Raw genomic sequence first — 60,948 nt, forward strand, 5'->3', positions numbered from 1 at the left:
TGTACTTAGGACACACAATCACTAAGGAAGGTCTTAAACCGAACAATGACAAAATTAAAGCCATCTTAGATTTCCCTATTCCCACAACTACAACAGAAATCAAAAGTTTCTTAGGTCTTATAGGTTACTATAGGAAGTTTATAAAAGACTTCGCCAAGATAACACAGCCACTTACCAGTTGTCTGAAAAAACGTAATAAAATTATAATTGATGACAAATACAAATCCGCTTTCGCGACATGTAAAGAACTTTTAACAAACGCACCATTGTTACAATATCCCGATTTCAAGAAACCGTTTGTTCTAACAACAGACGCCTCTAACTTCGCTATCGGAGCCGTATTATCACAAGGAACTGTAGGCAGCGATAAACCGGTCGCCTACGCAAGTCGTACACTGAACGAAGCCGAGACGCGATACAGTACCATCGAAAAAGAATTACTAGCCATAATTTGGGCAGCAAAGCATTTCAGACCGTATTTGTATGGTAGAAAGTTTACAATCTACACCGATCACAGACCACTAGCATGGTTAAATTCAATAAAGGAACCCAACAGTAAACTCACCAGATGGAAATTACGTTTAGCGGAATTTGATTATGACATCATATATAAAAATGGTAAACAAAACAGCAACGCTGACGCGTTATCCCGAATTAAATTAAACGCACTCACCAATGATGATAATATGTCAATGCAGGTAAATATAGACAATGATAAACCATCAAGTATAGTGACAATTTCATCAGATTCCAGTAATTCAATTAATTCCCAAAAACGCGTAGAAAAAGACGATTACGGAGCTATTAGATCACCATCAAATAGTAGCACAATATCAGCACCAGAAAGTAGTTCACATTCCGCAACAGCACACTCCGCTAAAGACATAGATACCATAGGTATACCCATATTGAATGAAGCAATAGACACAAAACCTAATCAAATTATAGTAGATTCTTGGGGATTAGACAAGTTAGAAGTAGTCAATGTTTCTAACTCAAAACAACGCATTTTAGAAATCAATTTACCATTAAATCGCCCTGATCTAATTAAAGACTTCTTAAAACGATATACCCGACCTAAAGTAAAACATTTTATCCACTTCACTGACCCTAATCATCGTAAACTATTTGTAGAAACAATAATAGCATTATTTAAAAAAGATACTGTACATTTCTTTGAATGCACAGAGCGTATCATTCATATAACAGACGAACAAGAACAACGCGCTATAGTACTAACTTATCACACCGGAACAACATGTCATCGTGGAATACGAGAAACAATAATGCGTCTTAAACGCACTTACTTTTGGAGTAAAATGGAAGAAACTGTTTCCAGCATCATAAATGCATGTGAAACTTGTAAACAAATGAAATATAATAGAAAACCTTTTAAGCCCGAACTACAGTTAACGCAAACTCAAACAAAACCATTTCAGGAAATTTTTATGGATCTGTTTAGTATAGAAGGCAAATACTATCTTACAATCGTAGACGCGTTTAGTAAGCTAGGACAGGCCATGGAAATACCTAATAGATCTACACCGGAAGTAGTTAGAGCATTGCTAAGGTATTTCTCATTTTATGGAGTTCCGACAAAAATCAATTGCGACCCAGGCTCAGAATTCAATAACGCCCTTTTAAAAGAAATGTTAACATTTAATAAAGTGGAATTACACATAGGTACTCCACATAACCCCAACTCAATGGGAATCGTTGAAAGATTCCACTCAACACTAATCGAGATTTACAGACTCGCTAAATTCGAACAAAAATTCACAGACGCAGCAGCCGTAATGACGTATGCAATATTGGCATACAATCAAACGATTCACTCAACGACAGGTTTAACGCCTTTTGAAGTAACTTTTGGACACACGGACTCTTCAAGCCCGTTTAACGTAGATTTTAATCAGCAATATACGCAACAGCTAGTAAAGGAACACGTAAGAAAAACGAAACATTTATACAAATATTTAACCGATAAAATTATTGAAACTAAAGAAAGCATTAGGAACAAACGCGGCGGTGAAACTGAATTCGACATCCAAATGGGTGATACAGTGTTTATAAAAGGCGTGAATGAAAGACGAAGTAAGGATAAACCCCGTTATCAAAAAGCACAAGTCTCAGGTGAAATAGTTAGAAACACAGTCCCTGTAATATCAAAAAATAGACCCACTAAAGTTCCCATTAAAGACATAAGGCGTCCTCCGCAGGTGCCTCATCCTGATGATGATCCTGACAATCCGCGCCCGGGCCCTTCAACTCGACAAAATTGAAAAGAATCCGGGATTGCTACCAGTGAAGGAAGGTCAAGCATTGATTAGTGAAGAAAACTGGACGGTGATAAAAACCTTAAATCTGACCAACATCCAAAGGGATTTAGATCATAACGTAGACAAATATAGGGAATTTAAAGCTCACATAAGTAACACGGTTAAAATAGGAAATGCATTTGAATATAACAACATTAAAATGCAAACTGATAATATAATGCTCATTACTGTAGAAAAGTTTAAGCAAGTAGTACCTGTAAGTCGTAAAAAGCGCGGTCTAATAAATCCATTGGGATCTTTCATTAAAGCTATCACAGGTAATCTCGATAACGATGACGCTGAGAGATACGATACCATGATTAAAGAATTAAAAACTAATCAAGACGCTATTGCAAATAAAGTAACGATCTTATCCGAAATGGCGGGTATTATAGCCAATAATACCAATGCAACTCGACACAATTTCGCCCAAATCAATAAAGAGCTATTAATAATTACAAGACAGATAAATCAAAGTAACGTAGAAAAATTAGAAAACAAGATCATTCAAGTATTTCATTTATTTATTCATAACTTTCAAACGATCTTTACACATTTGGACGATATTGAAACCGCTATAGCTTTTAGTAGACTTAAGGTGTTACATCAATCAATAATCGATAATAAGGAATTGTTAAATGTATTAAAACAGATCGAAATAACTAATAAGTTAGTATTCCCAGCTAAATTAGCGAATTTAGTTAAAATTGAACAGACCATAGAGTTAAAAGCATATTTTAAAGAAAGACAGATAACGTTTATTATGAGCATTCCCTTGGTTACACCCGACATATATAATTACTATAGAGTAATTCCTTTACCCATCCTTAATAAAAATAATATCACCACCATCCTTGCACCTAAATCCCCTTTTATCCTGGTACAAGAGGCGAAAACTTGGTCGCTCCCCTCACCATGCCAGGAGATCGACGAAAACCTTCATCTATGCAGAAATGTGGATACTACTACACAAGAACAGGACTTATGCACTTCAAGCTTAATGAAATCGGAAACTAACACTTCCATGTGCAAACCCATAGCCGTGGAAATCAATAACTTGTACATCAGATCTTTTTATGAAAACTGGTGGATTGTGTATTCCAGAAATCCGGTAACCCTGAAGGAAACCTGCAAGGGGGAAATCACGAGAAAACAACTTCGTGGCACTTACCTGGTTGGAATGGACGGAGTATGCGATCTCCAAATACAAAAGGTAACTCTCAGACGACGCCACTCTGGAGCGAGAGGCTTCAAATACCATAAAACAGCAAAGATAAACTTACCTGAAGTAGCACAAGGCCCTGTTAACGCAGATGAAGTAAAACCTGTAAACCTGGACGACATCAACTTGGACAACTTGCAGCTTTTGGCGTACGCGCTGAAATCTCCCGAAAAACAAGTGTTAAGTGATGCAGTGATAAACATAAAAAGTGTTAGTGTTGGCACGGTAATTTTATATGTTATAATTGTGTTAGTTATAAGTATAGTTATATTTTATAAGATAAAGAAAATGTACCCAAATTTATGTAATCGAAACCCTCCGATTCCAATTAAGCAATCGGATGATTTCGAACTTAAGGAGGGAGGAGTTATGTCCTCCAACATGCCATCACGCATTATCCAAGTACCTAAATAAGCATTAAGATAACGAAATAAGCATATTAAGCATTTATCATTGATATCATATTACAATAACAACCTAAACTGCTGATGCTGAGTCGGGATAATTGAAATCAACATCCTGCAGTTCCCGGTAGACGCCTCACGCCACCGGACCGATAATCAGCCCTATATAAGGAGCCCGTGATGATGGCATTCATTCATTAGATTTTAGGCTTCCCACTTCGAAGCACCTTAGGCTAGTTAGGTTAGAACCGTTCAATCGCTGAACACTTAGTTGTAATTTTGTACTTTATAACTTCATTAAAAATCATTGAAAGTTTAAAGTTGTAGTTTTTTTATAAAGTCTGCTCGCCGCACAAACTTGACTATGTTGATAGTTTATATTTTATTTTTATTTAATTCTAAAATTGTACTTTTACCGCTTCTTGGCTTTGTATTTATGTGTAACTACTGAAAGATAGGTAATAATGATGAGCCTTACTTAAGATAAAAGTGTTTGGAACTCTACCATGAGTTTTGGTTTTTAATATTTATTTCTTATGGGGAAACAGTGAAAACAACAGAATTAAGGAAAAAAGTTTTAATTTAAAACATTTTCTAAAGGTTTCGAAATAATTACTTACTTACCTAATACAAAATATATTAATTACAAGATGAAATCTGATGAAAATGAATTAATCATTAAAATACATTATTTTTATACACACATAAATGATCTCTAATCACATTTACCAAATCATGCGGTAATTATTATATAATAACCGGCGATTATTCATAATTTTCACATTTATCACTTTGACCGTAACATATAGATACATACACACGACAGTACATCGAACTAAACCGCATCTTATTCAGTTGCATTACGGAAGATTTTGCAACAAACATTTAGAGTAGGCGCACACTGTTGATTTTTCGTCTATATCGAGTATGGGCATGTATGGGAGTGCGCACACTACGCCCATTCGATTTGGCCGATTCTTCATACAAATTAAAATCGGGCACAACTATCGGCCAACTAAAAATCAACGGTGTGCGCCTACTCTTAGACTTATGTGCTATCTTTTGACTATACACTATTACAATGGCCGTGTAAACTTGAGAGCGCCACCTCTCCTTTGCTCAGACTTGCGATTGGCGCTGGCGGCCACAGGGCACAGGGCGGAGTTAATGACGCCCCTGCCCACTACAGGGATCTGAAAAAGAAATAATTGTTGTTAGAAACATTATAATTGGGTATTTTCCACCACTCCCTAATAATTCTAAAGCATAACGTTTTTAACAAGGCACTTGATTATAGTCTTAAAAACTTAATAATTTTGAATTAATTAAGATTTTTGGTTGCATTGTAAATGAAAAAAGTAGTATAATTGAGTTGACAAAATAGTGTCACTGGCTAGTATTGCCATACAAAATCTATGGGAGTCTCGTTTTGACAGTTTTAAAAAGTATGTCAATGAGGGTTTTCGCGTATGAAAAATCCGCCAGATGGCAATACGTAGACGCAAGGTCCAAATGCTGCATGATTGATTATTTTTGACATGACATTGACAGATATGTCAAAATCCACCAATCACGCAGCAGTCAGACCCCACATCCACGTCCCGCCATCTAGCGGATCTTTCATAGGCGAAAACCCTCATTGATTAGTGGTGGGCAAATACCCTAATAAAGTAGGGATGTTCCGTGAGGGAAGAGTTTGAATTAATGCCTCAGTTAACTTATCAAAAACACTCGACACGTATTTTTCACTTTATCAAACTAATGAAAAAACTTTTATTATTTTTTATACTTGCCTTACAACTAAAGCGCCATTTCTTGTAGCCGGGTTGCCGGCCAGCCCCCCCTAGACAAGTTACAAAACGTGACAGTTAATTTCGAAATCGCTTCACGGAGCGAAGTACAAAACGCCGCAGCGAAGCGATTTCGGAATTGCAACTGTCACGTTATGTCACTTGTCTAGGGGAGCAGGTCATTGCAGCGGTCGTCATTTTGGATATCCCGCCAGCTTGCCTTCATCGGCGCACTTTGATGTGATGCTGGCACTAAAAACAAGATTATTTTATTAGTTTTAAACCTTTGACTAACTATTTCATCACTATTTACGTGGCAGGTGTATGTACATACCGGACTAGACCTGCTGACACGCCGCACCGCTGCACGACGGTTTGTATAATGTCATTAACTAAATTCGGGTCCAGTTTTCCACGTGGGGCTCTATTGGGAAAAGCTGGAGACGGCTTCCCAGTTAAATTGTGGGTAGCCAACGTCCTGAAAAGTCAAATATTAATTTAGTACCCGTTTATTATAGTTACAAATGAATTTAATGGAGAAAATAAAATAAAACTTCACTTACTCTCTGCCGAAGACCGCAACTAACAAGTGACGGGTGGCAATTTTGAATTTGCCCCAGTTAATCATTTTGAGAACGTACGCTGGGACTCGAGCGTAGCCGTCTCCAATGGGAATCTGTAAAGACCGCAAAAGTCAGTAATTTATAACAAGTTATTAATCGTTTTTTATGTAAGTGAAGCTTTTACAAAGCGCCTTTATTATGTCCCAGTATTACTTAACCTCACGGTCAATGTTTCGGGACAATAAGTAGACCAGTGCAAGAAGCAGCACTAGAACGAACGAGAAAAGAGACTCATGCCCGTTTTCACCATCAATCCCTAATTTTTATGTGACCCCTATGGTAACACATAACGGGCATTTTGTTTTCATAGGGGTCGCTTAATAATTTGGGATTAATGGTGAAAACGGCAGTCACTTTTGTCAGGCCTTTACAAGGGTTTACTATTGTATTATATTATTTAATAATATTGATGCAAACTAGGCTTTAAACATGTTTAACTATTTATAAGACCTTTTTCATTCATGAAGTGGAACGTTACAGATGTGTTTGATTATTATAAAATTATAAAATTGGCATTTGTATGACATTTGTGGTAGTTTATTTAAAAGTATTCCCGTAAATGAATTATCAAAGGTAAGCAGACTGAATTTTGGCAAGGCAAGTAACAATGTTGCTAAGGTACTCGTACGTCATCAACAGTAATACTTACCATTTCACCATCAGGCTCTGATTCGTCGTCAGACGACGTGTCTGACGAACTGAACTCCTCTGCCTTTGGTATTATATTTTCCTATAAGAGAAAAAAATAATTAGATTACACGACATTCTTATTTATTGTTTATTTTGTATGTTCGTGACACCCGAAGCAGCCATTAAGTTCGCAACACGTCTTTGTTACAATTCGAAGAAGGTTGTGTTGTCAACTCTATGGCCACTTTGGGTGTAACGAACTATTTGACGCTGGACTGTATCAAACGTGAACCATGATTTTGTCTTACTATCAACATCGTGTTCATTTCAGCCCCAGTGCGCGCTGTGTGTAAATTCTTGTGATGATTTTATAACGTCAAAATTAATCTTATTGCTTATCGCTAAGCTTATCTATACTTTAATAAATCTGTAGAGAGGTCAATTCTGTACATGAAATATATTTTCAAAATAACTATCAGGGGGTGATAAGTGATTAGTGATCGATACTGATGCTAAAAATGCAATCAGTAAAATATTTAATATCTGTCTGTCTGTCTCTGTCTGTCTGTATGTTCCTTATAGAAACAAAAACTACTTGACGGATTTTAACGAAACTTGGTACAATTATTCTTCATACTCCTGGGCAGGTTATGGTATACTTAGGAATTCCCACGGGAACGGGAATTAGCGAGAAAATCCTTTTGTATGAAAAATCTAAACCGCTTAAGTTAGACACTTGAAATTTGGCATGCAGGTAACTTAGTAAACTAAAAGCTTAGTTACAACAGGATATTGCAAAATTCCCACGGGAACGGGAGTTAACGGGAAAAAACCTTTGTATGAAAAAATCTAAACCGCGTAAGATAGATGAAGGGGGTAAAACGATATTATAATGGTGCGATAAAGCGCTCATCGCGACGCCGTTCTTAGGCCTACATGACGTCCACTGCTGAACATAGCCCCCTCCCTCAATGATTTTTAGATTGATCGGTTATAAGCAGCCCGTATCAAGTGCTTTCTTAGCGGCGTCCATTTCACAACCTTATCTATCAGCCGTCAATAATCTGCAGGCTATGTGCCCTGTCCAGTAATACACTAAACTTCAGCTTTTTATAATAAGCTTACAGCTTCATTTACATTATCTATTTACATTTTTCTGTAATTACTTCTAACACGAGAATTATTTAATCGTGGGTTAACTAAATAAATTGACAATTCATTTCTATTTTAGCCCGAAGCATTAATTGGCAGAAATGTCGTATTATATGATACTAAGTCCGGCTTACATTATTAATTTGTAAAGGGGTGAAATAAGAGATGAAAATTTGTATGCAACTTAGTGATTTCTAATTTGATGAAAAGATTGAAAATTAGACGAAAACTAAAAGCTAAGTTAGGGTAATTTTCAATTTTCAAAAAAACTAAACAGTCAAAATCATGAAGTTCAGACAAGCGAAGGGCAATAACATAAAAGATAAATAAATACGTACCTTGTTACTCCGGGTTGGAGAAATCTCTGCAAGAGCAGACCTGCGACTCCTTGCGCGCGTGTTAATCCTACTGGGCCCAGGCATGTTAGACCCACTGGGTCCAGGCATGTTAGTCCCACTGGGCCCAGGCATGTTATTCCCACTGGGCCCAGGCATGTTAGTCCCACTGGGCCCAAGTCTGTTAGTCCGACTGGGCCCAGGCATGTTAATCCCACTGGGCCCAGGCATAGGCTCGTTCTGGGTGTAGCCAAGAGCAGCTTTGTGAATTACCCAAGAGAGGGTATACGTTGGAACCCTGTCGGCGCCGGCAGTCGTTGCCCTCCAATCATGTATTGCCTTTCTGACCATATCTGACAGTTTCGCAGTCATGTCCTCCGCGTTGCTTGTAGAATCGTTTGTTCCAGCTGCCGAGGATGAAGCTTGAGTTTCTTGTGGTGAATAGGAGCGGCTCAGTTCCTCTTGCGCGTAATTCTCTGGGACCTCTTCAGCTTCGGTGGGGCTATTGTTCTCTGAGTCCGATGGCCCGCTGATGAAGGCTCTGGTCTGGTCATCCTGACCTTGCGGTACCGATGCGGACTCCCGCCAGCTTTGGCTCAGCATCATCAATCCTTCTACTGCTGCGAGTTCGAGCTCGCTCCACTTATTTGTTCTTGGGACTTGTTGTTCAGACATGGTTTCGATCGCTTCAGGACACAGAATATTAAATTAAAAAAGAATTTATTAATTTTACGTTAGAACACTTATAAAGCTTGAAAGCTTCCAAAGCAACACTGAGCTTATTCTTCACGAGAACTTAACGCCACTGAATTTATAAACTTTACGTTTACTTATAAAGTTTGTTCGCCTCGAAAGCAAAACTGTACTACGAGTTATTTCTTAACGAAAACTGAACACTTAAAAATTCACAATTTGCAATCAAGTGCACGAGAACTGCTCAAGATGGGATGCCGAAGTGAACTGATGTGCAAAAGCAAAATTCCCTTATTTATAACATTGTTTTGTCTAGATGCTTAAGGAAAACGCCACGTTCCCTTTGTTTCAAAGGATTAGACAGGTAACAGACCCTTCGCGTTATCGCTGCTACTCGCAAATGTTGTAACGAAGGAAACTCGTTCTCACACTTAATCACATAAAAATACCATTTAAAGCACAGCCTAGATTACATGACATGGTGATTAACGAATAGGTAATTAACATAATTAGGATCTTATCATAATGTTGTTGAAATGTTTACATGATTATTTTTGAAGTTGTTGTTTTTAAAAGAAAAGTGTTAATAAAACACTTAGGTAATTAAGTATTGATTAAGTTTAATGAGCCTGTTTGTTAAATTTAAGTTACTTTAAATAATAGTACGGCTGAACCGTTCATATAAGAACGAATGGGAAAATGCTACAGTTTTTTTTTTAATACTATTAGATAAGTTATTTTATAAAAGTTTGACTTACAGCATTCTTACAAACCTATCACCGAAACCATACTTTGTAATCTCTACCTTTCTGAAACTTAGCTCTGCAGTGTTAATTATTATGGCCTGTTTGGACTCCTACGATGGCTGATATACACATTTATCTAGCTAGTATTTATAGTGTGTATAATATTTTATTCTATATTGTATCAAGTATTTCAGTCACGACGTCAAGCTGAACATAGGTCGCCCTCAATGATTTCTAGATTGGTCAGTTGAAAACGGCCTGCATCCAGCGCCTTACAACCTTTAAGACTGTCCATTTTATGGATATAAGTAACTATGTTTATCATAATATTGTTAAATAACATTTTTAATAAATTAGTTTTCACTAATTTTCTGATTTGATTTACTTAATTCTGGTTGATTGAGAGAAAATGCCTCCAAGAATTAACTAAGGCATTAAGTTAATGAGAAATTAAACTCGTAATTGAATTAAACTTTAGTTTTTCATGTTGCTCGACGATTCCGTCAATTGTTGTATCATGATTTTATTCTAATTAGCTTGAAAGTGATTTAACTTATTCTAGCTCTCATAAAGTGTACCAAGTAAATGTAAAATGAAGACTAGAATTACTGCTTTTGTGATAGAATAGATACTTTTTGAAGTCCTCGCTCTTTCTTTTTCTGCACCTCAACAAAAGCCTCCCCGGAGCATTGTGATATCTAAATAAAAAAAAATTAAACTACTTACTTACTTATATATACCCTTACTAGCGGCCGCCCGCGACTTCGTACGCGTGGATCCCGTTTTACCCCCTTTTCCCAAATTTTCTTTGCTATAAACCTCACGGAGCCCGAGACCTTTCCAACGAATGCAAAACCGTGCAAATCGGTTCGTGCGTTCTGGAGTTATAGCGTCAGGGAGGAAAACCCGACTTATTTTTATATAGTAGATTTATAAGATTTATTTTGCTAGGTAATATTAATGGGCTCAATTTTATATCTACCTACTTGACTTGAAACTGTCTTCATCTTCGATTACAATTTGCAACAGATTCAAGAATTTTTAAAAAGGTTAATTTACTAATTTAAAACTGCATTCACAGCTAAAAATCGAAATGATCCTCATTCACAATATTACGGTGACATATTTTTTTAGTCGGAAAATGCTTTGCGCATATCCATTAGACGGATATAGGACGGATAGAAGGGCGGGGCTTACCTACTATAATGTATAAAACCTGTTACGGTGACCTCCAGCGCCGCCCAGTGAAACGGAGGCGCGAGCTATAGGTACCTATACTATCCTCATTAAGACATTCGTCCACGGCTTTTTAGTACACCTACCGTTTACGTCATATACTCAAATATACAGGATTGAATTTTGTGTGCCACTTAAATACTACAAAAATGAAAAATTACACTCAAAGAAAACATTATTTCAACTTTGAAATGAAAGAGAACTGCATTCAAAGATTTCCTATTACCAAATCCCACCCAGTATAAAAGCTAATTCTCTAATTGGTTGGAAGATAATAATTATAGCTAATTGAACACTATTATTTTGAATTCCGTTATTATGTGTGGGTGTAATAAAATAAGTATCCACTAATTAAGGCATAGTGGTTAAATGGTATTTTTCAATAAGCGATAGATTAGTTAATTACGAGGTGTAATAGTTGCTTGCTAATGAATTTGAATATTATTGGGCCTCTTGTTTGTTGCGGTAACGAATCATGGAGAAAGAACGGACCTGGTCTAATACTTTTTCGGACAACTACGCTAAATTGATTTATTTCTATTCTACTAGCCAAGCGGCTGATTGACTGTACCGGTGATGGGAGAGCTGGCGCATTTTTTGGCCAACGAACCAGTTTGGCCATTCAGCGCGGAAATGCAGCCAGCATTCTGGGCACCATGTCGCGTTGTATAGATAGCGATTTGGGAGACATTTTTTAATTGTAAATATTTAAATTCAACATTTTTATTGCATAAGTAGGTAATTAGTGTTTACAAGTTTAGTGTTTATAAATATTTAGTCTATGTTGATAGTTTATATTTTATTTTTATTTAATTCTAAAATTGTACTTTTACCGCTTCTTGGCTTTGTATTTATGTGTAACTACTGAAAGATAGGTAATAATGATGAGCCTTACTTGAGATAAAAGTGTTTGGAACTCTACATGAGTTTTGGTTTTTAATATTTATTTCTTATGGGGAAACAGTGAAAACAACAGAATTAAGGAAAAGTTTTAATTTAATACATTTTCCAAAGGTTTCGAAATAATTACTTACTTACCTATACAAAATATATAAATTACAAAATAAAATTATTAAATTAATCATTAAAATACATTATAACTATCTATAAAACTATTAAAAGTAATTTAAAATTACAAGTATCACTCAAACATACATACTTTACGTACTGGTCGTGTAGCATAGTACTTACTTCGACATACATTGTATACATACACACGACAGTACATCGAACTAAACCGCATCTTATTCAGTTGCATTACGGAAGATTTTGCAACAAACATTTAGAGTAGGCGCACACCGTTGATTTTTCGTCGGCCGATAGTTTAGTCGGGCAGTTGATCAGTATGGGCATGTATGGGAGTGCGCACACTACGCCCATTCGATTTGGCCGATTCTTCATACAAATTAATGATAGATCGCCCGTTGCTTTGTCCTGCTGGAAGCTCTTCTGGAAGGACTGGTCTTTTGTTCTAAACGTCCTGCCAGAAGATTATCGCAAGTCCTGCCCGCAGTACGCAATTTGTACGTGTTTGCTTGCTGGTCCTTCCAGCAGTACGGTGACCTTCAAATTTGAACTCATCCTCACCAGAAGTAGTTAACACTTGGTTAGTGTTTATTAAATAAAAAGTCATGTCGTAGAATCATTTTGTTTAACCAGTATTTTACTTTTCTTAATATATTATAAACTTGTTTATCTTCTTTCAACTTAACTAATAGGAACTATAATAAGGAACTTTAAATTAATTACTTTGGTACGTCACTTTGTATTAGAAATTACACCTATCACTTACAAATACACTACAAATTAAAAACAAAAACAAGAAATAAATTATAATTGTTTGATTAGGCTGGAATACTTCACATTCATTATAATATTATCGCCAAAATGTTGCCGACTCCACGCCCGGCGCGTCAAAATGTGTCGCGCGAGCGCGAACTCGCTGCCCCCGTGTATACTCGTGCGCCATCGGGCTCCGACTAACGGTTAGTCGCGTTTTTCGATCTTGGGCACTATTGGGTGAAAGAGAGAGAAACACTCTATTTTTTCGTGTAAATTTGAAATTTGTACAATGTATACTTACGAAACTGTGATCTTTTAATTTTGCGTCCTACCGGAAGTACTTTAAGTCCTGCTGGCAGGACTTCGGGCGATCTATCATTAAAATCGGGCACAACTATCGGCCAACTAAAAATCAACGGTGTGCGCCTACTCTTAGACTTATGTGCTATCTTTTGACTATACACTATTACAATGGCCGTGTAAACTTGAGAGCGCCACCTCTCCTTTGCTCAGACTTGCGATTGGCGCTGGCGGCCACAGGGCACAGGGCGGAGTTAATGACGCCCCTGCCCACTACAGGGATCTGAAAAAGAAATAATTGTTGTTAGAAACATTATAATTGGGTATTTTCCACCACTCCCTAATAATTCTAAAGCATAACGTTTTTAACAAGGCACTTGATTATAGTCTTAAAAACTTAATAATTTTGAATTACCAGTTAATTAAGATTTTTGGTTGCATTGTAAATGAAAAAAGTAGTATAATTGAGTTGACAAAATAGTGTCACTGGCTAGTATTGCCATACAAAATCTATGGGAGTCTCGTTTTGACAGTTTTAAAAAGTATGTCAATGAGGGTTTTCGCGTATGAAAAATCCGCCAGATGGCAATACGTAGACGCAAGGTCCAAATGCTGCATGATTGATTATTATTGACATGACATTGACAGATATGTCAAAATCCACCAATCACGCAGCAGTCAGACCCCACATCCACGTCCCGCCATCTAGCGGATCTTTCATAGGCGAAAACCCTCATTGATTAGTGGTGGGCAAATACCCTAATAAAGTAGGGATGTTCCGTGAGGGAAGAGTTTGAATTAATGCCTCAGTTAACTTATCAAAAATACTCGACACGTATTTTTCACTTTATCAAACTAATGAAAAAACTTTTATTATTTTTTATACTTGCCTTACAACTAAAGCGCCATTTCTTGTAGCCGGGTTGCCGGCCAGCCCCCCCTAGACAAGTTACAAAACGTGACAGTTAATTTCGAAATCGCTTCACGGAGCGAAGTACAAAACGCCGCAGCGAAGCGTTTTCGGAATTGCAACTGTCACGTTATGTCACTTGTCTAGGGGAGCAGGTCATTGCAGCGGTCGTCATTTTGGATATCCCGCCAGCTTGCCTTCATCGGCGCACTTTGATGTGATGCTGGCACTAAAAACAAGATTATTTTATTAGTTTTAAACCTTTGACTAACTATTTCATCACTATTTACGTGGCAGGTGTATGTACATACTAGGGATGTTGCGGATCCACTTTTTTCCACATCCGCGGATGCGGATGCGGATGCGGATTTTAAGAGGCTCACATCCGCGGATGCGGAAGCGGATGCGGATCTGTACAAAAAACTTAAGTGTTGGCTTAGTAGAGAAAGAAACACAGCCTTATTTATCATTTTTTATTTAATAATAAAGTAGAGAATGAATTACTTTTAGTAATTATTATATAACTTAATAATTAAATTTGAAAAACTGTCTTAAACTACACTTTTAGCTAAATTTTAGTTCATATGACAAATCTAAGATTTTGGATTCAAAATTCAGTTTTACGCAACTCGTAGGAACGGCCCTTATTAAAGAAATTACAAGTTTTTAAATAGTTATTTTAATATAATTACCCAAAACTACTATAATATCATAAGGATAAATCAGCGATGACAGACAATAATAAACGCCCGACGTAACAAAAAAAATATTGCATAAAATATAACTTACCGGCATCATTTTTTATTTTCTGTAGCTTTTCGTTATTTGCTTTTTCAAACAAAGCAAACTCCTTAGCGTGCATTGATTTCAAATGATTTATTAATGACGATGTTGTTCGGCCCTTTCGCGAATATGTGTTGTTACATATTTTACATTGCGATTTCTCCCGTTCGTTGTCCACAGGTTTGAAATACGTCCAAATTTCACTTTGCGTAGGTGTTGGCATAGTTCACTTATCCAAATAGTAAATAAAACTTTACTTAAGGTTCGTAATACGAATGAAGGTATTACGTATTACGTTAAACAATACAGTTAGTTCAGTTCTTAACAAAAACCACAATAAAATCAAACGTACGATTCAGTTCTTGTCACTTGTCACAACTACTCACTAGTAATTACAACAAAACAATAGCAAGACGCGCCACCGTCACCGATTCACTGAGGTCCAAAAACAAAAATCATTGCTTTCCTATTGGTCAATCAACACATTCGGTTGACGCGCGCCACTCGCCGGGACTGCCCCTTTCTTTCTTGTCGCGACCTGCTACAAATCCGCATCCGCATCAGATCCTCGTCGATTTATGCGGATGCGGATGCGAATGTCAAAATCAATGCGAATGTTCCGCATATGCGGATGCGGATGCGAATATTCGCAACATCCCTAATACATACCGGACTAGACCTGCTGACACGCCGCACCGCTGCACGACGGTTTGTATAATGTCATTAACTAAATCTGCCGCACAATTTATAAACGCAGTAAGTACCACTTACTGCATTTATGATTGTTTTGAATATTCTGAATCCTGACATCGCGATCTATAAGAATCAAAGACCCGTTTTTTTCTATCTATCTTAGAACGGAAGATACATATTATCATAAACGCAGTAAAGAGCATATTTTAGGTTTCTTCACATACTATGTTAGCAGTAAGAGCACATAATAACTTAATATTACGTGAATACTCGCGCTTACTTAATTTGCTACACAGTAATAGTGCAGTATGTGCCAATTACATCATTCTTATTATGTTTCTACAATTGTTAAGTTCACCTTGCACATAGTATATGTGCAGTAATTCCACTTAAACACACACTGATATTATGTTTCCATAGGAAAAACAGATAACTCGTACTTAATATTAATGCAGTAATTACAATTATACTGCGTAAATACTAAGGATTGTCAGAGTGCTGCCTAGGTGTTAACATGTTATGAACGCAGTGACTGACTCTTACGTTATTGGAAGAAGTTGAAAACCTGTCACAAATCTAGCCGAAGACCCAAGAGCTAGATTGACCCGACACTATCCTACCGAAGATATCCCGGACGTGTCTGTACGAGATTAGAATGGCTCTCAAACAGCTGAAAAATAACAAGGCACCGGGTGATGATGGAATCACGGCTGAGCTTCTGAAAGCAGGCGGAACGCCGGTACTAAAAGGCTCTTTAGAAGCTATTCGATTCTGTCATCCTTGAGGGAAAAACGCCTACAGCATGGCACAGAAGTGTGGTGATACTCTTCTTCAAAAAAGGCAACAAAACCTTGTTGAAGAATTTATTTTTTACCCATATCACTTCTGATTCTATTTTTGAGAGTCATCACGAATGGTTTCACGCGACATCTAGCCTCCCGAACAAACCGGTTTCTGATAAGGCTTTAGTACGATAGACCACATACTTATCTATGACAGAAAACTGAGGAGAATAATCAGCAACTTTGTCTGGCATTTGTGGTCTATAAGAAAGACTTCTCTCTTCAAGCTACAGTCTCTCCAACGGTGCCAAATTTACTATAGATATAATCGTTGAAGGGCTTGTACGATAACGCCACAATGTCAGTCCGTCTCCGGGATCAGGACTCCAGTTGCAGCGAGGGGTCAGACAGGGAGATGTCATATTTCTAAAACTGTTCACTACCACCCTGGAAGATGTTTTCAAGCTTCTGGACTGGAGCGGATTGGGAATAAATATCATCGGCGAGTACATCACCCATCTTTGATTCGCGGACGATATCGTAATCATGGCTGAGACCGTAGAGGATCTAAGCTCGATTGCCTCAATAGAGCCTCTCAACAAATGGGCCTTTAATGGACAAGACAAAAATCATGTCAAATGCTGTGTTGTACCCACTCCTCTGAAGATTGGAGACACTATAAGTTGTCTGATGGCCGCTGGGACAGGAAAGTTCTTGAGTGGCGACCACGAGCTGGAAGACGCAGCGTGGGCAAGCCTCCCACTAGGTGGACCGATGATCTGGTCAGGTCGCGGCAGGTGCCTGTATGCGAGCGGCACAGGACCGGTCTTTGTGGAAATCCTTGGGGGAGGCCGTTGTCCAGCAGTGGACGAAACGAACGACCGAGTCTTTATTTTATTAGATTGGTGCTATATCTTAATTTTTGATTGAATAACAAGCGATCTCAGCAATTATTTTGTAATACTTGTTTCATTTACCCCTTGGTCATTTGGGAAAGTTCAACATGAAAGCGTTATTGGCTTATGATAAGCGCAGTATAATTGTATTGTTACTGCGCATTTAAAGTTTTGATAAATTATTTTGATTCACACTCCCACTCATAAATGCAGTAAGTTGTAAAGATACGGCGCATATATTACGTTGTAAGAACTAAAATTTAAATCAATCATTTAACACATGTACCGTAAGTAACGAAAACTACTGATAAACGCAGTAAGGAACAATCATACTGCATTCATGGGTAGTAAGTATCGAACGAAAACTTAGTTAATCCATAACATAAACAGTTTTTTAATTATTTTAAATACAAAATATTAATTAAAATACAAAAACCTCATATCAAAATAAACTTTGAGTTTAGCTCTATAAGCCCATATATTTTTTTTTACAAATATTTGCGTAACTAATTGTAGACACCACAAAATAAAATTTCAACTTTGATCGCGTTTTTCTCGAAACTGTTCACGTGTTACTTACTGCGTTTATAAATTGTGCGGCAGAAATTCGGGTCCAGTTTTCCACGTGGGGCTCTATTGGGAAAAGCTGGAGACGGCTTCCCAGTTAAATTGTGGGTAGCCAACGTCCTGAAAAGTCAAATATTAATTTAGTACCCGTTTATTATATTTACAAATGAATTTAAGGAGAAAATAAAATAAAACTTCACTTACTCTCTGCCGAAGACCGCAACTAACAAGTGACGGGTGGCAATTTTGAATTTGCCCCAGTTAATCATTTTGAGAACGTACGCTGGGACTCGAGCGTAGCCGTCTCCAATGGGAATCTGTAAAGACCGCAAAAGTCAGTAATTTATAACAAGTTATTAATCTTTTTTTATGTAAGTGAAGCTATTACAAAGCGCCTTTATTATGTCCCAGTATTACTTAACCTCACGGTCAATGTTTCGGGACAATAAGTAGACCAGTGCAAGAAGCAGCACTAGAACGAACGAGAAAAGAGACTCATGCCCGTTTTCACCATCAATCCCTAATTTTTATGTGACCCCTATGGTAACACATAACGGGCATTTTGTTTTCATAGGGGTCGCTTAATAATTTGGGATTAATGGTGAAAACGGCAGTCACTTTTGTCAGGCCTTTACAAGGGTTTACTATTGTATTATATTATTTAATAATATTGATGCAAACTAGGCTTTAAACATGTTTAACTATTTATAAGACCTTTTTCATTCATGAAGTGGAACGTTACAGATGTGTTTTGATTATAATTTATAAAATTATAAAATTGGCATTTCTATGACGTTTGTGGTAGTTTATTTAAAAGTATTCCCGTAAATGAATTTATCAAAGGTAAGCAGACTGAATTTTGGCAAGGCAAGTAACAATGTTGCTAAGGTACTCGTACGTCATCAACAGCAATACTTACCATTTCACCATCAGGCTCTGATTCGTCGTCAGACGACGTGTCTGACGAACTGAACTCCTCTGCCTTTGGTATTATATTTTCCTATAAGAGAAAAAAATAATTGGATTACACGACATTCTTTAGAAGCAGCCCGTATCAAGTGCTTTCTTAACGGCGTCCATTTCAAAACCTTGTTGCATTATCTATTTACATTTTTCTGTAATTACTTCTAACACCAGCATTCTTTAATCGTGGGTTAACTAAATTGACAATTTATTAATTTGTATTTAGCCCGAGAGTTAATTGGCAGAAAATGCCGTATTATATGATACTAAGTCCATCTTACATAGGAGAAGAAAATTTGTATGCAACTTAGTGATTTCTGATTTGAAAAGATTGAAAATTAAGCGAAGGCTAAGTTAGGGTAATTTTCAATATTCTGCCAGAATTGGAAAAAACTAAACAGTCAAAATCATGAAGTTCAGGCAAGCGAAGGGCAATAACATAAAAGATAAATAAATAGGTACCTTGTTACTCCCGGTTGGAGAAATCTCTGCAAGAGCAGACCTGCGACTCCTTGCGCGCGTGTTAATCCTACTGGGCCCAGGCATGTTAGTCCCACTGGGTCCGGGCATGTTAGTCCCACTAGGCCCAGGCATGTTATTCCCACTGGGCCCAGGCATGTTATTCCCACTGGGCCCAGGCATGTTAGTCCCACTGGGCCCAGGCATGTTAATCCCACTGGGCCCAGGCATAGGCTCGTTCTGGGTGTAGCCAAGAGCAGCTTTGTGAATCACCCAAGAGAGGGTATACGTTGGAACCCTGTCGGCGCCGGCAGTCGTTGCCCTCCAATCATGTATTGCCTTTCTGACCATATCTGACAGTTTCGCAGTCATGTCCTCCGCGTTGCTTGTAGAATCGTTTGTTCCAGCTGCCGAGGCTGAAGCTTGAGTTTCTTGTGGTGAATAGGAGCGGCTCAGTTCCTCTTGCGCGTAATTCTCTGGGACCTCTTCAGCTTCGGTGGGGCTATTGTTCTCTGAGTCCGATGGCCCGCTGACGAAGGCTGTGGGCTGGTCATCAGCTTGAGAGGCTTCTGGCTCGGGTTCTGGCTGCGGCTCCTGGTCTTGCGGCACTGACGCAGATACCCGCCAGCTTCGGCTCAGCATCATCAACCCCTCTGCTGCTGCGATTTCGAGCTCACTCCACTCATTTGTTGTTGGGACGTGTTGTTCCGACATGGTTTCGATCGTTTCAGGACACAGAATATTAAATTAAAAAAGAATTTATTAATTTTACGTTGGAACACTTATAAAGCTTCAAAGCTTCCAAAGCAACACTGAGCTTATTCTTCACGAGAACTTAACGCCACTAAATTTATAAACTTTACGTTTACTTATAAAATTTGTTCGCCTCGAAAGCAAAACTGTACTACGAGTTATTTCTTAACGAAAACTGAACACTGAAAAATTCACAATTGGCAATCAAGTGCACGAGAACTGCTCAAGATGGGATGCCGAAGTGAACTGATGTGCAAAAGCAAAATTCCCTTATTTATAACATTGTTTTGACTAGATGCTTAAGGAAAACACCACGTTCCCTTTGTTTCAAAGGATTAGACAGGTAGGTAACAGACCCTTCGCGTTATCGCTGCTACTCGCAAATGTTGTAACGAAGGAAACTCGTTCTCACACTTAATCACATAAAAATACCATTTGATGCACAGCCTAGATTACATGACATGGTGATACACGAATAGGTAATTAACATAATTAGGATCTTATCATAATCTTGTTGAAATGTTTACATCATTATTTTTGAAGTTGTTTTTATTAAAAGAAAAGAACTATTACTTTTGACTGTTAATAAACACTTAGGTAATTAAGTATTATTGATTAAGTTTAATGAGCCTGTTTGTTAAGTTTATGTTACTTTAAATAATAGTACGGCTGAACCGTTCATATAAGAACGAATGAGAAAATGCTATAGTTTTTTTTATTACTATTAAATAAGTTATTTTATAAAAGTTTTACTTACAGCATTCTTACAAACCTTTCTGAAACTTAGCTCTGCAGTGTTAATTATTATGGCCTATTTGGACTCCTACGATGGCTGATATACACATTTATCTAGCTAGTATTTATAGTGTGTGTAATATTTTATTCTATATTGTATCAAAAAGGAGGAGGGTAGCCCTCGTCAAAAATAGACGTGTATTAGAGTCTCCGTGATTTATTATTGCAAAATGTAGTAAAAAGTCTGAGTTACGCTTTAAATTATACACCATTAGAAGCAGGAATAATCGTGCCTGCGAACTGTGAAATCGGCTCCAAGCTGTAGTGTGAATTGTGTGTAAAAATTGCAATCAAAACTTCCAACTCGTCGATTCAACGGACAGTGACTCATCTTGTAGTGACAGTGCAAAGCGAACTTGTTTACAAAAACTATACGGATAGCCTTCACTACTCGATAAGGTACAGACAATTCGTCACTCAAGTTACACGGCGCGTGGCTGATTGGATTTTTTGCCCGCACTGTACGCAACGATTGCCGGTTCGAGCCTTGATGAACTTTATTTTTGTTTTTGCTTTTTTTTTTTAATTATGTTTTTTAATTTTTTGTGATAATTAATAAGTACCTAAGGGAAACCAAACTAGTACCTACGTGAAGAAAGAAAAAAAAAAAATTTTTTTTTTCTTTGACAAGGAGGAAACGCCTGCAGCAGGATCCCACACAGTCACACGTCGAACCATTGCTCACGTTGTGGGTACAGAGAGATAAGATCAATACTTCTATCAATCTTTTTGTATTTTCACTGATTCATCATGAGTACTGCACAGAAAATATGTGGTGGGTGCAAGAACACGTTGCCCAGGAGAAACGTTATACAGTGCATGAGCTGCAGGTTGACGTACGACTTAGAGTGTGCTAATATCAGTCAGAAACTATTTGACCTAATGGAACGCAAGGATAGATGGAAGTGTCCTCTATGTATGAGTAAACAACCAAAGACTGGAAACACAAACACACCAATTCGAAACACAGAAAAGGAACAACAGGCATCTTCTTCCGCGATACCCTCCGGGAACACAAGGGGTCACATAACTCACATAGACAGTGATGCTAATAATGTGACTTTCCGTTCAAAAACAGCGCGCCTGCCTGCGGACCCTACAGAAGATCATCTGTATACAGATAATACTGAAACCCCAGTCGGTGACAACGCAATGCTTGAAGAACTGAAACGTTACATGAGCGAACTAATTTGTAGCCAGACAAAAAGCCTGCGCGAAGCTATCACTTCTCTAACAGACACCATCAAAGCACAAAACTCACGTATTGAACAGCTTGAAGGAAAGGTACTGGAGTTGGAGGGCAGGCCAGATGTAGGCATTCTGGAGGAAAAGATAGTTCACTTGCAAACCGAAATATCAATCCGCGACCAAGCTTTGCTATCAAATGATGTCGAGATAGCCGGCTGCCCAGAAACGGGTAACGAGAATTGTCTCGGTTTAGTATTGGCTATCGCGAAGAAAATAGGCGTAAGCCTCGATGAGAGAGACGTTGTAAGCGTAGAACGAGCTGGACCAATAAGATTAATGACTGACAGTTCACGACCTCGACCTTTGGCTGTTCGGCTGGTACACCGTGCAACGCGGGATTCCCTGCTGCATGCGGCCCGTGTGCGCCGTGATCTCAACACCGAAGGTCTGCAGCTGCCAAGTCCTGTGACACCTATTTATATTAATGAGCGACTAACTAAACACAATAGGGCACTATTTCAACGGACTCGTTCATTGGCGCGAGATGCAAATTTTAAATTTACTTGGACAAGAGATGGAAAGATATTTACTAGACAAGACCAAGGTAAAGCACGACATCTATTGCGCTCGGAATCGGATTTGTTAAAGGTTTTTGGTAAAGTTCATGTTTGATCTAGAAATATGCTATTTTTCAATGTATACATTTGGAACGCTTTTTTATCTGTACTTTATAAAGAAATTTGATTACGGTACTCCTGCAGAAACACATATTACTGTATGTACGTTGACTTTCAAGCAAACTATACAACACATAACCAAACTTACACAAAACACACACATATACACACTACACAATTTTTACAATAAACTTCATTTTAATTCGAATGAAAATGTCTAACACTAAGCAACACAGTTTGCGACTTGGGTTGTGGAATGTTAGATCTCTAAATACAGGACAAGATAATTTTATGGTGGCTATTTTGAACCATCAACCTGATGTTCTAGCTCTCAACGAGACTTGGCTGAAGGAGGGAGATGAGTGTCTGGCACCATCACTACCGGGTTACAAATTTATGCACAGAGCGCGTCAGGGTAGGTCTGGTGGCGGTGTCGGTTTCTATGTTAAAAAAAATATTCATAGCAAAATGCGACAGCACCCACCCTCACTGCTTGAACAGATGTGGCTCGAAATCAGGTTGCCTGGAGCTTCTCTTGCAATTGGGACAGCCTACAGGCCAGAAAGTGTTCGAGTAGCTGATGCTCTCGACTCCCTTAGTGAATCCACCACAGCTATGGCACGATGTGACTACACATGTGTCTTGGGAGATCTGAATATTGACCTTAGCAATAGCTCCTCGCAAGCTAATGACCTCTCCGCTTTTTGCCGTCAGCATAATCTTACCCAACTAGTTAAAGAGCCCACAAGAGTAACAGAGTCTACGGAAACCATCTTAGATTTAGTTATGACCGATACTCCAGAACGATGTAAAGCTACTCAAGTAGTACACAGTACTGGGACTAGTGATCATGCAATGGTTTTAATAGATTTTAATATCAAAAAACCGAAACCTTTGAAGTTGGTAAGCAAAAGGAGATTGATCAGCAGTATAAACTGGGATCGATTCGAAGCGGATCTGCGAGTAGTCCCATGGGAGTCTATTCAAGATCTTGGCAATGTGGACGAAATGGTAAGTGCTTTCAATCACTATATACTAGCCTTATTTGATTTGCATGCGCCTAAAAAGAATATAATACTTAAAGAGAATCCAAAGCCGTGGATTACGGACACGGTCAAATTTATTATGAAGTTGAGGGATGCGGCTCTAGAAAAGGCTCTGAAAAATAAAACAGAATCGTCTAAGAACTACTATCGCGACCTTAGAAACTTCGCAACGGCAACCATTAAACGAGAAAAGAAAGCATACTTTAATCAGTTCATAAATAAAAATTCTAAAAAGCCGGAAATTCTATTTAGACACTTAAAAAAACACTGTCTTACAGGTAACGAGTGTTCTAAATTACTGCCTAGCCATTTAAATAATCCCGAAAAAATTAATGCCCACTTCTTGAACCTTCCTTCTTGTGGTAGTGCAGATACAGATCAGGAGAACTTGGAGGGCCGCCGATATCAAGGTCCTTTGTTTGAGCTGAAACCAACAACTGAGGCAGAAGTGCTAAAAATAATACACAAAATTAAAACAAAAGCCACTGGTTATGATGATCTAAATATAGAAATGATCAAGTCGACATTACCGTGTACACTACCTATTATTACAGCAATAATTAATAGATCAATTGAAACAAGCACATTCCCATCTGATTGGAAAAGAGCCTTAGTAAGACCCATACCCAAAAAAAACTCTATTGAGGATCTGAAAGACTTGAGGCCAATTTCGATATTACCGGTTCTATCCAAGGTCGTGGAAGAGGTAGTTTTGAAGCAAGTGGTGAGCTTTATAGAAGGAAATAATATAATACCAAAATTCCAGTCCGGGTTCCGCAAGGGACATGGCACGGAAACAGCACTTCTGCATGTGACTGATGACATAACAGAAGCTTCCGATCTCGGACTGAGTACGATTATGGTTTTGCTCGACTACTCTCGAGCCTTCGACTGCTTGCACCCAGAACTCCTACTAAGGAAATTAGAGCTATATGGTTTTTCTAGAAATGCTTGCCAGTGGTTTAAAACTTTTCTGGTCGAGAGAGAACAGATTGTAATCACTGAATCAGATAACGGTGAGGAAAGACTATCATCACCTGGGAAGCTACAGCGTGGAGTCCCTCAGGGATCACGATTAAGCCCTTTTCTCTTTTCTTTGTTCACCTCAGATCTACCTGATAATATAAGAACCTGTAAATACCATCTTTACGCGGATGACACGCAGTTATATTACTCTTTCAAAGGCAGTGATGCCGCAGTTGCTATAGCTCGAATTAATGAAGATCTTCTCAACATTTACAACTGGTCACAAAAGAACTCACTAGTACTCAACGCAAGCAAATCGCAAGTGCTGGTCCTAGGTACTAAAAGACAGATGCAAACAGTACTTGACTGCAAAGATAAGGTTAAAATAAACGGTGTACCTCTGGAACGGGTTGATGCTGCAAGAAACCTGGGATTAATACTGGATGGCGAGCAAAAGTTTACAGAACATATAAATATAAAAATAAGGAATGCCTTTTACAAACTAAAGATACTATATAAAATTAGACCTTTTATTAAAGAAGAATTACGGATACTTCTCACAGACCTGTTGGTACTCTCCCCCTTTAACTACTGTAGTAATGTTTATGGTCCAAGACTGTGTAGTAGCCAGGAAAGAGCAATACAGCGAGTTCAAAACGCTTGTGTCAGATTCAGCCTTAACGTTCCAAGAAGGCAGTATATTACTCCATATATGAACCGACATAACATCCTCAACATGAAGGGCAGGAGAGAACTCCATTATGCATGTACCGTCCACAGAATAATATGGAATAAAAAACCAGAATACCTGTATGAGAAAATAAATTGGCGTACGAATGAAGCCTTCAGGCTGCTCCGTTCTACGGCGCAAAATCTACTCAGGGTTCCTAAACACAGGACTTCCCGATACAGGGGAAGTTTCAGGTTTTCCGCAACAAAAATATGGAACGACCTTCCTCCACCCCTGAGAAAAAAAACTAGCGGTCAATATTTTAAAAATATGTACAAAAAGGCTTTATCCCAGAAACAAAATGTCGCGGAAGACTTGAAGCACGCCTACTGGAAACATTTGTCTTTGAGGCAGTTTTTTTTTTTCCACTCATCCCAACCTAAATTCCTTTTATACGCAAATACACTAACAAACATACACCAACACACACAACACTCACGTCTCACATGTACACACACAATCAACTGACACTAACGAGTACCGTACATACATTTTGTCTTTGTATTTATAGGGTTTTTGTTTTTGTATTTTAATTACCCCTGTTTAATCTTACCCTCCTCCCCTTTTTACTGGTTGTTTCCCACCTTCCAACTAAGGGAAAAGGAGGAGGCTGAAAATCAGCGCGGGGTAGGGTATGCTTGACCTCGCATATGCTGAGCCTCATCCTTTTGCCTCTTATGTTTTTTAATGTAATTTTTTTTGTTTATATTTCTATGTTTGTAAAGCATGTAAAAACGAGGCAATAAAGTATTATCTTATCTTATCTTATCTTATCAAGTATTTCAGTCAGGACGTCAAGCTGAACATAGGTCTCCCCAATGATTTCTAGATTGGTCGGTTGAAAACGGCCTGCATCCAGCGCCTTACAACCTTTAAGACTGTCCATCTTATGGATATAAGTAACTATGTTTATCATAATATTGTTAAATAACATTTTTAATAAATTAGTTTTCACTAATTTTCTGATTTGATTTACTTAATTCTGGTTGATTGAGAGAAAATGCCTCCAAGAATTAACTAAGGCATTAAGTTAATGAGAAATTAAACTTATAATTGAATTAAACTTTAGTTTTTCATGTTGCTCGACGATTCCGTCAATTGTTGTATCATGATTTTATTCCAATTAGCTTGAAAGTGATTTAACTTATTCTAGCTCTCATAAAGTGTACCAAGTAAATGTTAAATGAAGACTAGAATTTTATTACTGCTTTTGTGATAAAAAAGATACTTTTTGAAGTCCTCGCTCTTTATTTTTCTGCACCTCAACAAAAGCCTCTCCGGAGGATTGTGATATCTAAATAAAAAAAATTAAACTACTTACTTTTATATACCTACCCTTATTTATAAGATTTATTTTGCAAGGTAATATCAATGGGCTCAATTTTATATCTACCTACTTGACTTGAAACTGTCTTCATCTTCGATTACAATTTGCAACAGATTCAAGAATTTAAAATAAAATTAATTTACTAATTTAAATCTGTATTCACAGCTAAAAATCGAAATGATCCTCATTCACAATATTACGGTGACATATTTTTTTAGTCGGAAAATGCTTTGCGCATATCCATTAGACGGATTTAGGACGGATAGAAGGGCGGGGCTTACCTACTATAATGTATAAAACCTGTTACGGTGACCTCCAGCGCCGCCCAGTGAAACGGAGGCGCGAGCTATAGGTACATAAACTATCCTCATTAAGACATTCGTCCACGGCTTTTTAGTGTACCTACCGTTTACGTCATATACTCAAATATACAGGATTGAATTTTGTGTGCCACCTGAATACTACAAATGAAAAATTATACTCAAAGAAAACCTTATTTCAACTTTGAAATGAAAGAGAACTGCATTCAAAGATTTCCTATTACCAAATCCCACTCTGTATAAAAGCTAATTCCCTAATTGGTTGAAAGATAATAATTATAGCTAATTGAACACTATTATTTTGAATTCTGTTATTATGTGTGGGTGTAATAAAATAAGATCCACTAATTAAGGCATAGTGGTTACTAGGGCACTATTTAAGTTGTGAGCCTCGACAACATAACGTGTTGTTAGACGACATTTGATACTTTTAATGAAAAGTTTGACATTTCTGACTAAAACTTTATTCAAAAATTTTTATCATTTGAGCACGTTTTGTATTATTAACATTGAATTGAAAATTATCTTGACTACAAAAACATGGAATTGACTTGCGGAAATTTTCGCGCGAAGATTTATTATGACTTTCGACGTGGTTAATCAATACAAAACAGAAGCAGTCAGCTAAATTTCACTTTTGGTGATAAAGATCTGTCCTTTACCATTGTAAAACGCTAGTTTAAGAAGTATAATATTGTATGTCATTGGCTAACCAGTGAACTTTGCGAAAGTCGTCCAAAATGACTAATAGTGGCGATAAAAATTTATGTTGTCAGAAAAATGGAAGAGAAACCTCGTCATGTGATATGTCGTAGGATTGAGATAATCCTAGGCATTAATTCCACTAGCAGTAATAAAATATTGTATGACCATATTATGGTTAATACGTTTTTTTCTCGCTGGATGTCACAAAATTTTTCAAACGCTCAATAGGACGCTTGTGTCGTTTTGTCCTTGGAAATGTTTGATAAATACGTTTAAAAAGCTTTAAAAGCCGTTTTTAAAATTGTGACAGTTGACGAATTAAGGATCTATGCATAACGATCCTGAAAATAAACAGCTATCGACTATGGAGGTGTTTTAAGATGAACCAATTCCAACAAAAGTCCCATGTGCTCGGAACACTTTGAAACTTACGGTCGCTTATTTTTCCGAAATATCCGATTATATGACAGAAACGTCACAGCCACTTTTTTTCCAAAAGTCTTCAGTTTAATAAGGGAAACTGACCAGCATAGTCGAATCGCCATTCGTGACGAAAATGTGAGTTTTTACACGTCTCGTCAAACAACTGACTATTTGAACACTCAAAATATGAAATAAACAGGTCCAACGCTACAAAATTCTTGCTTGGAATCTAAACACTTCTTTTGGTACCCTTATATTAAAATTAAATGCGTGAACAGCGATTTATGTAGCCAGAAGCAACTGTCGGTGCAGTCAAAATCCATGCTTTGGAGGTGCCTCAGGCTGAGTGGAAAAAATGCTATGAAAAGTGTTTTGGACACATTAAAAAGTACATAAATCATGAAAGACAATACCAATAAACGCAATCAATACCATTTTAATAATAAACTACTTTGTTTTCATAGTTAGGCTCACAACTTAAATAGTGTCCCACGTAAATGGTATTTTTCAATAAGCGATAGATTAGTTATCTGTCGAGGCAACGGTTGGCACGGCTCAAGGTTCAGTATTAGGACCTCTCCACTTCTTGACCTATGTTAATGACATGAGCAATTGCCTCAGTAACTGTACTTGCTATCAGTTTGCCGACGATACGTGCCTTATCATTGCGGATAAAGACCCGCAAAAAGCTTGTGCGCTACTACAATCTGACCTAAATGCACTATTACGATGGTGTCACGATGCAGGTCTAGTAATTAACTGCGAAAAAACTAAACTCATGGTCATAAAATCTCCTTACATGAAAGGATTACCGCCCCATCCCATAGTAGCTCATAACCACAACTGCCTGCATACATTAGTGTGCAGCTGTCCTCCGCTGGAGGTAGTAAATAGCATAAGATACCTAGGGTTAATAATTGATGATACTTTCAACTGGTCCAATCATGTTCAACACATTTGTAATAAATTAAGACAATTTTTGGCCAATATAATCATTTTAAAAAAGCGCATACCATTCAAAACTAAATTAATGTTGTATCACGCAATGGCTGATTCATATATTCAATATGGACTATGTAGCTATGGTCGTACGTACAAATCATACCTCGAAAAAATATATAAGCTTCAAGTAAAAATCTTAAAAAATATAGTTTCTGTTAAAATTAAAAACCAATTTCTAGATGACGATATTAGCTTATTTCAACATTGCAAAATCTTACCCATTCATTCACAATTTAAAAACGTTTTTCTTAAACAATATTTCTTCGAAGAAATGCTACGAGAACAACGCGTTCACCCTGTATTCACTCGGGCGGTCGCTGCGGGCCGGCTGTGCACACGCCGAGCAAACAATACCTACGGCAAGCGCACAGCGACGTATTTGTTACCGCGATTATTTAACGAGTTACCCTCGGAACTTAAAAATAATATAACGCCAATTAATATTAAACATAAAATTAAAACGCACTTGCTTCTGAATATGAAATAAATGAGATGTCAACATATCTGGTATTGTTTTAGATTCGGGATGATTAATTAAAGTCATAAAATATTGTAAATTAATTGTAATTACTATTGTAACCATAAGAGTATCGATGTAGAACTGCAACAGCATCAATACAAACCTTAGTGGTTTCCTGAATGCTGTCAAAACAAATTTTGTCTGTAATTCTTTTTATTTGGTAAATAAATGAAAAAAAAAAAGAAGTTAATTACGAGGTGCAATAGTTACTTGCTAATGATTTTGAATATTATTGAGCCTTTTGTTTGTTGCGGTTTCGAATCATGGAGAAAGAACGGACCTGGTCTAATACTTTTTCGGACAATCACGCTAAAATTGATTTATTTCTATTCTATTAGCCAAGCGGCTGATTGACTGTACCGGTGATGGGAGAGCTGGCGCATTTTTTGGCCAACGAACCAGTTTGGCCATTCAGCGCGGAAATGCAGCCGGCATTCTGGGCACCATGTCGCGTTGTATAGATAGCGATTTGGCAGACATTTTTTAATTGTAAATATTTAAATTCAAAATTTTTATTGCATAAGTAGGTAATTAGTGTTTACAAGTTTAGTGTTTATAAATATTTAGTCTATGTTGATAGTTTATATTTTATTTTTATTTAATTCTAAAATTGTACTTTTACCGCTTCTTGGCTTTGTATTTATGTGTAACTACTGAAAGATAGGTAATAATGATGAGCCTTACTTAAGATAAAAGTGTTTGGAACTCTACCATGAGTTTTGGTTTTTAATATTTATTTTTTATGGGGAAACAGTGAAAACAACAGAATTAAGGAAAAAAGTTTTAATTTAAAACATTTTCCAAAGGTTTCGAAATAATTACTTACCTACTTACCTAATACAAAATATATAAATTACAAGATGAAATTACTAAATTAATCATTAAAATACATTATAACTAGGTATCTATAAAACTATTAAAAGTAATTTAAAATTACAAGTATCACTCAAATATACATATTTTACGTACTGATCGTGTAGCATTGTACTTATTTCGATATACATTGTATACATACACACGACAGTACATCGAACTAAACCGCATCTTTTTCAGTTGCATTACGGAATATTTTGCAACAAACATTTAGAGTAGGCGCACACCGTTGATTTTTCGTCGGCCGATAGTTTAGTCGGGCAGTTGATCAGTATGGGCATGTATGGGAGTGCGCACACTACGCCCATTCGATTTGGCCGATTCTTCATACAAATTAAAATCGGGCACAACTATCGGCCAACTAAAAAACAACGGTGTGCGTCTACTCTTAGACTTATGTGCTATCTTTTGACTATACACTATTACAATGGCCGTGTAAACTTGAGAACGCCACCTCTCCTTTGCTCAGACTTGCGATTGGCGCTGGCGGCCACAGGGCACAGGGCGGAGGTAATGACGCCCCTGCCCACTACAGGGATCTGAAAAAGAAATAATTGTTGTTAGAAACATTATAATTGGGTATTTTCCACCACTCCCTAATAAATCTAAAGCATAACTTTTTTAAAAAGGCACTTGATGCTAGTCTTAAAAACTTAATAATTTTGAATTACCAGTTAATTAAGATTTTTGGTTGCATTGTAAATGAAAAAAGTAGTATAATTAAGTTGACAAAATAGTATCACTGGCTAGTATTGCCATACAAAATCTATGGGAGTCTCGTTTTGACAGTTTTAAAAAGTATGTCAATGAGGGTTTTCGTGTATGAAAAATCCGCCAGATGGCAATACGTAGACGCAAGGTCCAAATTCTGCATGATTGATTATTTTTGACATGACATTGACAGATATGTCAAAATCCACCAATCACGCAGCAGTCAGACCCCACATCCACGTCCCACCATCTAGCGGATCTTTTATACGCGAAAACCCTCATTGATTGGTGGTGGGCAAATATCCTAATAAAGTAGGGAGGTTCCGTGAGGGAAGAGTTTGAATTAATGCCTCAGTTAACTTATCAAAAATACTCGACACGTATTTTTCACTTTATCAAACTAATGAAAAAACTTTTATTATTTTTTATACTTGCCTTACAACTAAAGCGCCATTTCTTGTAGCCGGGTTGCCGGCCAGCCCCCCCTAAGCAAGTTACAAAAACGTGACAGTTAATTTCGAAATCGCTTCACGGAGCGAAGTACAAAACGCCGCAGCGAAGCGTTTTCGGAATTGCAACTGTCACGTTATGTCACTTGTCTAGGGGAGCAGGTCATTGCAGCGGTCGTCATTTTGGATATCCCGCCAGCTTGCCTTCATCGGCGCACTTTGATGTGATGCTGGCACTAAAAACAAGATTATTTTATTAGTTTTAAACCTTTGACTAACTATTTCATCACTATTTACGTGGCAGGTGTATGTACATACCGGACTAGACCTGCTGACACGCCGCACCGCTGCACGACGGTTTGTATAATGTCATTAACTAAATTCGGGTCCAGTTTTCCACGTGGGGCTCTATTGGGAAAAGCTGGAGACGGCTTCCCAGTTAAATTGTGTGTAGCCAACGTCCTGAAAAGTCAAATATTAATTTAGTACCCGTTTATTATAGTTACAAATGAATTAAATGGAGAAAATAAAATAAAACTTCACTTACTCTCTGCCGAAGACCGCAACTAACAAGTGACGGGTGGCAATTTTGAATTTGCCCCAGTTAATCATTTTGAGAACGTACGCTGGGACTCGAGCGTAGCCGTCTCCAATGGGAATCTGTAAAGACCGCAAAAGTCAGTAATTTATAAAAAGTTATTAATCTTTTTTTCATGTAAGTGAAGCTTTTACAAAGCGCCTTTATTATGTCCCAGTATTACTTAACCTCACGGTCAATGTTTCGGGACAATAAGTAGACCAGTGCAAGAAGCAGCACTAGAACGAACGAGAAAAGAGACTCATGCCCGTTTTCACCATCAATCCCTAATTTTTACGTGACCCCTATGGTAACACATAACGGGCATTTTGTTTTCATAGGGGTCGCTTAATAATTTGGGATTAATGGTGAAAACGGCAGTCACTTTTGTCAGGCCTTTACAAGGGTTTACTATTGTATTATATTATTTAATAATATTGATGCAAACTAGGCTTTAAACATGTTTAACTATTTATAAGACCTTTTTCATTCATGAAGTGGAACGTTACAGATGTGTTTTGATTATTTATAAAATTATAAAATTGGCATTTCTATGACGTTTGTGGTAGTTTATTTAAAAGTATTCCCGTAAATGAATTATCAAAGGTAAGCAGACTGAATTTTGGCAAGGCAAGTAACAATGTTGCTAAGGTACTCGTACGTCATCAACAGTAATACTTACCATTTCACCATCAGGCTCTGATTCGTCGTCAGACGACGTGTCTGACGAACTGAACTCCTCTGCCTTTGGTTTTATATTTTCCTATAAGAGAAAAAAATAATTAGATTACACGACATTCTTTAGAAGCAGCCCGTATCAAGTGCTTTCTTAACGGCGTCCATTTCAAAACCTTTTTGCATTATCTATTTACATTTTTCTGTAATTACTTCTAACACGAGCATTTTTTAATCGTGGGTTAACTAAATTGACAAATTATTAATTTGTATTTAGCCCGAGAGTTAATTGGCAGAAAATGCCGTATTATATGATACTAAGGCTAAGTTAGGGTAATTTTTAATATTCTGCCAGAATTGAAGAAAAATAAACAGTCAAAATCATGAAATTCAGGCAAGCGAAGGGCAATATCATAATAAAAGATAAATAAATAGGTACCTTGTTGCTTCCTATTAAAGAAATCTCTGCAAGAGCAGACCTGCGACTCCTTGCGCGCGTGTTAATCCTACTGGGTCCAGGCATGTTAGTCTCACTGGACCCAGGCATGTTAGTCCCACTGGGCCCAGGCATGTTATTCCCACTGGGCCCAGGCATGTTAGTCCCTCTGGGCCCAGGTCTGTTAGTCACACTGGGCTCAGGCATGTTAATCCCACTGGGCCCAGGCATAGGCTCGTTCTGGGTGTAGCCAAGAGCAGCTTCGTGAATCACCCAAGAGAGGGTATACGTTGGAACCCTGTCGGCGCCGGCAGTCGTTGCCCTCCAATCATGTATTGCCTTTCTGACCATATCTGACAGTTTCGCAGTCATGTCCTCCGCGTTGCTTGTAGAATCGTTTGTTCCAGCTGCCGAGGCTGAAGCTTGAGTTTCTTGTGGTGAATAGGAGCGGCTCAGTTCCTCTTGCGCGTAATTCTCTGGGACCTCTTCAGCTTCGGTGGGGCTATTGTTCTCTGAGTCCGATGGCCCGCTGACGTAGGCTGTGGGCTGGTCATCAGCTTGAGAGGCTTCTGGCTCGGGTTCTGGCTGCGGCTCCTGGTCTTGCGGCACTGACGCAGATACCCGCCAGCTTCGGCTCAGCTTCATCAACCCCTCTGCTGCTGCGATTTCGAGCTCGCTCCACTCATTTGTTGTTGGGACGCGTTGTTCCGACATGGTTTCGAACGCAGGACACAGAATATTAAATTAAAAAAGAATTTATCAATTTTATGTTGGAACACTGACTTATAAAGCTTGAAAGCTTCGAAAGCTACACTGAGCTTATTCTTCACGAGAACTTAACGCCACTAAATTTATAAACTTTACGTTTACTTATAAAATTTGTTCGCCTCGAAAGCAAAACTGTACTACGAGTTATCTCTTAACGAAAACTGAACACTGAAAATTCACAATTTGCAATCAAGTGCACGAGAACTTCTCAAGATGGGATGCCGAAGTGAACTGATGTGCAAAAGCAAAATTCCCTTATTTATAACATTGTTTTGACTAGATGCTTAAAGAAAACACCACGTTCCCTTTGTTTCAAAGGATTAGACAGGTAACAGACCCTTCGCGTTATCGCTGCCACTCGCAAATGTTGTAACGAAGGAAACTCGTTCTCACACTTAATCACATAAAAATACCATTTGATGCACAGCCTAGATTACATGACATGGTGATTAACGAATAGGTAATTAACATAATTAGGATCTTTTCATATTGATTATTTTTTCGGATTTTAACTGTCACGTTATGTCACTTGTCTAGGGGAGCAGGTCATTTTGCACCGGTCGTCGTTTTGGATATCCCGCCAGCTTGCCTTCATCGGCGCACTTTGATGTGATGCTGGCACTAAAAACAAGATTATTTTATTAGTTTTAAACTTATGACTAATTATTTAATCACTATTTACGTGGCAGGTGTATGTACATACCGGACTAGACCTGCTGACACGCCGCACCGCTGCACGACTGTTTGTATAATGTCATTAACTAAATTCGGGTCCAGTTTTCCACGTGGGGCTCTATTGGGAAAAGCTGGAGACGGCTTCCCAGTTAAATTGTGTGTAGCCAACGTCCTGAAAAGTCTAATATTAATTTAGTACCCGTTTATTATAGTTACAAATGAATTAAATGGAGAAAATAAAATAAAACTTCACTTACTCACTGCCGAAGACCGCAACTAACAAGTGACGGGTGGCAATTTTGAATTTACCCCAGTTAATCATTTTGAGAACGTACGCTGGGACTCGAGCGTAGCCGTCTCCAATGGGAATCTGTAAAGACCGCAAAAGTCAGTTATTTATAACAAATTATTAATCTTTTTTTATGTAAGTGAAGCTTTTACAAAGCGCCTTTATTATGTTCCAGTGTTACTTAACCTCACGGTCATTGTTTTGGGTCGATAAGTAGACCAGTGCAAGAAGTAGCACTAGAACGAACGAGAAAAGAGACTCAAGCCCGTTTTCACCATCAATCCCTAATTTTTATGTGACCCCTATGGTAACACATAACGGGCATTTTGTTTTCATAGGGGTCGCTTAATAATTTGGGATTAATGGTGAAAACGGCAGTCACTTTTGTCAGGCCTTTACAAGGGTTTACTATTGTATTATATTATTTTATAATATTGATGCAAACTAGGCTTTAAACATGTTTAACTATTTATAAGACCTTTTTCATTCATGAAGTGGAACGTTACAGATGTGTTTTGATTATTTATAAAATTATAAAATTGGCATTTCTATGACGTTTGTGGTAGTTTATTTAAAAGTATTCCCGTAAATGAATTATCAAAGGTAAGCAGACTGAATTTTGGCAAGGCAAGTAACAATGTTGCTAAGGTACTCGTACGTCATCAACAGTAAAACTTACCATTTCACCATCAGGCTCTGATTCGTCGTCAGACGATGTGTCTGACGAACTGAACTCATCTGCCTTTGGTATTATATTATTTTCCTATAAGAGAAAAAAATAATTAGATTACACGACATTCTTTAGAAGCAGCCCGTATCAAGTGCTTTCTTAACGGCGTCCATTTCAAAACCTTGTTGCATTATCTATTTACATTTTTCTGTAATTACTTCTAACACGAGCATTTTTTAATCGTGGGTTAACTAAATTGACAATTTATTAATTTGTATTTAGCCCGAGAGTTAGTTGGCAAAAAATGCCGTATTATATGATACTAAGGCTAAGTTTGGGTAATTTTTAATATTCTGCCAGAATTGTTAAAAAAATAAACAGTCAAAATCATGAAGTTCAGGCAAGCGAAGGGCAATATCATAATAAAAGATAAATAAATAGGTAGTAGTTAACTTATCAAAAATACTCGACACGTATTTTTCACTTTATCAAAGTAATGAAAAAACTTGTATTATTTTTTATACTTGCCTTACAACTAAAGCGCCATTTCTTGTAGCCGGGTTGCCGGCCAGCCCCCCCTAGACAAGTTACAAAACGTGACAGTTAATTTCGAAATCGCTTCACGGAGCGAAGTACAAAACGCCGCAGCGAAGCGTTTTCGGAATTGCAACTGTCACGTTATGTCACTTATCTAGGGGAGCAGGTCATTGCAGCGGTCGTCATTTTGGATATCCCGCCAGCTTGCCTTCATCGGCGCACTTTGATGTGATGCTGGCACTAAAAACAAGATTATTTTATTAGTTTTAAACCTTTGACTAACTATTTCATCACTATTTACGTGGCAGGTGTATGTACATACCGGACTAGACCTGCTGACACGCCGCACCGCTGCACGACGGTTTGTATAATGTCATTAACTAAATTCGGGTCCAGTTTTCCACGTGGGGCTCTATTGGGAAAAGCTGGAGACGGCTTCCCAGTTAAATTGTGTGTAGCCAACGTCCTGAAAAGTCAAATATTAATTTAGTACCCGTTTATTATATTTACAAATGAATTTAATTGAGAAAATAAAATAAAACTTCACTTACTCTCTGCCGAAGACCGCAACTAACAAGTGACGGGTGGCAATTTTGAATTTGCCCCAGTTAATCATTTTGAGAACGTACGCTGGGACTCGAGCGTAGCCGTCTCCAATGGGAATCTGTAAAGACCGCAAAAGTCAGTAATTTATAACAAGTTATTAATCTTTTTTTATGTAAGTGAAGCTTTTACAAAGCGCCTTTATTATGTCCCAGTATTACTTAACCTCACGGTCAATGTTTCGCGACAATAAGTAGACCAGTGCAAGAAGCAGCACTAGAACGAACGAGAAAAGAGACTCATGCCCGTTTTCACCATCAATCCCTAATTTTTATGTGACCCCTATGGTAACACATAACGGGCATTTTGTTTTCATAGGGGTCGCTTAATAATTTGGGATTAAGGCATTCACTTTTGTCAGGCCTTTACAAGGGTTTACTATTGTATTATATTATTTAATAATATTGATGCAAACTAGGCTTTAAACATATTTAACTATTTATAAGACCTTTTTCATTCATGAAGTGGAAGTTACAGATGTGTTTTGATTATTTATTAAATTATAAAATTGGCATTTCTATGACGTTTGTGGTAGTTTATTTAAAAGTATTCCCGTAAATGAATTATCAAAGGTAAGCAGACTGAATTTTGGCAAGGCAAGTAACAATGTTGCTAAGGTACTCGTACGTCATCAACAGTAATACTTACCATTTCACCATCAGGCTCTGATTCGTCGTCAGACGACGTGTCTGACGGACTGAACTCTTCTGCCTTTGGTATTATATTTTCCTATAAGAGAAAAAATTAATTAGATTACACGACATTCTTTAGAAGCAGCTCGTATCAAGTGCTTTCTTAACGGCGTCCATTTCAAAACCTTGTTGCATTATCTATTTAAATTTTTCTGTTATTACTTCTAACACCAGCATTCTTTAATCGTGGGTTAACTAAATTGACAATTTATTAATTTGTATTTAGCCCGAGAGTTAATTGGCAGAAAATGCCGTATTATATGATACTAAGTCCGGCTTACATAGGAGATGAAAATTTGTACGCAACTTAGTGATTTCTGATTTGAAAAGATTGAAAATTAAGTGAAGGCTAAGTTAGGGTAATTTTCAATATTCTGCCAGAATTGGAAAAAACTAAACAGTCAAAATCATGAAGTTCAGGCAAGCGAAGGGCAATAACATAAAAGATAAATAAATAGGTACCTTGTTACTCCCGGTTGGAGAAATCTCTGGAAGAGCAGACCTGCGACTCCTTGCGCGCGTGTTAATCCTACTGGGCCCAGGCATGTTAGTCCCACTGGGTCCGGGCATGTTAGTCCCACTGGGCCCAGGCATGTTATTCCCACTGGGCCCAGGCATGTTAGTCCCACTGGGCCCAGGCATGTTAATCCCACTGGGCCCAGGCATAGGCTCGTTCTGGGTATAGCCAAGAGCAGCCTCGTGAATCACCCAAGAGAGGGTATACGTTGGAACCCTGTCGGCGCCGGCAGTCGTTGCCCTCCACTCATGTATTGCCTTTCTGACCATATCTGACAGTTTCGCAGTCATGTCCTCCGCGTTGCTTGTAGAATCGTTTGTTCCAGCTGCCGAGGCTGAAGCTTGAGTTTCTTGTGGTGAATAGGAGCGGCTCAGTTCCTCTTGCGCGTAATTCTCTGGGACCTCTTCAGCTTCAGTGGGGCTATTGTTCTCTGAGTCCGATGGCCCGCTGACGAAGGCCGTGGGCTGGTCATCAGCTAGAGAGGCACAAGGTTGTGACTCCGGTTCTGGCTGCGATTCCTGGTCTTGCGGTACCGATGCGGACACCCGCCATCTTTGGCTCAGCATCATCAATCCCTCTACAGCTGCGAGTTCGAGCTCGCTCCACTCATTTGTTGTTGGGACTTGTTGTTCAGACATGGTTTCGATCGTTTCAGGACACAGAATATTAAATTAAAAAAGAATTTATTAATTTTACGTTGGAACACTTATAAAGCTTGAAAGCTTCCAAAGCAACACTGGGCTTATTATTCACGAGAACTTAACGCCACTGAATTTATAAACTTTACGTTTCCTTATAAAGTTTGTTCGCCTCGAAAGCAAAACTGTACTACGAGTTATTTCTTAACTAAAACTGAACACTGAAAATTCACAATTTGCAATCAAGTGCACGAGAACTGCTCAAGATGGGATGCCGAAGTGAACTGATGTGCAAAAGCAAAATTTCCCTTATTTATAACATTGTTCTGACTAGATGCTTAAGGAAAACACCACGTTCCCTTTGTTTCAAAGGATTAGACAGGTAACAGACCCTTCGCGTTATCGCTGCTACTCGCAAATGTTGTAACGAAGGAAACTCGTTCTCACACTTAATCACATAAAAATACCATTTAATGCACAGCCTAGATTACATGACATGGTGATTAACGAATAGGTAATTAACATAATTAGAATCTTATCATAATGTTGTTGAAATGTTTACATGATCATTTTTGAAGTTGTTGTTATTAAAAGCAAAGGACCTTTGACTGTTAATAAACACTTAGTTAATTAAGTATTGATTAAGTTTAATGAGCCTGTTTGTTAAGTTTAAGTTACTTAAAATAATAGTACGGCTAAACCGTTGATATAAGAACGAATGGGAAAATGCTATAGTTTTTTTACTATTATGTATATATAAGTTATTTTGTAAAAGTTTGACTTACAGCATTCTTACAAACCTATCACCGAAACCATACTTTGTAATCTCTACCTTTCTGAAACTCAGCTCTGCAGTGTTATTTATTATGGCCTGTTTGGAGTCCTCTACACAGTGGCTGATATACACATTTATCTAGCTAGTATTTATATTGTGTATAATATTTTATTCTATATTGTATCAAGTATTTCAGTCACGACGTCAAGCTGAACATAGGTCTCCCCCAATGATTTCTAGATTGGTCGGTTAAAAACGGCCTGCATCCAACGCCTTACAACCTTTAAGGCCGTCCACCTTAAGGATGTAGGTAGCTATGTTTAAAATAAGATTTTTAATAAATTAGTTTTCACTAATTTTCTGATTTGATTTACTTAATTCTGGTTGATTGAGAGAAAATGCCTCCAAGAATTAACTAAAACATTAAGTTAATGAGAAATTAAACTTATAATTGAATTAAACTTTAGTTTTTCATGTTGCTCGACGATTCCGTCAATTGTTGTATCATGATTTTATTCTAATTAGCTTGAAAGTGATTTAACTTATTCTAGCTCTCATAAAGTGTACCAAGTAAATGTAAAATGAAGACTAGAATTACTGCTTTTGTGATAGAATAGATACTTTTGAAGTCCTCGCTCTTTCTTTTTCTGCACCTCAACAAAAGCCTCCCCGGAGGATTGTGATATGTAAATAAAAAAAATTTAAACTACTTACTTATATATGTCACCGGAAAATAACAAGACTCGTAAGTTGATCAATTTTCTAGGTAGTTGATCAACTCTCGGAAAATAATAAACGGCAGTTGAAATGTACTATTTAACTCATTGAATTTTAGCTAATTGGTCAACTTACGGTACCTAGCCGTAATTTAATAATTAACTATATTGCTACAAGTAAAATCATCCACAAATGGACCAATCGTTGCCCAGTGTACTATTTGACGGTACACTATTATCCGTCACTTAATACACTTTTCTCTGATTGGTCGACAGCATTAATTATAAGCATTTAGCAAGTGTTTATTCATAGAGCTACAAACACTTAGATATGTTGTTTTAATATTTATATTTTAGAGATAGGGATATTCAAGTTCGTCTATGCTATATTAGTTAAGTAAATGAAAAATGTTTAAAAAAATAATTGGAGCTCAGAGTTTTATTATTGTAAGTTATATTAATAATAAGTATTATAATCAGTTTAATCAGTCAGTACAATCAGTGGGCTAAGTACAGAAAATAATAAGTTTATTTATTTTCTGTACTTAGCCCACTGTAGTACTTTTGTAACTCTGCATCAAAGTGTTCTCGATCGACAAAACTAGTATTGCTCACTGATTGTTCGTTTATTTCTACCACTACAGACTCCATTTCACTCATCTATACTTATAATAAATCTGTAGAGAGGTCAATTCTGTACATGAAATATATTTTCAAAATAACTATCAGGGGGTGATTAGTGATCGATACTGATGCCAAAAATGCAATCAGTAAAATTTTTGTCTGTCTGTCTGTCTGTCTGTCTGTCTGTCTGTATGTTCCTTATAGAAACAAAAACTACTCGACGGATTTTAACGAAACTTGGTACAATTATTCTTCATACTCCTGGGCAGGTTATAGGATACTTAGGAATTCCCACGGGAACGGGCATTAGCGGGAAAATCCTTTTGTATGAAAAATCTAAACCGCTTAAGTTAGACGCTTGAAATTTGGCAAGCAGGTCCCTTAGTAAACTTAAAGCTTAGTTATAACAGGATATTGCAAAATTACTACGGGAACGGGAATTAGCGAGAAAAAACATTTGTATGAAAAAATCTAAGCCACGTAACATAGACGCTTGAAATTTGGCATGCAGGTACCTTAGTAAATTTAAAGCTTAGTTACAACAGGATATTGCAAAATTCTCACGGGAACGGGAGTTACCGGGAAAAAACATTTGTATGAAAATATCTAAACCGCGTAAGTTAGACGCTTAAAATTTGGCATGCAGGTACCTTAGTAAACTTAAAGCTTAGTTACAACAGGATATTGCAAAATTCCCACGGGAACTGGAATTAGCGGGAAATTCCTTTTGTATGACTGACTCACTGACATACCCACGCACAGCCTAAACGGCTAAACGTAGGCACTTGAAATTTATAAGGGACGTAGCTTAGGTACCGTAGAGGTGCACTAAGAAAAGAATTCCCGAAATTCCCACAGGAACAGGAATTACCGGGAAAATCCTTTTGTATGAAAAATCTAAACCGCTTAAGTTAGACGCTTGAAATTTGGCATGAAGGTCTCTTAGTAAACTTAAAGCTTAGTTACAATAGGATATTGCGAAATTCCAACGGGAACGGGAGTTAGCGGGAAAAAACATTTGTATGAAAAAATCTAAACCGCGTAAGATAGATGAAGGGGGTAAAATGGGATCCACGCGTACGAAGTCGCGGGCGGCCGCTAGTCATAAATAAAATCACGCGTTATAATAAGAATTATTACCAAACAAAACAACAATTGCTAATTTTACTACTGTAAATAAAGATAATAGATAGATTTATTTACGTTTAAACCGGTAATGGCGGCGGCCGGGTGGCGGGGAGCGGTATAAAAGCACGTGAGTCTTTTAACCAATCAACGTGCACCTTGCCTTTGTCGGATGATTTAACGGCAAGACGCCGTAAATTAATCAACTTACTAAAATACATACGTTAAATAGTACATTTCAAATGCCGTTTATTATTTTCCGAGAGTTGATCAACTACCTAGAAAATTGATCAACTTACGAGTCTTGTTATTTTCCGGTGACATATTATATACCCTTATTTATAAGATTTATTTTGCTAGGTAATATCAATGGGCTCAATTTTATATCTACCTACTTGACTTGAAACTATGCCTTCATCTTCGATTAGAATTTGCAAGAGATTCAAGAATTTTTAAAAGGTTAATTTAATTAAACGAAAGTCATTTAGAGTAAAATTAATTTATTTATTGCATTGTATTATCATTTTTATCACAAATTTCATGAATTGTCATAATAAATTAGTGTAGCATATAGTTAATAATTATCTGGAAATTTTGCGCTAAAATGACCACGGTCTCAAGGTGGATTAAAACATACGTTTAAATTAGTTGAAATCGATTAATTTTATTATTAATCATCATGGTTAACATGTAGAGAATGTCAAGAGAAGCATTAATATCAAAAATATTAATTATAGTTTACATCTTAATGTTTTAATTGTCTCAACTGCATTGCGTTTCAAGACAAATATTTGAAGCTAAAAAGCTCCGCAACTAATACAGTACCCTATGTACTTGTATGTACAGTACCTATATTAAAGTACGGACGACGGCACATCAAGAGAAATGTGGCATCATAGGTGTTTTATAAGTATGAAATTGCCTTTTTGTATCTCCAATTCTCCATACAAAACTATAAATTCTCCAATTTAACTACCTAACGAAAATCCATTTTTCAATTATTTTTGCGACTTTTTTAAGGAACCACAAATGTTAGTCTTATGAAATTTTCTGGATAGATTGAGAAAACATGCAACATTAAGTTATAGGATACAAAAAGAAAAAACACGAAATTTGATACCTGTATATTTTTATAACGGAAAGGACACCACTTAGCTCAAGATGTTTTTGAAAAATTATTTATTTAGATATAGTGATACAAATAAAAATAAGCATAAAATTTTATACTAATCCCTAATTCTTTAGAAATTTCCATCGATGTAAACAAACACTTGTGCACACAATTACACTATAATACTCACGTTTTCTTAATATCATACACATTATTTCACAAGCTCATGAAACCAACTTTATTCTCATGATGAAACAAATATGAAATCTAACATTGAAAACAAAATATTTTAACAAAATACCTATTTGGATGGTGAAAATTTGTGCTACATGTTAAAATGTCAAATCGACATCTGGCGTTTAAATTTAGGTCCTATCTCTGGAAAATCTGTAAGTCATAGACAATATTCATAGATAATAATCTGTAAATTTAATCGATTTTATTTCAAGTATTCAATTATTTCAATTACCAATTACTTTGATAATATTAATTTAAAATAAAATATAAACGAGGTTATATTCAACAATGTATTTTTTCTTCATTAAATGCAACAACACACTTTGCGAAGAAGTCTTTGAATTCAGCTTTATTATACAGACGAGTGTCACATAAAAAAGGCCTTTCGACCACTTTTCGACTGGTTTACGATTTTATTGTGCACTTTGTCCTATCCTATTTTGACGATCACATTACTGATCTCAACATCAATCAGAAGAGGGATTGATCTTAATAATTATACAAACGATCTTTGAAAATCAAATAATCGTCTGTTGCAGTCCGTAAATGATTGATCCATTTACAGAATTGCGATTAACGAGAGATTTTGTCGCATCACTAGTAGATCAACTGACATAGACTAAAAATTCGTCAATGTCAGTTGGCCATATTTGTTTACATTTAGGGAAATTTCTAAAGAACTAAGGTATAGTTAGAAATTTCGAAAAAAAATCGGCAATTTCATACTTTTACCCCTATTGTATTGTAATAGGTGTTATTTTGCTATAAAATGTGTAGACTGATGTGCAGTCGACTTTCCTAATTTATGCTTTTTAATCGCTAAAGATGCATTACAATAATAGTGAGACACTAAAACTGAGTCGTTTTAATACTAATGTAACTTGTTCGCTGGTCAAAATAACTCTTCTTAAAATCTAACCTCTTAATACCTAACTTAAAAGCTATTTTCGTCTGTAACTTAAAATTACTAATCCTTCTTTAATTTTTTTCTTTCGCATTTGCTCGAATTTGTACACTTCATCGTGATGATGGTACTGAAAACATTAACAATATTTTAGTAATAAAAAAAAAAAAAAAATCCACACATTATACTTTATACATTAGTGATTAGTTGATTTAAGTTTTTAGTTTACTTATGTACGAGTTTCCACCCGCGGCTTTGCCCGCGTGGACATTTGTCTGGCAAAGAAAAACTTTATCGCGCGCGTCCGTGCTTCACAAACCGGGATAAAAACTATCCTATGTCCTTTCTCGGGACTCAAACTATCTCTATGCCAAATTTAATCAAAATCGGTTCAGTAGTTTAGGCGTTAAAGCATGACAGACAGACAGACAGACTTATAATATTAGTATAGGTTAGTATATTTTATGTAGATATAGTATATGTAGATTTATTTAAAACACACTGAAACGCACATCTAGGCACCATATTCAGTAACTTATTTATTAATCTTATGCTCGTTTTCACAATCAATCCCTAATTTTTAAGTGACCCCTATTAAAACAAAATTCCTGTTAAGTGTCACCATAGGGGTTACTCAAAAATTAGTGAAAACGGGCATTATTCATTTCAAAAAGTAATTGGAACCTAGCCAAAAAATAAAACGGTAGGCTACTAGGCTAGGTCAGTCGTAGGCAATAAAACGATCTAAAAGGCAGCCGTTAGGTGGAATGGTTTCTTAAACAAATTACTTACTAGCTGACTTAGCTAGAGTTGCTTTGGTATGTATAGTTTGAGTTGAGTTATTATAGTGTATAATATAATAGCTTACGTCCTATTCTAAAAACTTAAAATATCGTAAGAATAGATCCAGACGTTACGCAGAAGTTTTGTTACAAACATTGTGAGAATTTTACCTTTGTATATTATACTAGCGGCCGCCCGCGATTTCGTACACGTGGATCCCGTTTTACCCCCTTACGCGGATTAGATTTTTTCATACAAATGTTTTTTTCCCTTTAACTCCCGTTCCCGTGGGAATTTTGCAATATTCTGTTGTAACTAAGCTTTAAGTTTACTAAGGTACCTGCATGCCAAATTTCAAACGTCTAACTTAAGCGGTTTAGATTTTTCATACAAAAGGATTTTCCCGCTAGTTCCCGTTCCTGTGGGAATACCTAAGTATACTATAACCTGCCCAGGAGTATGAAGAATGATTGTACCAAGTTTCGTTAAAATCCGTCGAGTAGTTTTTGTTTCTATAAGGAACATACAGACAGACAGACAGACAAAAATTTTACTCATTGCATTTCTGGCATCAGTATCGATTAGGTACTTATCACCCCCTGATAGTTATTTTGAAAATATATTTCATGTACAGAATTGACCTCTACAGATTTATTATAAGTATATTATATTTTAAAGAAGATACGTACCGCACTAGCCTTGCAGATACACCACACTTCTCTGCAACGCAGTAAACTATGTCATCAATAAACTTGCTAGGTAATTTTTTCTTTCGTGCCATATTTGGGAAGCCCGGGGGAGGTTTTCCCGTCAATGAATGAGTTGCCAGCATTCTGAAAAAAATACATTACAGTTAGAAAAAAAGAAAAATTTATAATTTAGTCCAAACTCATCAGAAATGCTGAAACATATCTTTAAACCGAAATGGCCAATGATAAAAACCTTAATAATTTGATAAATCTCGATTTGTTAAAACGTGGGTAGAAGCTTAGGGTAAAGTATACCTGCGAGGGAATACTGATGTCAATAACGATCTTGTGGCTTTGGTGTACGAGGTCCAATCGATGCACATAAGGAAATCTCTCGGCACGTACACACTACCGTCACCTATGGGAACCTGTAAATACACGATAAGATCAATAAAATACTATAGTATAAGTTACGCAGGTACATATGTATTATTACTACACGCAGAAAATAGATTATAGTAGGTATACTAGCGGCCGCCCCTGACTTCGTACGCGTTTTACCCCCTTAGAGGTGGAGATTCGTAAAATCCGTTCTTAGCGGATGTCTACACCCTATAAAGAACATACCTGAGTGGTATATTTCCCATTTATTGTATACTAGCGGCCGCCCGCGACTTCGTACGCCTGAATCCCGTTTTACCCCCTTAGGGATGGAGTTTCGTAAAATCCGTTCTTAGTGAACACCTACGTTCCAAAAGAAACCCCCATGCAAAATTTGAGCCCCTAGCACTTGTAGTTTCTGAGATTTCGTGATGAGTGAGTCAGTCAATCAGTGATCTTTCGCTTTTATAACAGAAGATGGATAAATAGTATAATTCGGTTAACTAAGTTTTAATTTACCATTCTAGGATCCAACATCCGCCTTGCCATTTCTGTTTGTATAATACTCGCACCTTCATCTTCTGATTCCGAGTCCGTGGTATCGCATAAATCGATACTCTCCTGTAATAATCAGATGAACTTATTACGTTTAATATTCTGCAAAAACAGTTCCTGCAATAATTAACTTTAAAAAAAAATAAAACCGACTTCAAATGCGTGAATACAAAAAAAACTAAAAATTAAAAATATTGCGTATAAAAAAGTTCATCCCCAATTTTCCACCATTGGGGGTGAAATATTTTCTTCAAATTCGCATGAAACCACCCTTTTGATAATACCTATTCAACAAAAAAATAATCGTTCAAATTGATTTATAATCGGCGGAGATATTGCGTATAAAAAAGTTCATCCCCAATTTTCCACCATTGGGGGTTGTTTTTTCTATTATTAAATTTAAATGGGACCACCCTTGAGGTATTACCTATACGCCGAAAAAAGATTTGTTCAAATCGGTTCATAATTGGCGGAGTTATCGCGTAACAAACATAGAAAAAAAAACATACGGGTCGAATTGAGAACCTCCTCCTTTTTTTTGAAGTCGGTTGAAAAACGGAACGTCTCAATGGGAACAACGCCATGACAAGGTAGGCACCTACTCAGTAAGAGATATCATGATAGTATTATTTTTATTTACCGTCTCATTTTTTAACATACTTCTTGTAATTTTCGTCTGGTCAATACCTTTATGTTCTACCTCAGAGCACGTGGTGTCGCATTCTGAATCGATATTGTCCTGTAAAAAAATACCACAGTTATTTAATGTTTTTAATATTATTCAGTAATACAGGGGGGGATTTTGTAATATCACCCAAAGGGAAAGTAGTCTTTATACTGTTAGATAGAAAATTTTACTCAAAGAAAACATTCCTTTATTTTTGAAAAGAAAGAGTACTGCCACAGTTACTGCATTCAAAGATTTACGAAAGAAAAACTTTTCGATAATCTTATCACTTTTTCTAAATAATTAACCCTAACCACAGATAATAATAATATAATACCCCTAACGATCGATTTGATAAAAATATAGGGTGTAATTTTTAACAGATTTTAGTCGATTTAATTCCCGGGTGTGGCAAGCAATTTTCGGAATTTTTTAAATGCAGTTCCTCACTCTCTTTCTTTTAAAAAATAAATGAATATTTTCTTTGAGTAAAATTTTCTATTTAATGGCATTAAATTCCACCCTGTATATTTAGACATACCTACTATCCGTTCGCGATAAGTTTGCCGCTGCCTATATGACGTCACTCGAAAGAAGTGTTTATAACTATTGAAAATATTTTTTATTTATTAATATTGATAAAAATTGTGTATTTGCGTAAAATAAGACACATTAATTGCGTTACTTTACTAACTTATTGCGTTTAATCGCGGTTGGGGGAGGGGACGCGCATTCCACGGACCAGCAAACTTAGCGCGAACGGGTAGTATTAATTAATTATGATTACCTCATTGTAGTCAATGTCAGTCTGCTGTGCGTACAAATGGTCATGTGTAGGCTCTAGGATTTGGTTGGGTTGATTATCAACAATATTGCTTTGCCAGTGTTCATCACGATCATGATGTATGCCTTCATCTTCACTAAGGCATTCTTGCTCCAAGGCATGTGAGTTATCGATTTGGTGTTTATTCGATACATTTTCTGAATTAATTACTGTCCTCGGAGTCGATGTAATAACGCTTGTTTTATCGGTTTTCTGTTTCAATATTGTTTCATTCTCTGAAGCCCAATTTCCAGTATTTACTTTGAATATATTCGGGTGTCTATTTATATTAGACCCATAAAACATATGAAGACAAAACCTCTTTTTTGGAGGCAAGTGAGTATTCGTCTCCCACATATACCTATAAAAATCTGCGGGTCCTTCTAAATCAAACTAAATAAAAAGGAATTTAATTAGTATCAATTAGTAACCATTAAAATCAAGAATCACAGTCTATCTATGTCTTTGTCGGCCGTTTGGTGTAGTGGTTCAGAACGGACTACTATGCCGAGAGGTCCCGGGTTCGATTCCCGGCCGGGCAGAAATTGAAATGATGAATTTTAATTTCTGTGACGGGTCTGGGTGTGACTATGTATAATATTTATGTATTTAAAAAAAAAAGTATATAAGTAGTATATCCGTTAAGCTAGCACCCATAACACAAGCATTAAGTTGCTTACTTTGGGGCTAGCTGGCGCTGTGTGAAATTGTCCAAAGATTATTTATATTTATATTTATCTATATCTATAATACTTATTATAAATGCGAAAGTTTGAATGGATGTCTGGATGTTTGTTACTCTTTCACGCAAAAACTACTGAACGGATTTTGATGAAACTTTACATTATTGTTGTTTACTAGCGGCCACCCGCGACTTCGTACGCGTGGATCCCGTTTAACCCCTTTAGGGATTGAGTTTAGCAAAATCCCGTCTTAGTGACCACCTACGATCTAAAAGGAATCCATGCAAAATTTAAGACTCCTAGCACTAATTGTAGTTTCTGAGATTTCGTGATGAGTGATTCAGTTAATGACCTTTCGCTTTCATACAGGGTGTTAGGTAAATGGGTATATGAGCCGACACTAGCCCATGTTAACATATGCATATAAATGGTATGGTGAAGTCAGAAATTTGATATGATCATTTTAATTTTTTTAATGTTCATACAAAATAAAATTTATAAAATCAGATTTGTATGAAAATTAAAATAATTTGAACGATGATATAAATTTTCTGACTTCACCATACCATTTATATGCATATGTTAACACGGGCTAGTATCGGCTCATATACCCATTTACCTAACACCCTGTATAGATATAGATAACCCAGAATAACATGCTATAATTATAATTTATGACGGTCTGTGACAAACTAATTTCACGCGTTTGAAGCCGCGGTCAAAAGCTAGTTATGAATATTTGAGGACTCGTTCCCACGGTAATCCAGTTTTGGTGGAATCCAGCAATGCAGTAGGCAAAACTGGGCTATTTTGACACACATTTTGTGTTTGAAATTCAAGTTACAAATTCAAACGGATCGGTTTTTTGCGGGTCTGCAAACGGGATGTTCGTGTTAAAAACGGGATTCTACAAAACACTGAATATTTCCATGGATACAAGCCTAAGCTAGATTAAAAAAACCGTAGATCGTGCTTCGCGACGTTTTTTAGGAAGGCTTAAAACACCAGACTATTCCCACCTCTCGTTCCGACCGCTGCAACTCCTGTGTAGCCAGGATCTACAGCTTGAACCAATAAAACCCAAACAGTGAAGGTCAAGTTTATAGCGGGGGAAAATTAAACTGTCATTGGACCCGCAACGAAATTAATCAGAAGAACATTCGAAGTTAAGGTTCGACTTCCCTCCATTGCAAAGCGGATGACAGGTGACAAACAAAGGTTTTAGTAACGTAGCACCTAGCTGGCCTTAAGCTGAAATGGTGATGATGATCAAGAAGTATGTACCTACCAAACTAGTCCGCGGGGCTGCCTCTTTGCTAGATGGCTGCTTAATAACTGGTGTAACACTTTGAATTTTTATAGATCTGTAAAAGACGTAAGTATATTGTATTAGAGGTATTTGAATCTACTTAGGAATATTTTTATTTTTTTACTAAATGTTATTTCAAACTGGCAATGCGAGTGCTTTGGATCAATCTGTAAGTTTATAAAAATAATAATAATGCATGCATTGTATGTATGCAATATGCATGTATCATGATATATTACATATAATAATTTCATTTTTACTGATTGAATACTCATAGTTAGGTACTTACTTGATTTTTTTTGGCGTCTTCAGTCGGGATGAATTCATTTGTTTTATGGGAGTAGGCTGGTAACTGTAGTATTTGGACAATAATTCTTTTGGGGAAACCATGATTTTGTCGTGGGCCTTGGGAACTGAAAAGTAAGAGTATAAATTAATATCAATATAATTTTTAATTGCAATAACCGTTTATTAAGTACAATCATTTATTTTTTTCCTTGTATAAGCTCTTTTAACTTGTATTTATTGGCGTACTTATGCCCGCGGCTACACCCATGAAATTTAGTTTGTCACAGATCGTCATAAATTGTAGCCTATATGTTATTCTAGGTTATATACAATAATACTGTAAAGTTTCATCAAAATCCGTTCAGTAGTTTTTGCGTGAAAAAGTAACAAACATGTTAACAGCCAGACATACATACAAACGTTCACATTTATAAATTAGTTCTGAAAACTCACGGCTCATGTTTATGATAGTAGTTGAAGCTTAGCCTTGGATTGAAAGAAAGAAAGAAAATATTTTTATTTGGTCCAACCATCCTTAATTAAACTACTTACAACATATACTCAACATCAAATAAAACGCACCTTCCGCGACGCGAACTTTAAAGATTTTCTCCTGAAACAACCATGGTGCCCCAACAATATTGGTGTTATTTGAAAGCCCAATAAATATCCTTAAAGAAAAACACATTCAATTTCATAATAAATGATTAACATATACCATAAATGTGACTTGAAAAAAGACCTCACTTTGGGCTCACCTCTGGGATCAATTAGACCAGTTTTTTTTTGTTATAAAACCAAATAATGATCTCACATGTCCTCTTTAACAGATGGATAGCGATTAATCCCTACTTAACAGTTTTATAGCGATAAAAGTTGTCTCAAGCGTAACTACCTATTTTTTAAAGAAGTGACTCTGGATCCTTCTAAAGACACATTTTTGGGGTAAAAACTTTTCCTATAATGAAATCAAGTTTAGAACTAGGCTTTTAAATAATGCCAATATTGGAGAGAAGTGGGGATGCATACGTTTAATAGTGCTTGTCGCGGGAGGTGCGATTTATTTGACGACGAGTGTAGTTACTTACATAAGTAGTTAAATTTGATTGCAGTGCATTCCCGACCTATATTTTTAACAATGCCCAAGCTATGTAGGTACTCACCTGGTTTTACGTCCCCTCTAATAATCGTAATTCGCAAGTCCGAATGATTCACGATGACTGGGCTGCGTAAAGTGGTACTATCTGGTAATTTTTTCATTGTGATGTTGTTAATTTTATTAAACTAATGATCTTTAGTAGGATGCCTTCATGTAGTTGAGTAGTACGTTGTGAAGGATACCCAGTTACGCTGTTATAAAGAAAAAAGCATTCAGTAAACTTTCAGTACGTTACTTAGTATTCCTAAAGTACCACGTAGGTATTAAGTACATATTTGTAACAAAATATTAAAAATAACACCACTGAGATAAAAAAAAGCTTCCAAGGTCAAGTAGCTAATGATTACAATGAAATATGATGAATGGCTTTGTGTCCCATTGTTGAAACAGATAATATTGTTAAATACATTCCTAGAAAAAGGGGTGCAAATTTTATAGCTTTTAAAGAAACGAAATGTGGGAATATTGTTACATTCTCAATTTCTGAAATAATTTTAACCCACGTGTTGTTAAAATAATCTTATCTCCAAAAGCTCGTTATTTATTGTGTTATTTATGCTATTGTACTATAGAATAAACGTTGTACCTTACCTGAGTCAAATAGTTGGAGTAGATAAATCTCCTCAAAAATAACACGGGTCGATCGACTGCTTGTATCTATTTCTATTTTAATGAAACGTTTGGTTTAAAATCACATTTATGTTCCATTTTGCCTTCTTCGTGCATATAATATGAAATTAGCATACCAATTTTTTATTAAATATTTTCGAATAAGATTCTAAACTTTTGAAACGGATTCTTATGTTAAAGTTATTCTATTCATTTGATAATTCCCGTTAATATTGGATAGAATAAGTTAAATCGTCCCTATCTTATTGCAATCTGCTTCCGTGCGTCGGAACACACCTGCCTATGCTTGACGATTCGCATTCATAAGAGGGTAGAATTATTTATTGAACAGTGCGATGGTGTACACGGGTATACGTTGCATTTTTTGCACCAGTGTGGGGTGATACAAATGTGTATGGAGCGGGATTCTTACCTGAATTCGTTGGTAAGCTCACTCCAACGTGTAACACACGCAAAATGACATCAAAACGGAGGTTGTCTGATAATGATATCAGCAAGCTTACGTTTGTGAAAGAAATGTGGTTGCTAGTTGAGAATGTGAACGGTGGTGGTGATGTGCCGAGGTTTGAGGTTTTGTGTGTGGACCCGAAGCTGGCGGCTGAGGATGGCATTGACATTATGCCAGACAACTGGATTTACGTCCAGCCCGATGGCGAAGGTGAACCTAGATTGGTCTTCGTACGGGACGCGTCGCGTGAGTAATCAATCATTATAAAAATTGTTTAAAAAATGTTAGCACTTAAAGCTGAAATGCATCATCTTACTTTACCTTTATGAAACGTCTAAAAGCTGTCAAATTTCATACAAAAACCACCGGTCATTGTTATAGTTACGGTTAAAGTAAGTTGGTGCAAGTCAACCTAAAAGTTTCATATCAAACAAATGTTAATTTTTTTAACTTAAAAAATAAATGATTTTGGAGTAGTTTCCCGGCAAGCGAAGGGATGTGGGTTTGATTTCCAACTTTGCAATTCCACTTTTTCAAGTTATTACAAAATCAATATAAATCACTGTTGATCCTATTTATTTCTATTACTACATAATACAAAAATTTGTGTACATGCACATAGTTATTTATTAGTATTTTTTTGGGTTGTGTATGAATATCAAAAGCAAAACAAACATCAGACAAATAGAAGATAGGCAGTATATTATACTGAGTGGTAGTTAATGAGTTGTTTTGATTATAGAATTAAATAAGTAAACAAACAACCTACTTATTACTAAACTAGCTTTCCGCCCGCGGCTTCGCCCGCGTGGAATTTTGTCTGTCACAGAGAAACTTTATCGCGCGCGTCCCTGTTTCAAAAACCGGGATAAAAACTATCCTATGTTCTTTCCCGGGACTCAAACTATCTCTATGCCAAATTTCATCAAAATCGGTTGCGAGGTTTAAGCGGGAAAGCGTAACAGACAGACAGACAGACAGAGTTAATTTCGCATTTATAATATTAGTTGGGATATTACCTACACGTACCTACTTACCTAAATGCATAGGTACTCAATTTACGCTCGTTTCATTTGTTACATCTAGTCTGGAATAGGTCATCATTCTGTTTAAACTCTTACCTCATCGTATCGCTAGAAAGCTATTTTAGATTATTGACCAATTAAACTAAACTTAATTACTGAAAAACTTAATCTTAATTATAATTGCAGGCAGCAGAACATTGATGGAAGATACCAGGGACTCTTTAGAAAATACAAAATCAAAATGGACCAAAAAAAAGCCAAAGAGTAATGAAAATATGTCGATATGTAAAACGAGTAGGGAATCAGTAGCTAAGGCCAATAAGGAAAAGAATGACAACTCTAAAAAGAAAGGCGTGAAAAATACTCGAAAGAGTAGCGTGAGTGAAGTGGTTGAGCCAAAAAGAAGGAGAAGCGAAAGACTGGTAAGACTCATCTAATGTTTATAAGATTTTATTTATGAAACTTTAAAGCCATCGCATAATCTAAAAAATAAAGCTGTGAAATGGTTGAAAATAAATATTCATGATAGTGTAAGCGATTTATTTAGACTTGATTCACTATCGAAATTTTGTAACCTAATTTAGAGACATAGTTATGCGATCATTATATTGAATCTGTTGATCTGTAATAGCAGTAATAGATAGATACGACAAAATTATTTAATATGATGCAACTGTGTCGTAGTCCTTTTGGAGACAGCTTCACATTTCGTTTAGTGGCAAGAAGGCTAACGTTTTCGGTGTATTTCAGAAACAGTTCGATGGAGCAGTCCCATCGTGCAGCGGCATATCAAATCGGGCCGCTTCCTCTCCTGTCATTCCCTCCCCTGTCATTCCCACTCCTGTCATTCTCTCCCCTATCATTCCCAGTCCTGTCATTCCTTCCCCTCAACCCATTCGTCCCCTTTCTGCCTTCCAACCTGTTTATCGTGGTTGTCGGCCTCCCTCTCCCGTCCTGCCTCTCCCGCCTACCATTCCTCCCCTCTCGGCCATCCCTCCATACGTTCCCGGTTCTCCTAGCACGTCCCCGATTCCTAGCACTCCATCAATACTCAATTCACCCCCTGAGTATAGTTCTCTGCCCCCTCCAACCCCTTCCCCAATCAGCCCTCTCCCTCCCAGCCCCCCACGCCTTATCAGCATTCCACCTCGGTTGTACCCGACGGTCGGTCGAGGTCGAAGTCGAATAATAATGTCGGAAGATGATTCCTCGCGGAACAGCAATGACAGCACAAGTACTTCAGATGCTGACGTGCTGACGGTAAGTATAAACTAAGTACTTCAATTATTAATGAATTAAGGTATCAATTAATAAATTCATGTTTTTAGTTGAAGTCATATAATTTTACTTGGTTATAGTATGTATTATCTGGTATTATTTACAAGCTAGGGAGATTGCAATAACAAATTAATGTAAAATTTATGTAAAAACAAACCTACAAAAATAGCTATGTTTTAACCTTTGTCTAGTTACATACTTATTTTGTTTCATTTGGGACTAGATGGCAGTGTAAATGCTTTTCAACTCCAAAAATTAAACTTATTTATTAAATACATACTTACACATCCATTGGTTATGATTGTTAGGGATGATGTTATAACATAAATAACTCAGTTTGTTATTGGTTTCTTGATAAACAATTGTTATTTTTCATCATAAATATCCCCGTCCCCCGATATGTATGTACCATACTAGATAGCATCCCACTTAACATCAGGTGCGATTGTCGTCAAATAGCTGCCTTGTTTTATGCATAAAAATATTTGATTTCAGACACCAAGAAATCGCCGATTAATGGCCATAGCGGTAGGAAGATTTTTAACTCAAATAAGGAGACAGCAATACAGACGTCGCCTTCGTCGCGCCAGGCGAGTGGAACCATTTTGCATGGAACCCATCGTGTATTTCCCAACGTCACAACCAGGGCCCAGTCGCGGTACCTCAAGACACTATGAAAGAACGACTCGAAGAAGTCAAACACCTTTTGAGCGGCCCTCCCGAGTGCAAAGACAGGACGATGACGACGATGACGATGAAGACAGAGGACGCAAAAGAAGAGAAAAACAGAGAAAAAAGAGAGGACAGAGAGAGAGTAACAGAGATGCGGAACATAACGGAGGTGCAGGACATAGCAGAGATGGTGAATTTAACGGAGATGCAGAACATAATGGAGATGCAGGACATAATAATGGAGTTGCAGAACATAATAGAGATGCAGAACATAATGAAGAAACAAACCATAACGAAGAAGCAGAAGACGCTGAACAATGTGAAGAAGAAGAACAGTGCGAGGAAGAAGAACAGTGCGATGAAGAAGAACAGTGCGATGAAGAAGAACAGTGCGATGAAGAAGAACAGAGCTTAGAAGGAGAACAGAGCGAAGGAGAACAGAGCGGAGGAGAACAGAGCGGAGAAGAACAGAGCGGAGAAGAACAGAGCGGAGGAGAACAGAGCGGAGAAGAACAGAGCGGAGAAGAACAGAGCGGAGGAGAACAGAGCGAAGAAGTAGAAGAAGAAGAAGAAGATGATGATGATGATGATGATGGGAGCAACGATAGTTACGTAGAAGGTGCGACCGCATTTTTACAATTGGGATCAGCCCTCAAACACATGGTCTCCCAGCTCAACAAGCTTACTAGTAGTATGCGAATTATACCTGCAAACGAGATCCCAAATCGAAACGGTTCCCGAAATCGGAATCGTTCCCGAAATCGGAGTCGTTTCCGAAATCGAAACGAGCCAGTCGATCTTCCAGAGGACGTCTCGTCTGGAGCGGAATCGGATCATTATCCGATGAATTATGAATCTCCTGAGAATCAGTCTGAAAATGAAGAGAATTCGCCGCCTGATCCGGAGCCTCCAGTAGTTGCAGCAGATGGGATGTTACCTCCAGTAGATGGGGACATACCTCCAGCAAATGCTGAGGTACCTCCAGTAAATGCAGAGATACCTCCAGCAAATGCTGAAATACCTCCAGCAGATGCGGAGCTGCCTCCACCAGAACAACCGAGAAGGATATCTCCCCCAATCATAGCTGTTCCGGCACCATCGGTACAAAGGATTCCCACTCCTCAACAGGCTGTGGTAGGGGTAGTCGAGAGGGTCGAAAGAGATGACCAAGGTGACGAAGATGATCTACAACGATTAATCAACGAAAATATGCCTGGGCCGTCCAGGATAGTGTCAGTGCGAAGAGTTTCAGCTCATACAACATCAAGGAGAGGAGAGAGAGGAGAGATGGTAAGTCTTTATTTATTTATTTATTTGAACACCAACAAGGTTACATTGAGGACAAAAAATGACACTTGTAAATGCAAACTTAATTATAGGTGAAAACATCATGCGTTAGAGACTGTTAAGCAACAGCAATTAGGGGTTAAAAACTGAAAATATTTAATATGGTGTAAAGAAGTCCCTATGCTTGTTCAAATCGGTGAGATTTGTCCAAGCATGTGGACTTGTATTTACGTAAACCAAGGAAAAAAATATCAACATTAACATTATTGGACCTAGACAGAGCACATAATAAAGATACATAAAACACTAGCGGCCGCCCGCCACTTCGTACGCGTGGATCCCGTTTTACCCCCTTCATCTATCTTACGCGGTTTAGATTTTTTCATACAAATGTTTTTTCCCGCTAACTCCCGTTCCCGTGGGAATTTTGCAATATCCTGTTGTAACTAAGCTTTAAGTTTACTAAGGTACCTGCATGCCAAATTTCAAGCGTCTAACTTAAGCGGTTTAGATTTTTCATACAAAATGATTTTCCCGCTTATTCCCGTTCCCGTGGGAATTTCGGGAATTTCTTTCTTAGTGCACCTCTACGGTACCTAAGCTACGTCCCTTCCAAATTTCAAGTGCCTATGTTTAGCCGTTTGGGCTGTGCGTTGATATGTCAGTCAGTCAGTCAGTTTCTCCTTTATTTATTACAAAAATCTTAATTTGATTTCAGGTTCCCATCGGTAATGGCCGGGCCCTGGTGCCAGCTAGACTTCTGGAAAAGATCGACTGGACTTGTTACACGACAGCTACCAGACAACTATTGCAATCAGTGTTTCCACGGAAGTAAGGAATTCTATGCTGTTTCGAACCAAAGTATTTAGATAATAATTAGAGTACTGAATTCTTAACGCGTTGATGTCTTTTGTATGAAACATTACACGTTCGTATATTTTTGTATTATTCTGCTATTCTGATGAATAATGTAATAATTTAATTAACTTTGAACACTAAAATAATCTGTTATTTATTCCCTGCAGTACTAATTTAGTTACGAGTAGGTATGTTTCAAAGTTTTCGATTCAGACTTCTGCGATAGTATAGTTTAATAATTCGTTTAATATTTTTGACACAATCATTCACTAAACATGATCATTATTATATTATTAGTATTTTGTGGCACTATGTAACCTTGTGTTTAATCGTTATTATAATTTCTTAGCGATTAGAGTCGCTTATCAAACTAAATTTTAAATAAACAACTTGAAAAAAATCGAACTGCCTAAAGCGGGAATCGAACCCACGACGAATCGCAAAGCTTAGAGAGCAGTCGCCTGGCAAGTAAAAGGTCGTGAGTTCGATTCCCGTCTTAGGAAGTTTGTTTTCTCAAGTTGTTGTTGTTGTCAAGCCTAGACTGTAAACCTATTACAAATAAATAAATAAAACCTTGTGTTAAATTTTCCAGGGTGTTGGCGACTCATTCGCTGACGGGAAAGCCGTCCCCAGCCTTCCTGGATAAGCCTGGTAAGAAGAAGCTGGACCCTGAACTGGTTGAAGACATCGTGATTATAGTAATGCAGCGGTGTCGAGTGAACGAGCGAATGGTAAGGTAAGAATAACGATCGAATATCTTTACCTATTGTTCATATTGGTACAGTATGTAAGAACAAAGGTATTTCAGAAAGGTAAACCAGGAATCCTGGTTCACAGAATTGTGTGTATGAGATACCTATTTACTTTTTAATATTTCTTATTATTAATTATTTATTGAATATGAATGATAATGATAGTTCATTATCCGCGAAGCCACGGACGGAAAGCTAGTGCTTTCGGTCCGCGGCTTCGCCCTCGTGGAATTTTGTCTTTCACAGAAAAACTTTATCGCGCGCATCCCTGTTTCAAAAACCGGGATAAAAACTTTCCCGGGACTCAAACTATCTCTACGCCAAATTTCATCAAAATCGCTTCAGTACCTCTAGCATGAACAACTTTCGTCTTCGAATCGTTTGCGTACTCGATAAAATTCGATACTCAGTCTTCGAGCGCATCCCTGTTTCAAAAACCGGGATAAAAACTTTCCCGGGACTCAAACTATCTCTACGCCAAATTTCATCAAAATCGCTTCAGTACCTCTAGCATGAACAACTTTCGTCTTCGAATCGTTTGCGTACTCGATAAAATTCGATACTCAGTCTTCGAATTAAACAATAACGTGACAATTTTGATTCTCAAAATAAGTTTCGTGCAACCACATCTCGACGGTCCCTACGTACAATTCAGTATCTACCAGTTCCGTGATTTGCCGTTTTTGTTTGCAAAACCTTCAGAGCACCCAACAGTTACGGCTCAGTTCAAAAAACATACAGTTTTTATTTAAATCGAACCTTAAAACGTCAAAAAACAAATCCCGCAACTACAAAATTAGAACGATTTCCGCAGTAAAATTGCATTAGTGGGAGTTACGAAATTTTACGTTGGACCGCACGCTTAACCCCGCGCGCCCAACCCCGCAACTACCACTTTCATTCGCGCAGGTCGAGTGAATTGATACGTATTTTATGAAGGAAATACGAGTAGGTATTATTATGGTTTCTGACCTAATTTATTTCACTCAACATTATACCAACGGCAAATTAATCATTTAACTGTAGGAATCTGGTAGTTGCGTTGTTTCACTAGGGAAAATTAAAGTTACTATTGTAAGTAGGTGGCACTTACCTATTTTTACGTCGGAAAATTAAAGTATCTTCTAGCCGTAACTGCCACTATAAATGTTTTACTTTGGAAAAGTTTGTTTTATGTCTATAAGTTAGTGCCAGTAACGGTGTTTTACGCTGAGAAATTGTATTTTAGCAATATCTGGTGGAGATAAAAGTGAAGACAAAACAATATAAAATATGATAAACAAAACGACTGAAGTCATTTATTAGACTTAACGCAACCAAGTTCTTCTCCTATGCTACTTTTTATAAGATACAAGTTTGTAAAAATATCTTAAAAATTTATTTTATTTATTTATCAAGCATATTATGGAATTCAGAAATAAATATAAGCAGGCAACACTTACAAACAAAAGTTTCAATTAACTCAGAAGCTACTATTACATGCTTACATGATATTGCATACATACCCGTCAGAAGGATGAGGTATACCCACTAAAAATACCCTGATGCACCCGTCACTCGCTATAAGTGCTAACTGTGAGATTCCGAACAAAGACCTCCCGCCTACACGGCGACAGTTGGGACGAGAGCAGCTGGAAGTACACAGCTTTCCCGCACACACACACTCACCGTCAGCAGACGGTGGTGGTGGCTTATGCAATGCCTCCCGTACTGCCTCACGACCCCGTTACGCTGGCCATTACTGAGGAAGGAAGATAGGAGCCAATCATACTGTCACCTTCCCTGGAGTGAATTCAAATGCACCCGCACTTGGTTCGTAGTCGCGCTATCGTACCGCAGCTTCTTTCGGCACCTTGTCTTCTCAGATAGAGGTGATTCATTACCACCCAGGTTTTGTTACCGTCCACATAGCTTTGACTATGCTATCCCGCAAGAATATGGTGGGCCGTATGCTCCTAGCCACCGCAATACAGGTAGGGCTCGAAGGATCCGTGCCCAGTCATGGTGAAATCGCTCGAGCAACCTTAAACTTCTGCACGATTGCGAATAAGGTTCGGTGACCCAACTTAGCTACGGCTAGGTAGTTTATCAACTACTAGACTACAGCACAGGCTAGCGAGTCTCACGTCAAACGGCCTCTCTGTCCTCCTAAGGCGGAGCTTTCACCTCGTTCTTCACGCTGCGTTAAAGCCTACCATGTAGCCCTGTAGATTCTTGGCCTGTTAAGGTCTTAGAAGATGGGTAGCGTTACCCTTCCCTACGAGGGTGATGCCTTAGATGGGAGTCCTGTACAGAATTATGCTTTTGAGGGTGCCAGTATAGA

At 37.4% G+C, this 60,948-nt stretch overlaps 1 protein-coding gene and 1 long non-coding RNA gene across 2 annotated transcripts; both read right to left on the reverse strand.

Moving 5' to 3' along the window:
- Positions 1–44,128: 44,128 nt before the first annotated feature.
- On the reverse strand, positions 44,129–46,222 carry LOC135078502 (uncharacterized). Its single transcript, XR_010258633.1, has 3 exons — positions 46,126–46,222; positions 45,811–45,954; positions 44,129–44,468 (listed from the first exon to the last, which is right to left on the reverse strand). It is a non-coding gene; the product is annotated as an uncharacterized LOC135078502 (long non-coding RNA).
- Positions 46,223–46,701: 479 nt separating this feature from the next.
- LOC135078566 (uncharacterized) lies at positions 46,702–51,831 on the reverse strand. Its single transcript, XM_063973097.1, has 6 exons — positions 51,680–51,831; positions 50,518–50,641; positions 50,208–50,283; positions 48,201–48,629; positions 47,387–47,485; positions 46,702–46,812 (listed from the first exon to the last, which is right to left on the reverse strand). Exons 1-6 carry the CDS (start codon positions 51,774–51,776, stop codon positions 46,702–46,704), a joined length of 936 nt encoding a protein of 311 aa, XP_063829167.1. The 5' UTR covers positions 51,777–51,831.
- Between the last annotated feature and the right edge of the window lie 9,117 nt (positions 51,832–60,948).

The sequence above is a fragment of the Ostrinia nubilalis genome, chromosome 15, assembly GCF_963855985.1.
Source record: "Ostrinia nubilalis chromosome 15, ilOstNubi1.1, whole genome shotgun sequence".
Lineage (NCBI taxonomy): Eukaryota > Metazoa > Arthropoda > Insecta > Lepidoptera > Crambidae > Ostrinia > Ostrinia nubilalis.

Coding starts and splice junctions, on each gene's coding strand:
- LOC135078566 (XM_063973097.1), bottom strand. CDS start 51,776: ATGAAAAAATTACCAGATAGTACCACTTTACGCAGCCCAGTCATCGTG. Junction 50,284..50,517: donor AAGACGCCAAAAAAAATCAA/GTAAGTACCTAA, acceptor CGTCTTTTACAG/ATCTATAAAAATTCAAAGTG. Junction 46,813..47,386: donor GTATGTTAAAAAATGAGACG/GTAAATAAAAAT, acceptor TGATTATTACAG/GAGAGTATCGATTTATGCGA.